At 38.4% G+C, this 62,871-nt stretch overlaps 2 protein-coding genes across 4 annotated transcripts; both read left to right on the top strand.

Annotated features, from left to right (window-relative positions):
- Window positions 1-2,339: 2,339 nt before the first annotated feature.
- Window positions 2,340-13,117, top strand: LOC121320685 (carboxypeptidase B2-like). Its single transcript, XM_041259252.1, has 11 exons — window positions 2,340-2,473; window positions 3,774-3,849; window positions 4,120-4,244; window positions 6,688-6,799; window positions 7,197-7,298; window positions 7,829-7,933; window positions 8,088-8,198; window positions 8,763-8,853; window positions 9,789-9,991; window positions 10,657-10,741; window positions 12,801-13,117. The coding sequence occupies exons 1-11, from the start codon at window positions 2,397-2,399 to the stop codon at window positions 12,986-12,988; spliced, it is 1,275 nt and encodes a 424-aa protein (XP_041115186.1). The 5' UTR covers window positions 2,340-2,396; the 3' UTR covers window positions 12,989-13,117.
- Window positions 13,118-15,638: 2,521 nt separating this feature from the next.
- LOC121320547 (zinc finger CCCH domain-containing protein 13-like) lies at window positions 15,639-36,508 on the top strand. 3 transcript variants are annotated; one of them, XM_041258958.1, is made up of 21 exons: window positions 15,639-15,775; window positions 16,718-16,849; window positions 19,130-19,239; window positions 23,078-23,192; window positions 23,354-23,462; window positions 23,699-23,826; window positions 24,179-24,217; window positions 24,345-24,493; window positions 26,121-26,354; window positions 26,549-26,716; window positions 26,985-27,283; window positions 27,532-28,044; window positions 28,717-28,917; window positions 30,371-30,866; window positions 31,369-31,472; window positions 31,814-32,974; window positions 33,098-33,595; window positions 34,302-34,448; window positions 34,916-35,116; window positions 35,696-35,859; window positions 36,117-36,508. In XM_041258958.1, exons 2-21 carry the CDS (start codon window positions 16,733-16,735, stop codon window positions 36,288-36,290), a joined length of 5,127 nt encoding a protein of 1,708 aa, XP_041114892.1. In that variant the 5' UTR covers window positions 15,639-15,775; window positions 16,718-16,732; the 3' UTR covers window positions 36,291-36,508. The 3 variants fall into 3 exon arrangements, with proteins under 3 accessions (XP_041114892.1, XP_041114891.1, XP_041114893.1); XM_041258957.1 differs by having other exon boundaries at window positions 31,366-31,472; XM_041258959.1 differs by lacking the exons at window positions 15,639-15,775; window positions 19,130-19,239 and having other exon boundaries at window positions 16,768-16,849; window positions 31,366-31,472.
- Window positions 36,509-62,871: the final 26,363 nt, after the last annotated feature.

Genomic DNA, 62,871 nt, shown 5'->3' with positions numbered 1-62,871 from the left:
TTCTCATCTACAGAGCTCTGAATCACACCCTCAAGCCTGAGCCAAGTAAGCAAGGCAGAATGCTGGAGACAGTTTCAGTCCTGGTGTTGGCTTTTCTGATTTGCTGGCTGCCATTCCAGGCTGTAACTTTCCTCAGAGAGTTAGTAAAGTGCCAAATGATCACTGATTGCCATCTTGTCAGTGTGATAGACGCGACCCTACCAGTCACTCTATGTGTGGCATACTCCCACAGCTGCGTGAAACCCATACTGTCCTGGTTTTGTGATGGGTGCTTCAAGAATCGACCCAGAAAGCCCACTTTACCCCCTATGTATATCTACATGAGGCCCACCACTGTCTTTGAGCAAGAGAACAGTGGGGACAGACCTGCTGAACCCTGACAATGTGCTGTTAAAACATTAATCCCAGAGGTTGCTGTTTCAACATACTATGGAATTGTAACACTTCACAGACACAAGTAATTTCTGCAATTTATAGACTTTAGAATGTATAGGTTTTAGATTACTTAATGTTAGCTTATGTAAGGTAATCTTAGAGTAATTTTAGTCAGGGTTTGTGAAACCACCTCAAAATGAAGTTTCTTATATATGTTTCTTTTTAGCTTATACTTACCTTAACCACATGCATGAGCTAGCATTGACACATGGAGAGTATTGACAGATTGATTTATCATAGCTTTTATTGGAAATGTACTTTGTTTTTACTTTGCTTTATGATTGCTACTTGTGTAAGTGTTTGTGTATGTGTATGGTGGCACTTATACTGCTTATCGTTCTGACTCATTGTTCTATTGACTGGGTTTGATAAATGTAATTAACCTATGCTCAAACCATTGTCACATAGACCCTTCATTTGTAATTCAATTAAACCTGTTATTGCCATGTACAATATTTACGTATTATAAAAAAGGAGTAATGTGTGAGTATTGTTTATTTTTTCTTTTTAATTATTTTTAAAACTTGGTAAGCGACCTAGTTATGGTGGGTAATTCCCAATTTTTATCCCCTATTGCCTTAGTAAAAACATAACACAGTGAGATAAAGCACAGTACAAACACATAAGCATTGTAAAGCACAGATATGGTAATGCATACAAAAATAATGGCAGACCATGCTAAACTATTGTAAATATACTATTATAATCATGGGAAAACTGCTAAATTACTGAACAAATGTGAAGTGGTATACTTTTAAAAGGGGTATGAGTAATATACTTTACATTTATGTAATTCTGTACTTAAGGTAAATATTCTATCATTGCTTCATTATTTTTAAAGGTGTAACAGTTTTTTTTTTTTTTTTTTTTTTTTTTTTACATATTTCACAAATGTGTAACAATTATCCAGGACAAATAAATATGCTAAATCTGGTCTCAAATAGTTTTTGACATATTTGTTATGTAAATATCTAAAATATACCAAAGTTAAAATAATGTAAATATTAACTGTGATAACTGTGAAGTGTTCCTAAACAAAGCAGACCTACTAATGAACTATATAAACTAGTGTATTACAACACATGCCATCACACATGTTCCCTGAAAGTCTACAGTCTTCTCAAATCCAGTGTTAAGACGAATTTTGAATTAAGTGTTCTTACTCTCTATATTCTGCTCCTATTCGAGTGTAACAATTCTTAACTCCACAACTGCGCAATCTGTATTATTATAGCAAGATTTACGTGAAATATGTGAAAAGTAATGAGAATAATAATAAAAAAAAGAAACCCAGAAAATTATTTGAAAAAAGTTCACAAACCAACTGCCTTGTAGGGGGTAGTAGAGTGCTATATTGTCTTGCTGGCTTTCAAATGTCAGCATTCATGGATTTCTAGATTTGAGGGTGGCTTGTCTTGCTTTGTGACATCACAAGGGGGTGGTTTTTATATTGTTACATCACCAGGAGGAGGGCCGTTCTTCACTGGATACTTCTGCTGTTAAGAAGAAATGGACAACCAACTATATTTTTAGGGCAAATATTTGTAGTACTAAAATTGGCCTAATTTAAGAACCTTATAAACTGCGATAAAACAAACAAAAAAATTCCAGTGAAAAGTCTGCATATTTTTTAAAAAAGAAAAACAAACTGTATATATTACAAAGTTTCAAATAAAGTTTCACGTAGAAGTTCCTACATTCAACCTTTTTTCTGTTACATTTGAAAAAGCTACATGAATCTGGCCAAATGTCTGTCGCAAAACTATGGTGGGAAATAATTCTTAACTTTATACGAGAACACACATATCACTACACCCAGGGCAGCCCTGAGCTGACAGGTTTGACATTTCTAGTGAGTGTGCACTAAATTTTAACCAGTGAACAAACAACCCTCTATCAGAATCAATAGAGCTCACTGAGGTTGGTAACTGGATACATTTCGTTCTGCTGTTGAGTTCTGAATGAATATGAAGCTTCCTCTCCTCGTCGCTCTTTTAGCTTCAATTTATATTGAAGATGGCACATTCGTACCAATAAGGTAGGCAACCATTATCTTAACCATGTGTTAATCTGTATTTGTGCTATTTTTTATTTTTTTTTACAACTGAAAAGGTTGTGTATGAAGTTTGTCTGCTGTAAACAGTTCATCCAGCATAGGGTTTTAGGACATGATCAGCACGTTTAAAATGTGGGCTTGTGTATCCAGCTAGTTTTGGTTTTACCGCAGTGGGGTTTAAAGGTATGATTATTTAAACCAAGATTTAAAAGTGATCATTGATTTGGCCCGCTCTAAAATGTCAGTAATGTAAGGTCAGGTGGTTTTTGCCTGCCCTGAATAAACAGTATGTATGGTATGATGGGAAGTTAATAAGGAATTAATTGGTTTCAGCTTTGCTTAATGTCTGTCCTGATGTTAAACAAAGGAGAAAGGAATCTGAACTTCCTTATATTTCTTTCATTTGCATTTTACTGTTTTTTTTTTATTTGCGAGTCAAGGTCACATTTTCACTGACTCTTCATTATTTCTCACTCTCAGGATATAACTCTATGTGTTTTGCTTTTTACCAGCTTTTCCCATAACTTATATAAACTTATATGCAGTGGTGTAGTTGAGGGTATACATAGGTAAACGACATTTACCCACTGTTAATTTGGACAATATAGCGTTTACCCTCTTCTCGTATAAGGGAGACAGTTTACTTATTTATATTCTGCTGTGATATGCAAATCCTGCGTTAAAGAAAAGATATTTTAATGGTGAACGTGTGTGTTGTGTTGCTGTGTGCGAGACTGACATCTAAGAGCGCTCAATCAGAACTGTGTTGAGAGCAGGGGGCATGGCCACTGGACTGTGTGTGTGTGTGTGTGTGTGTGTGTGTGTGTGTGTGTGTGTGTTCTGTGATTGGTTGTTTATGTTCTGTCAATGTTCTGTTGTAAGGCACACTAGGCCTGTAGGGCGGTGCTAGTAGCCTTCATAGCCTTCACCCTAGCCTGCGAAGTGGCACTGCCATGTCTGTGACTGCTCACACATGAACAGCACCTGAGAGGGGAAATAACTGTATGGGGGGGGGGGGGGGGGGGGGGGGGGGGGGCTCTTGTTGGCTGAGGGCCAGTAACAATGTATCTGTTCATATTTATCTGTTAAATCCATCTGTTCAACTCCACCAAACAACTTTTTAATTTACCCTACACCACTGCTTATATGGCCATGCAGTATCTATAATAGAGTCATGAACTTCTGCAGGCAGGCTTCACATTTCACAATTTCTGGTGATATTTCTGATTTTCTAAGTAAGCATACCAATGCTAGTATTTTTTTTTCCCTCCACCTCACACAGCGATCAGGTTTTCTCAATTACTCCAGAAACAGATGAGGGGGTTGAAATTATCAAGAATCTAACCAGCAACGATGAGGTAAGCCTACAATGCGCCTGCTTTGGGATACGTGTGTGTCTTTGTCAATGACCCCTTGGTTTGTTTGCCTTGGACTGAGAAGCCTTTTATAACTGCCTGTACCTTTTTTTAACACTGCACCTCTGTTATCCTCTTTTTGGATATGCATTTTCCTTTTTACCTTGGTTCCTGTAAATGTTATTTTTCTCTAGCTATAATCTGTGGTACAATACAGTAAATGTAATACAGTGATGATGGGCATTTTTTTTTTTCTGGTTTGTTTCATTTCAGATTGAACTGTGCCATCCAGATTCAGTTCACAATATTAAAATTAACAGCGATGTCCACCTGTACATGAACATATCAGACTTGGATTTTGTAAAGGATCTGTTACATAAAAATGGCATTAAGTACAAGTATGTATCTTAAAATTATTGTTTCAATTCTTGTTTATATGCTCTCTATTCTTCAACTACTTCTGGGACAGATGGATAGAGAGGGGCCTGTTTTACTGAAGGTGATATTGGAATACGAAACGTATGCCCTGTCTGAAGTCATTGTCTATATTTTCATCAGGTTCAATATTTGTTTGAGTCTCTTTATATTACTTATTAACATAAACTGTGTTGTCCTTCAACCCAAATCGTGTTGCTAGGCCTATATTCAGAGACTTCACTCACTTGGTAAGTGTGAGTGGGTCTAGGAGTGCAAAGAAAACCCTCAATTCCAGACCCCAATCTACCTCAAGTGAGGGACAAGAATCACCTTGACCTTGAGTGCAGCTGACACCTCCCTTTATTTTCACTCAACTTGAAACTAGGCTGCTTCCATGGAGCCGTGGAGCTAGACAATTAAGAAATTTTTCATGGAAGACAGACAGACGATGTACACCCTCGGATGCTGAGGAAGTGCAGGCTATAGTTTGTCTGTGGGCAGATAGAGCTTAATGGTCGATTGCAGCGTACAAAGTTAGTCCAGTTGATGCATCTAACTAGAGGATTAAGCAGGTTTAATCCACTTGTTTAGACTAAAGTTAGTACACTTGTTAATCCCGGTTGCAGTGTACGAGATAATCACCACAGGTGGATAATCCGCTAAATCGGACTAAACAAGATCCTGATTGCAGCGTACTAAATCGGATGTGAGATGATCCTGTTCAATAGGACTAACTTAGTACTGTGAAGTATAAGACTAACTTAGTGAGCTTGCTTGTCCTATGTTTATACAGCACATTTTAAAATGAAGACAGCGTCATTATTCTCTGAAATGACATCCAAAAACTAGTGCAGTGAAAAGTGAAGCCTTTTGAACCTCATTCTGAAACCTTTGAAGCATTTGGTTCAGTAAGGTTTGCTCCAAGTCATAGAACTATCCTTTATAAAATTGACAACTGCATTATGTAATGATATAATGTACCTTAATATATTGTTTATACACTATATTAAGCAATTATTCATTTTCTTAGGTAAATAGCGAATGTAAACTGTAGTTTAAATATACTACTAGAGCAATGTGGCACCTTTTCCTTTTTGTCTAATTTAGTATGGTTGAGGAACAAAGAGATTTTTTCATTTTTTCATTAAATTATTGTATAAACTTTAATAATGTTCTTCACAATAAGTTACTGTGTATTTAAATAATAATAAAGCATGTAAGTTTGATGTATTCAATTTAAATTGAAATGTCAGTGTAATTTGAAGGCCTATTAAATATAAACAACAAATGTAGAACTTAACTTAATTTTATTATTTATTTATTTATTTATTTATTTTTTTATCAAAGGCTAGTAATGACAATGTACACGGAAATGTCCAAGTTTGTCTTTACACTTTAAATTGTGAATTTCCATCCACATTTGTAATGACTTATTATGGGTTAGTCCTCATTATTGGCGCGTTTGGTTGTAAAGTGGAAAAGAGGCAAAAGTGGCTTTGTGTACCCTCAGCTTAAGTGTGAGTGATTTCTCTGGATACAGGCCAAAGGGCTCAAGTATGAAGCACGTGTAAAGACAAAAGCAAATTTAAACTAGAGACAAACTATTTTGGACTATTGAACTATACTCCTGATTGTGCTACAAAATTGGCCTTTGGACTTGTTACCTTTGGACTTGTTGAGCCTGTGTGTGTGTTTAGGTTGCTTTACCCATCACAGAACATTTACCTCAGTGCTAAGTATTATAAAAACAGGGGAAAAAAATGGAATGTTACAAAACTATCAAGACATAGCTATGGTGAACGTAGGAGCTCTTAAATGAACCTCATTTGAAGCTTTGTAACAGCAAGAGCAATTCAGATAGTGAAAGCAGCACTGGGTTAAATGTTTAAATGCTGAGACAATGCTACCACACCTCCTCCAGCGATTCTACATTTCACTTTAATCTAGGGATGCCCATTTTTCAAAGTCATTTCCAAGGATTCTTATTCAGTACTTTCACTGGGGCTAACTTACTGTGGCCTTCCTGTTCAATGCTTTAGAAGGTGCAAAAAGTATTTGGCTGACCCTGAAGTGACTCAGAGCTTATTCAGTTTATAGCCGCCTTCCCTGTTCATTCACAGTAACCAAAAACCTTGCACGCTTCAAGGCCCCTTCCACTAGTATTTCTGAAAGGTATTTCTATGCACACTGTTACTGTATATATCAATGGCTCTCTTTGTTTGCCCCTGGAAGGGTGAAGTCTTCACACTCCTATTTGCAATATTAGTTGGCATTTATGTAACTGATTGGCTGAATCCTTAGTAACAGCTTGTTCAAAGTAGTAAAGATGTCAAGAACCTGCAACGCTTCTTCAGACGGTGTGCTGGCGATCTTGTAAACTGTTGTTTAGTGCAGTAATTATGCACACTTCTGCTGTTATTTCAGAGTAATGGTGGAAAATGTTCAAGAACTGATAGAAATGCAAACAAAAAAAGAATCCAACGGCCCTCGAACTTTCACAGGATCCTTTTATGAACAGTATCATCCATTGGAAGAAGTAAGCACTGTTTTTTTTTTTTTTTTTTTTTTAACACTCACTTTCTACCACACTGTGACAGGGACATTATGCCAGTCTTTATTTTATCTATGTTGCAAATCTGGAAAGGGAATGTTTTTACTTTCTCGCTTGGTCGAAATTGCAGTTGCTGAAGGAAATGGGATTGTCCTGATCACTTTGCTTGCCGCACGTCTGGCTTAAGGAGTGCTTTATTCAAGGTTAGCAGCAATAAGGAAGTTTAATATTTCTAAAACTGCAGTGTGATGTCTGAAAAATCCCCAAATCTCAGATTCAACAAAAAACACAACGTTTAGGGGTGACCATGTTGCTAATGATAATAATTGGTACAAAAATAGATCAGAAGCTGTTGGTAAATGTACTTTTTATTTTTTTACAGATATATGCTTGGATAAATAAAATATCTCATGAGCATCCAGACATGCTAGAGATCATATTGATCGGCTCCTCATTTGAAAAACGCCCTCTTTATGTTTTAAAGGTAAAAATACTGTATAAGCCAGATGGGAACAATAATTTGCATGCAAGTTATGATAACAGATGTTGATTCATCTTAGAAGTGGGAGCTGTTCCTACCTCAATATGGCAAAGGTGGTCACCAACACATTGATTTGCGTTTATATAATCCTGCAAATATGAAGTCACCACCTTTCTAAGATACTGACACTGTGGTAGCGGTAGCTTTGTAAATAACGACAGAGAGAATCACAGGATACAATTGCCGATAAACAAAAAGTTACATGACTCCAATAAGTGAAGGGTGCAATTAGATTTTGCCACAGGCCATAACATTGAACATTTGATTGCTGGCAGCTGAAATAAATTCTGAGATATTAGCAATTGCAGGTATGGTGACAGAAGAATTGCTAATTCATACAAACTCCCCTCAGAGGGCTGCCTAATGAGCAGATACATCAAAACGCAGTATTCCTATCTCTGCAAACCTTCACTGAAACAAAGTGTGCACCTTAGCAGTGCACATGCACGTATTATAACTGTTCTTATTTCCAGCTAACAGGGAGGAGAAATTCTCCCAGAAGAGCAATGTGGATAGACTGTGGAATCCACAGCAGAGAGTGGATCTCCCCTGCTTTTTGTATATGGTTTGTTCAAAATGTAAGTACACACAATAGACTTGAGCATGTATTACCCTTAGAATGTTTCATAGTGGGATACCACAGTGTTAAAAGCACAATGCAGCACAACGTAAAACTATTAAGACAATAATATCACCACAGTGTATTTAATTGTTTATATTTATTTATTTTAGGCTATTGAGTCTTATAATAAAAACCCAGACATTACTCAAATGCTTGACAACATGGAAATCTATATTCTCCCTGTAATGAATGCTGATGGATATGTGTATACTTGGACAACCGTGAGTATTTCATTTCAGTTCCAATTATAGAGTTTAGGGTTGAAAAGTGGACTATACCTGCAAGGTAACCAAATGTAGTTCTTTAAATCCCTGAGTTGCTGACTCTAGCCACTAAGTCCATGGACTGAATCTCAAAGAGGCTGCTGATAAAAAAAAAATTAAAAAGAAAAGATGTATGCAATTATGTGCAACATTCTCCCAAATGTGTTATCATTTAGCATTTTAGTATCAATTATCATTTAGCATTTTATATGTTGTGTTTTCCAGTCTTCATTTTAACTCTGAGTCACAGTTTTTCCTGTCACAACAGAGTAAGTCCGCCCCCTACCACAGAAGTTATTGGACCCACCGATCCTGAGCCACACTTGAGTTCTATGCTGATGTTCTCATGTGCTTTTGTGGGGATTGTTGCGATGAGGCAACATAATTGAGCATTCTAAATTGGAGAGAAAAATCCCCTGCTTTCTGTATAGGAGTCAAATATTTTCTTTTTCTTTTGTATCTACTGTACATACAGTATAAGACTTATGTGAAAATATTGCTCATAATATTTGATTGCACTAGCGTCGAATGTGGAGAAAGAACCGGTCCATATATGAAGGCAACAGCTGTGTTGGGACTGACCTGAACAGAAACTTTGATGCTGGCTGGTGCAGTAGGTTCTTTTATTAATACAAGCAAAAAGAAAATACTAAAATAATTTCGCCAATAGGTAGGATGGTTAGATTTGGTGCAGATGTCTTGTAATTTGAGACAGATACCATGTAGTATATACTGCCTTTTTAAGATCCATTAACAACAGTGTTAATTGAGGTGGTATTTAGATCTACTGTAGTTAAGATCATTAATATAGCACCCCCCACCCCTGTATTAAAATCTCCTTAATTAATAGAACCCTATGAAAGTTTACCATGGTAAAACAGAGCATACTTTTTTTAAGCACAGAGTAACGAGACTATGGAATATTTTACCAGATGGAGTAGTTACATCTGAAACAACAGCAACATAAAAGGTGTCTACCAAACAGACATTTCCCAGTCCTGACATATCCATTATGTTGTTTTTTTATTTGTTTTTTTCTATGCATGTGCAAGCTTGGTAAGGCACAGAAAAGTAATAAACATGCCAAATAAAATATATGGAAAATGTTTGGAAATATGCACAGTATGTGTAACCAAGGATATGAGTGCTTCAGTAAGTCTGGGAAAGCTTACAACTGATCCCTTATGAAAGTTTACCATAGTAAAGCAAAGTGTAATAAAGCACAGTAAAAGCATGGTAAAGCATAGGTAAGCTGAAAAGAATAGAGAGGTATGGTGAAGCATATTAATCAACTTGGCAAACCAGGGTAAACTATGGTATAACCATGGGAAAAGCATGGGAAAACTGCATGGGCATTCTCTTATAAAGCCTGTTCCTTATCACAGTTATTTACAAGGGGCTTTGCGTTGCACTGACTACGGATAAGGGAAGCTAAGCATTGTTAGCTGCAAAATTACTGCGCAGAGTTATCATGGTCAACTAGTAATGTGTTTTAATATATCAAATCTAAAGTTACTCATAGTCAGTTTCTTTATACTCTTTATGTAGCTAAAGGAGCATCACATAACCCCTGTGACAACACCTACTGCGGCCCCTACCCTGAGTCTGAACCTGAAGTGTCTGCCGTAGCCAAATTCCTCAGAGAGAAGAAGGACAACATGAAGCTCTACTTCACCATCCATTCCTATGGCCAAATGCTGCTCTTCCCCTATTCGTATTCCTACAATCAGGCCTCAAATCATGATGAACTGGTAAGTATTCTGTAGAGTTAGACCCTGTGACTGCTGTGTTTACTGCTGAACCAGATTAGATTTCCTGAAAGACCACCTTGGTAAATGAAATATCAAGAGATCTTAACTAATGTATTCTTCCTCTTGTTTAAAAGCACCCAGAGGCATGTCTAACCTCTAAGCACATCAGGTACACCAGGGTGCAATCTTTAACCTGTCTCCCTCCAGCACCATATCCCCAGTGGGTATAACGAATCTGGAATGAAAGGTCAAATGTAGTATTTCTTCCAACTGCTACTAGATAGTGGTCACACTCTGATGTGCCAGATGTACTGATTTCAAATGATTCTGAGAACTTAAATATTTAGGCCATATAGGGGCTTTAAACAGGATGTGACAACTAAAACACAACATTATACAGTGATTCTACACAAGAAGAAGTTCCTTAGGATAGTTTCAGGCAGTTAGACATTCTCCAGTAATAAATGCATCAATACTGTGATGCAATCAGCTTTCAAAACTCCATAGCAATTGCAACTTATCAATTTAGAGTATACCTTTTTTTCTGAGGCTATACTAAAATAAAAGTCTACCTTTTTTTTTTTTGTTTGTTTTACTGTACTCACCACATAGGTTTATTACTAAATCTACTGTACTCACAATGTGCTTGCTTGTATTTCTTTCAGCAACAACTAGCAGATGAGGCAACCCAGCAGATTCGGAGATATTACAAAACCAGATACACCAGTGGTCCTGGAGCTACAACAATATGTAAGCTCCTCTGTTCAGATTTATTTTCTCTTGAGAAATTGCAGAATCTCGTAAAAAAGCAGATGTTATGTGCTTCTCAGTAATAGAATTAATATTGGTAATAGTTTTCTCTATGCATATATTACACATTACTAAATATGATAATATGCACATACATGTTTTTGTTATTTGCTTTTTGCTTTTGAATAATCAAGTGTTCTCAGTGCATCGATTACTGTTGAGTATTACCTGTCTGATCTTCTACAGTATTGGGGCGTATTTCTAAAGTGTTTAAGTGAAACTCGGGAAACTAACAAAATTAATTTTATACATCATTTTACCTTTCACTTCATTAAATAGGTCTAAAACGTTCAGTTCTGAAAGAAAAACACAAATAAAGTAATTAACCAACCATCTGCATTACCTACTGACTGACACTGCTCAAGTGAAATGACCCAGGATGTGCAAGTTTGATGGTTATCCTAAGAATAAAGCATAGAGACAGAGAACTCAGAACTGAACTGTGCTTCCCTACAACTAAGTTCTTTATAATTACACCGTGTAACAATTATTTTTTGGTTCCTGGGTAGTAAGTGTTATTTCCTAATTGCTTATGCCTCAAAAGTATAGAAAATGGCTATTATTCCCCACAAACTTTGCTTTTGTGACCAGGACAGTGATATTTTGAAATGTACCTATTTTCTAGAACATCCCAGATTGCTGAATAAACTTGGAGTAACTTCTAGAACTTTCTAGAACGTTCCAGTAATATAAATAGTAGTATAAATACAGGGGCCTTAAGCCCACCAGTTCAGTTTAGTTCCAGCTGCCTAAGTGGATACATATCTGCATTTTTCTGAGATGGCATCAAGAGGCTGCAATGGTGGCATTCCTGATGGGTCTCCAAGGCGGTTTTACCAAGTTTCCCTGCTATCTTTGCCTTTGGGACAGCAGGGACACCAAGGCGCACTACCACAGGCGGGACTGGCCACAGCAGACCGAGTTCTCTGTGGGGAGGAACAACGTCAAGTGGGAGCCACTGGTGGACCCCCGGAAGGTGCTGATGCCACCACTGCACATCAAATTGGGCCTTATGAAACAATTTGTCAGAGCTCTAGATAAGGAGTCGGCAGCCTTCAAGTACCTTCAAGACTTCTTCCCTAAGCCGTCTGAGGCAAAGGTCAAAGCCGGTGTCTTCGTCGGACCACAGATAAAGAAGATCCTGGAGTGCAATGAATTCCCCAAGAAGTTCACTAGTAAGGGGAAAGCGGCTTGGAACAGCTTTGTCGCAGTGGTTCGGGGCTTCCTGGGCAATAACAAGGCCGAAAACTATGTGGAGCTGGTTGAGACTCTGGTGAAGAACTACAGCACAATGGGCTGTAGGATGTCCCTCAAAGTCCATATCCTTGATGCTCATCTTGATAAATTCAAGGAGAACATGGGAGCGTACTCGGAGGTGCAAGGCGAACGCTTCCACCAGGATATACTGGACTTTGAACGCCGCTACCAAGGACAGTATAACGAGAACATGATGGGAGACTACATTTGGGGGCTGATTCGTGAAAGTGATTTACAGTATAATCGTAAATCCTGAAAAACTACTCACTTCTAAATCTTTTGTAGTCATTTTTGTATTACTTCAGTATAAGTACATGTTAATTTGGATTCATGTGTTGTTTTTTTCTGCCTTTATGTGAACGAAAAGACCGTTTTCTCATTGGAAATAGGTAAATTTCAAAATATCACTGTCCTGGTCACAAAAGCAAAGTTTGTGGGGAATAATAGCCATTTTCTATACTTTTGAGGCATAAGCAATTAGGACATAACACTTGCTACCCTGGAACAAAAATTGTGTTACATAGTGTTATAACATTCAAATGTTTTTATCCCTTTCGGAAAACCATTTTTTCATGATAGTCACTAATAGCCTGGGAAGATGAGGGTTTCTTGTGGCTGCTTGGGAACTTTCGAGTGAATGTTTTCGCAATATCAGCATATTCACTTGCACACAAAGGTCATTAGTACATGACCCCAGGTGGTAGCTTAGTTGTATTTTATTTTTCAATTCTTGTTTTTTTAGACCTAGCCCCTGGTGGTTCTGATGACTGGGCTTATGACCTGGGGATCAAATATTCTTTTACAATTGAGCTTCGGGACACAGGCAGATATGGATTTCTGCTTCCCCCACAACTGATCCAGCCAACCTGCCTGGAGGTGCTTACTGCAATCAAAATAATCACACGCCATGTCATTAAGAATACTGAATAAGTCATTCTCTACCTGTATTGCTCATGATTATGTGCTACCCATACTCTTATTTAATTGTAACATAGAAATACATAACTATACATCTTGATAAACATATTATTAAAAATGCAGTCTTTTGTGTATACATTACCTATTTTTGTTTGTTTGTCATCATTACTATTTCAACATTTGATATATGCTGTATGCGCAACACCTGTGGTTATACATACCATGTTTCTCGTGGAATACCAAATACCAGTGGAATACCAAAAAATGCATCACATATGTGATAACTTGTTACCATTATTTACAAATGGGATGTCATAATTAACCTCCAGAAGAAACAGATCCTGTGAGGATGTTATGAAGCAAGGGCATAGGCAAAGCCACATTTCACAATTAAATAATTCTAAATTGATTAAAATAAATAAAGAAATAAATAAGTGCTTCCCTCTAAATTTATTTAAATAAATAAATAAATAAGTGCTGCCCCCACTGGCTGATTTTTGCCCCAGCAGCAAATTCCCACAATACCCTGCACCTCCCCAAACACATACAACAGGGACCAGGCGCTTAAAGGGAGAGAAACAATATTTCACCTATTAACACCGGGAGGAAACTCCTAATTCACTTTATGTTCTCAGTAGTTTAATTCAGTTAATATTATTTCATTCAGTCCGTCAAGGGCCTACATGGGTCCGTAGGAAAGCATTGGCATAAAAAAAGGGAAAATTGGAAAAAGACCTTTAAGCATCAGGTGCATGTAACTCTATTCATGAATATTTTATGCACAAACAACCATCTCTTGTACAAGACATACAGTGTTGTAAACAATTAATGTGTATGTTTTTTTGCCAGTTCCGTTGTCCACATAAGTAAAATAAATGCACAGCTAGCTTTTTGCTAAAAGTAAACAATGTTAAAAAAAAAAAAAAACCTGGTGTGTGAAAGTTAGCAAACAGTATACTCAATTCACGACTTCAGTCTGTGTTCATACGATAAGCACACACACACATATGTTGATGTTACTCACAGAGACAAAAACATGATAAAAAAAAAATCTGATAAGAATATTTTCAAGTACTACACAACTTTTAACCTGTGAAAGCATGGATAAGTCATTCCAATAACAAATGTGTTTGGATAAGCGGTACTGCTGTTGCTAGGATACCTATAAATGCTACTGTAAAATGCATTCATAGAGCAAGATTGATGTGAATCCTGACAAGGCATAAACACACATCCAACGATTCTCATTATATATTTCAAATATTGAATTTCAATCAGAGTACTACAGAACCACACTGGTTCAGTGTACAGTACTATAGATTACTATGTTCATAGGCCATCCTTACCTGTGTCACTTGCTGAACCAGTACCTGCTATACAGACAGTGTATGGACAAAACCACCACACAATTTGATACAGTAAAGTTCAGAGACTTTTCGTGGTGCTTTGGGTGATAGAGATGTCAAGTGTCATGTACACAAGCTTCAATTTAGTTGAATGAATATATGTTTAGCTGTACACTAAATGTGATAATCTAGGCGATAACCCCCTAAATCAATTTAGTAGGGTGTAGTCAATTGATCAAAGCTATCATTAACTTACTTGTCAAGCACGCCCAGAAGGTATGAGCCCAAACAACATTTTCAAAGAGATAGGGCTATATTTGTTGCTGAAAGGGTTATGCTTCATCAGTGAGGGAGGTTAGTTTTACGTTAAATGTGTTTAATTGCTGATTTCCTTAGTCCATGGGTCAGTTGCTTGCCTCCAGATTTCTCCTGCCAGTATGAAGGTATTTTGTAGCTCACTTTCTAATAGCATCTGTTAGAATACAGCAACAAGCTTATGTCAAAACACATGGAGTGCATTCAAATCAAGTAATAATGAACTACAAGGAAAAGCAGCACTTTCAATTTCACATTGAAGACTGTTTTTCCAAAATGTGGCAGAACTTAGGTTCAAAAGAAATGTAAAAAGGGAGGGATTGCTAAAGAAGTCAAAATGGAGCATGTTCCATAAGGACTGTTCGGAGGTAAAAGGTAACCTTGTCTCCCTTGACCACCTTACACTTCAGTACCACTTAAGACATCACAACACACCCCCACTGGCAATGAGATTTCTATTTTGCAGTTGCTGGATGTGCAAGTCTATGCCTGTGACTACTTGAATAGGTTACGGAACTAACAGAATGGAGTACTGTACCTACCCTTTTCAAGTTGTCAAAAATGATGTCAAAATTATCCAGATGTTTCTGGATGCTCATAGAAAATAAGTAACACATTAAATCAAGTAGTAAATAATGTCGGCCCTTTCATAAAATATCTCTTTTTTTTGTCAAACAAACCAAACCAAGTTAATTTTCATACTTACTTGATTCATTTGATTTTGTATTAACGTGGTAAGTAAAGACTATTTTAAGATTGTCACTGCCCTGTGCATGACTATTTAACAACATTTACTTAAACACTGAAATTAAAGTATTAAACTTAATAAAATGAAAACTATTATATATTTAATTACTGTTATATTTGTATTTGACTCTAAATCCAGACGAAGAGAACAGCAGTGGAACATTTTGCTAACAAGATGACCAGTTTGTGGAGCTCAGTACTGCCCCCCTCCCTTACCGGCTGGTTTTCTACCCAGCAGTGAGTTCCCACAATACCCCGCGCATCCCTGTTGCTAAACACATACATCAGTGACCCGGTGTAGGGAGATGAGCAATATTTTATCTTTTTAAACGGAAAGGAAACGTCCAACCTTATGAATTCAGACTCAGCGACAGCAGGACACATTTTACGGGTAACTATTTATTTTCTCACGTTTGTAGTCTGGCGTTCAATCGAGAACCCCAAAGGACAGCAGGCCTAAAAGTAGTTCTCGGCCCTGCTTCAAGATGAGTTCAGAAGCTGTAGCGCGCGGCAGCAGGTATTGTTAAGACAGGATTTAATTTTATCTCCCGGATGTTGTTTGTTTTCAGTGTGATAGATAGTAATGCAAATGCATAAATGTTGAAAATATTTGGCATGTCATTTATTCTGACTACCACTTGAAATGGTATAAAAATGCAAGTAGAGGATACGTTATGACTGTACACTCACAATGCTTATACGATACTATTTCCGGCTGTAGGACACATATAACATGTAAGTTGCATGACCTACTGTCATTTGAATTTGTTGGTGACTTGTTACATTACGTCATAATTCCTTTCTTTAGTACACCCATCAGCCGCGTCCAATTTGTATACATTCTACAAGGAATGTTAACTGCAGAAAAAGGCGTTCCACAATATCCACCACCAGAAACATACCTTGTTGCTGCCGTTTCATTTACCACCCTTTTCCTTATGAAGTGTGGGCAGTTTCTCAACTTGTCATGCAGGGTGAGACAATTTCAAAATAGTCATGGTAGTTTGTAAATTAGGTAGAATTAAAACACAGGGCAAGGTTGGTTTAAAAAAAAAATAAATAAATAAAAAGGCTGAAACAAAACAGTAGATGTTTGGGGTTAGAACTGTCATACCTTTGAGTTACAAGATGCAAGTGAAGACAGGTGTATTTTAATGTTGCACTTTGCAACCATGCAGGCTGCAACTGTTGCATAGGGAACTGTGTGTTGTTTTATGAAGTATGAGGATTGAGGTGTAGCCACATCAATACCTGTCTCTATCCACACCAAAACATTGAGTCCTACTGGTCTGATTAAATCGTATTTCAACAAAACGTTGTTGTTTGTTTCAAGTTCTAAGTGTCCAGAATGTCCAAAATCAGGAGGAAGGTAACCGTGGAAAATTCAAAGACCATATCGGACAGTACCTCCCGCAGACCCAGTGTGTTTGAGAGACTTGGGCCAAGTACAGGAAGCAATGCCGAGGTGAGTAATTATTGTAAAATCAAAAACAAAATCGATCAATTTTGTATTAATATTTTCCTAAAATGAATGTACCACAGAACCGTTTAACACCCTGACAGGGTTTCATTTACCCTTATTGGCATCAGTCATGGATTTCCATACCCAAAATGCTAAATTTGGTCTGTAAAACCAGCCTAAATGTTTTCCTGTTTTGTGATTTTTTTTTTTTTTTTAAATATATATGTATATTTTTAAACCAGTACACCAGCTTTCTTTCAATTACACAAAATCATCCGAGTTTGATTATTATCAATTAATTATATTCCCACCCCCTCCCTTTTTAACGCCACGCACACATCATGAAATATTGTGAGGCTATCGTCTAAAAAACATTTTCTTTGTTTATGTATACAGTGTTTAACCCCAGTTCCCGTTATATTTGCTAGATGTTTTGCTGGAAGCATTTGTTTAATGAAATTAACTACCTTTATGAATGCATCAAAATGGATCATACACTGATTGTTATACTCGAGGTGGGACAAAATACCACTGAAGCTGGTGGCTATAAAGGTCATTGTCATGATAGATATGTTTTGACATCGTAATAAAAATAAGAAATAAACACATTTTTGAGACAACGAATGTGTCACTCATTCTTTAAATTTTTATTTTGTATTTTAGTGAATATTTTCCATACAGGGACTGCGTTGCAGTTTGTAAACCTTGTAAAATGTTAACACAGCTGTAGTACAAAGATTTGTGGAATTTCAACAAAGCAATAAACTGGTGCATGAGTCTGGATTTCCTGAGCTACAGGGATCTGCATGCAAGACATGATGCTGTTTAATAAAACTATCTTGAGAAATGATTTTGTTTTCAACAGATTACATTAGAGCCTGTCACGTCCGATTTAATTGGTTCCAGGGGCACATTGAATATGTAAACATTTTGTAACTGTAAAACAAAGAAAACGATTGCAAAACAAAGCACTATAATGTAATATTTTGCAATTTACAAAACATCGTTCCAAAAGCAGTTCTTACCGTGCTTGCTCGGTCTATTCAAAAGTAATCCAACATTTGTTTTTCTTTTTTTTTTATTTATTTTTTTGCACCGTGCATGTTAACTGGAGACAGAAACAACAACAAAAACAAAACAAGGCAAAAAGATCTGTACCATTCAGTTGTGTAAGTTACGCTTGGCAGAGTTCCATCAGTTAATAGTGGGCATTGTGTCTTGCAGGATTGGTTGTGAAGTTTTACTGCTTCGAATAAAATGAATGACATGCCTCCTGTGCTGTTCATATCTGTGCAATCTATTTTTCTACATAATCTCGATTTTGCTTTTTAATGTATTTGCATACTCTGCACTATTAGCTGCGGACTCTAAGTGAAAAAAATACCTTTCATAACTTCATAGAAAATCAGAACCACAGAACCGTTAAGCTTTATTTGTTTATTTTGAATAAAAACATCTCTTTTATAAATTGAATAAAGATTTATTTTTATTTAAATAAACAATAAACAATAAGGATATGGTTTCATGAAATGGTTTGATTTAATCCCGCAATCAACAGTTATACTGTCATCTGTTAGTTTGCATTTCACAATTGATCAATGGGTATGTGAATAGTACTGTAAATACAAAACAAATTAAGTTTCTTTCTTGTGCTATGTACTCAAGGATTTGTTTGAAACTGCGTCCTCAGTAATGTGTATTGTATATGCATTATGTAATTTGGTTTTGCCAAACATATTTTCCATAATGTGAAAGTAGCAGTATGTTTCACTTAAATTATAATATATGAATAAACTTTTAGGACGTAAAACCAGAGCTTTCTTTTTTAGTCAACCAGCTGGCAATAATGCACAATTACTTTGTCAAACAGAAAAATATGTCTGATCTGTAACTGTTTTTTATATATAAAAACACTTCAGGGTTCAACAGTAAGGTCTCCAGTAGTTCAACCAAAATGTAGTTGCAAGTTAGGGTTTATTAGACTCTTTGTCCCACCTTGGTTATAACTCATCACTTACTTGCATGTGTCCTGAAACTCTTTACCATTGCACATATACAATGAAAAGGCATTTGTTTTTAGGCTCGGTGGCTTTTACTGCATATAATTGAAAATTGTCGTTTTTAAAGGAGTATTGTGTGAAAACAAAGTAGTTTTAATATTTTTGCTCTTGTTCAAGTGAAGTTGAATGCAATGACCGGTGAGAATCAAAAGGAAAAAAAAAAAGAAAAAAGAAAGATTTTCTATATGCTGAATTGGGGTTTTTTTACTATTTGTTTTTTTAGACACAGTGTCGAAATTGGCAAAAGACTGGCAATTGTGTTTATGGAAATACCTGTCGGTACACGCATGGACCCCAGCCAAGAGGGAAAGGCTATAGTGGTTCATACAAAAGGTAAGCAAGTAGACAACTAACCAGTGACAGGTCTAGGGTTCCAGTAATTTAAAATGTGGGTCGAAACATCTGCTACATTTAATTGTTGCTTTCCAGCACCGTTTTAATAAAGTACAGTATGAGGCCCAAGCCAAGTCTAGTTAGATAGTTAGTTGGTGTATGTGTGTTTAACTAACAAATGATATGTTCAGTAGAGAAGTTAGTAGCTCCAAAAAAAATTGATGGGACAGATGACAACAGTGGAGTGCTTTCCAAGCTGGGACAAATGACTGTGAACTAAAAAAGCATGTGTAAATTTAATAGGGCATGCTTTTTTAAATTTCACAGGAATCGCCCATTCATTTTTTTTGCACTTTTCAGACTCCCTCAATTCCCCTTTCACATTGGCTTTTTTTTTGTTGGTTTTTGTAATAAATGTTTTTAATAAAATAGTGACAGTGTACTGCCTGGGGGGATAACCAACCAGAACAACTTGTTGAGGTTAAAAATAAATAAAATAGCATTTCATATATATAAATAATAGGATAACTGGACCTTTATCTTTCTCACTTTATCAGTCTGCTAAACAGTAAAAACAAGCATTGTTCTTGTTCTTTTATGTTTAAGTAACCTTAAATGGTATATAAGGACTTTTTTTTTATCTTATTGTTACATGTTCCCATATGTTGCTACAATTGTTTCAGTAAGGTGTGTGTATTGTTTTAATTTTTTTTTTTACATTTTTGCCACTTTTAAATTTTTTTTTATTGCATTCCCTGTCTCAAGATGGCTTCACATGTACCCACATGGGCCTCTCAGAACTACATTTCCTATCGGCTTCCTGCTGACTGGTAAATCCATCTCAGTTACATATGTGAGCAGGAGGATGATGGGAAATGTAGTTCTGAGAAGTCAATGTGGTACATGTGAAACCATCCTGAGGCAGGTAATGCAATTTAAAAGTTTAAAAAAGTGGTCAAACAGTTGTAGCAATCATGGGAACATGTAAAACAGTAAAATAAAAAAAAGTCCTTATGTACCCTTTAAGTGTAATGGTTTATACTTGTAACTAATGTGTAATGTGTAGCAAATTTTCCTGTCAGTCGGCTTGGTTTTTGCAGTTTGCCACAAGAATTTCTGTTGTGTATGACAAAGTGTATTGACAAATACTCAACCAAAAAATGTAGGGAAAACAAAGTAGTTAATTTGTTTTTGCCATCACATCTCCAGCTCCATCTTTCTTTTTTAAAATTGCTTTATTTTCACTGTGCTGTTAAGGATCATTTATGACAGCAGATGTTAGTTGAGCTGATCAGAATCTTTGTCACTGATCACGACTGTTTTGTTTTTGCAATGTTTCAGACATTAGGAAACTACATTCACAAATCCATGCCATCTTAAGCCCTATTCGCACAGGACTAGAAATCGCCACATAAACAGGTGGATTTTGAATTTTTACTGAGAAATTTTTAAAATTTTATTTTACAGGACATTGGGACCATCTCTAAAATTTAATACTCACTTGTCCTGTGCTTTTTACTCCTGTGTGAGTCGGCCATCTCAGTGTTACGTTATGATATCAGCATTTCCGGGGTATTCGTCTCAAAGCAATACCAGCCTTTACAATAAACCATAATATAATATTCAAATTGTGCAAAAATAAAAAACATAAAGGCGAGTCTTTTTTTTTTTTTTTTTTAAATGCTAGGAACAATGCATTTGAAGATATGTGTGGAATTACATACCACTCAAGGGATGACATGATTAGTCTAGGCATTGGAAAAGAAGGTACAACGAAATGAAAAGGCGTTCAATTCATGCACTTTGTTCTTCCTCTGTCTTGCATATGTTCTTTACATCCGGTTCACTGTTTACAAATGAGACACAAGAGCGCCTTCTCTGGTCACCTCATCGCATTTCAATTTGAATTTACCGACAAAAATTGAATTTGGAGATTTGCATACTTCGCTGCCTCATCCTGGGTGAAGATTAGATTGACGATGCTTCTGTTATTCCTGCCATTGTTGGATTGCTTGTTCCTGTGTAACTGAAGACCTTCCCTTTAGGAGTGATTGCATGCATTACACTTTTTCTCTGCGTCTCGATTCTTGGATAGCCTGACTGGTGCAAACAACTGTTAGGCAGTGGCTACACACATATCAGAGACCCTGGCTGACATCACCATTATGAGTGGCAGAAATGTATTAATTTTTTTTCCTTCCAATTATATTTTGTACTAAACATTTGTAGTGTAAAGTTTAGAAAAAAAAAATTCTATAAAATGTTTTATTTTTATAGTGGTTAAATAAAATAAAAACTGTTGTCCACAGACGGTCTAATCCTATAATATTTCCCCCTCCCTTATTCAGTAGTTGAAAATGATGTTGGAAAGATGTCAGACTTTACAGTTTTTTACAAGCAATCCAAAAATCTTTAGATGGTGTGTGTCTCCTCCCTCTCTAGTTGTTCTTTTTAGTTTGTTTGTTTTTGTGGTCCTGGCTTCATTATAACCAACCATCTTGTATGTTAACTAGCTTGCAATGATAACTATAGTAATCGAATTATCTATCGATTGGGACCCCTTGATACCAAATCGATATTTTAATGAAATCGAATATTCCATGAAATTAAAAACTTGTCTTGTATATATTAACTTAATGTCAAGAACGTAATCTGTGTTGTTGCTTCTAAAAGTTACTGAGAATATGTGTCTGGGAACAAATACAGGACGATGATGCAGAGGTCGAGATTAACCTGCTTTATTTTATACATATTTTGTTTTAAATCAATTCCAACAGTAGCCGTCTGTCTTAAGCGAAACTAATATCTAACATTACTACGTTGTCACGTGCCGCTGTTTCAGAAAAAAAGTTGTGTTTTTTACCTGTTTGTTTTGAAGCAATACACTCTCCGCAGTCTTTTTTTCTTTTTAATCTAAATGCTGCTGGATTGTAGCTCGACATGTGAGCCAATGAAACATTGCAGGTTGTACAAAATAGTTTGCCACCATCACCATGTAGAAAAAATTATTGTACACGATCCGCTGCAGTAATTATTGTAGTGCTTTTTTAATTCATTTTGGACACTCGCTTAACAATACTAGTTGAGAGCTCCTAGAATACTAAACCCGCCACAGAAGCCCATATCTACCAATCCATAAGGAGAGCCCGGAGTGGTTATTGGCTGCTGTTAAGTGTCAATCAATCCAATCTTGCCACTTTTTTAAAAAAATTAACAAGTTTATAATCACATTAGGAACCTGGATGGACCAATACACATAACTTCATTGGATTTAAGTGCAGGGTAAAAGTACACAAAATAGACAGATTTCACAGTCGTGAAGTAGGCAGGGCTTTAATTAATGTAAGCGAATCCACATGGGCAAAATGTTGCAATGTGGTAAATCAGTTAATAATAAATCCACATGTAGAATATCTTTTTCATACATATTCCAGTATGCAGATACCAAATAAAATGATAAACCGGAGAATGTCACGGTGGAAAGTAGAATCGAATCAGGTGAGATCAATGCACGTCTAATAACTCCATCAAGATATGAGCGTAAAAAGAAACAACTTCCTTTGGTAATTGGTGTTTGATTTAAGAAAGCGAATCGGGACATCACGTGACATCAACCAGAAATGGGTGCGTGGGTGTGTGTGTGTGTGTGTGTGTGTGTGTGTGTGTGTGTGTGTGTATATATATGTGTGTATATATATATATGTGTGTGTGTGTGTGTGTGTGTGTGTGTGTGTGTGTGTGTGTGTGTGTGTGTGTGTGTGTGTGTGTGTGTGTGTGTGTGTGCATATTTATTTCTTTATTTGAAACACCATTTCTATTGTTTTTGTGAACTTCACAGGTCACCAGAAAGACCTACGGGAGATCTTCGAGAGAGGATGAAGAATAAAAGACAAGACGCTGAACCAGATGCTCAAAAGAGAAATCCAGACGAGCCCACTTCTCCTGTTGCTAGAGTAAGTTTGTACTACTTCAAGTTTTTGATTTGTGTGTGGGGGAATATCAGACTGGCTTTGTAGATTTAAGTTTGAGTAGTAATATAAATAGAGTATAATATATAAAGGTGGAGGGGGGAATAATAGTAATTATGCTCCTTATTGTATTCTTTCATTTACAGAGAGACTCGTCACGTAGCAGACACAGAGAAAAGGAAGATATTAAAATAACAAAAGAGCGTACTCCGGAAAGTGAGGATGAACCCACAGAGTGGGAAGCCAATAGAGAAGGTGGGATGGTCAATAATTAATCAAATATGAGAGCAAAAGAAATTGAACAAATTTTTATGTATAAAGGAAAATATTTGACAAGGCTGATCTGCAAGTGAAACAGTGTCAATGGTCTAGTTTAGATAGTTTTATTAAGTTATCACTTTGCTCACAGAATTAATAGATGGAATAGTTTGGAATTCTGTATTCAAAAGCAAAAAGTTTAGCATTACTATAGTGTTGCTTTGTTCTTTCAGACTCTGACAACGGTGATTATGATTATGAATTGTCCCTGGAAATGAAGAGACAGAAGATTCAACGGGAGCTGATGAAGCTAGAGCAGGAGAATATGGAAAAGAGAGAGGAGATTGTCATAAATAAGGAGGTTTGTTTTTTTATTTATTTTTTTTTATTTTATATTGGGTTCTATAACTCTACAGCAGTCTTTGCTCTGGTTTAACTCAACTGCTTTGGCAGATAGTCTCTGCCATTTATTTAACCAAAAGATACATTAATCTGCATTTAGCTTTAAGTTCATATTCAAATAATCACTGACTATATCTGCTGTTGAAGATAAATGTAATGCAAAAATGTTTTCCATCATAGCTGAAGTTGTTGTTAGTACTATAAACAATTGTCTTGGCAGATAACCCCTTTTATAGCTGAAACAAAAAATGAATTGAAGAAAATAGACTCAGAGTATCAAACAAATGACACACTATAACATTTTTTAACAGGAACACATCAGCAAGAGCAGGAGTAGCAACTATTCAAAGGTAAGGCTATTTGTCAGTCTGTAGGCCTGGTGGTGACCTGACCATCTTGGGTGGGAAAGCTAGGTTAACAGGGTTGCCATACCTTCAGTATGTCGCACGTGTTGACTTTTCTTCATGTTGTTTTAAGATGTCTCCTGAGCCAGTCAAATCCAAAGGATCTCCTTCATCCCGAAAATCCAGTGGCTCCCCTAAACACAAAGCAAGCCCCAAGGCTTCTTCAGGCAAGAAAGAAAAAAAGGTGGCTGGGCTATCTTCACCTGGCACAGACCAGCAGAGGTCAGTATAAATGTGAACTGTACTTGGGTGGTATAGGACTGCTCCGATTTAAATAAGAAGTCGATTCCATTCTTCTTTATATACATCGATTATAAATACTGCTTAATCTATTCAATAATTGCATTTTTGAAATGTACAAAGTTACTAACATTAAGTTTATCAACGAAAATGCACCGAACACCCTGCCTTGCTATTTACAATATTTCTGACAAAGACAAGCAGTTGCCATGCTCTTGTTTTCCTATTCGCGTTAACTAGCATGTGATTTGCTGGTCCCATCCTACCAGCGAATCAGTTTTTAAAATGCTTTGTAAATACACCTCCACTGTGTATTCGAAACAAAAAAACGCGTTGCCTTGGATCCAGAGCGGGACGATAGGCTTGTATTCCTAGCAAACAGCATGCAAATAAATTGTGCACATTGAAGAAAACTGACTGCATATAGTTTGTACTTCTTTTGAAGTTTCGAAACGAACTGTTATACATTGAATAGTTAACACTCTTCAATAATGTTAAAAAAATAAACTATCAGTGATGTTAAATACAATTTTGGAGTAACGATTAGCTTGAACTATAGCTGTTCTGCATGTTGTGGTAAATAAATCAATTTGTTGTTGTTGTTATTAATTTTTGTTGTTATTATCTTTTAGGCAGAGATTTTTGCATTGTGTGTTTCACAGACAGTGACGCTTTGGTACAGTATTAACAAGATGCAATGTGTGATGCTGCAGCTGTCACTAAATAAAAAAGATGTTTTTCATAAAATTGTTTGTAGTTTATGTAGATTACATTAAAGTACTGTAATCTGTTTGGAATAAATATTTTAGTAGCACTTGTAGTTTGTTAAACTTGTTTAGGCTTTATCTCTCCTGGCGCTACCAAGGCGTGCCAGGGCTAGTAGCCCTGTGTGCCACAGGTTCGCAACCCCTGCATTAGAAAGACCGCACAATTACAGAGCAAAAAATAACAACGAAGTGCAAATATATAGTCTAGCTAAGTGCAAGTTTTTTGCTAAGTATGAACGTGTCCATTTATAGTTATAGTTACATATCAAATGTATTTTTGACAGAACTTAAGTCTGATAATTAATTGTTTTTAATCAATTTTTTAAAATACATAATAGTACTCGCTGGAACCAGATCTTTGGTGTTTGTATCTAGTTCGTCGGTTCCAAAGCAGGACCTGGGTATCCGGTTTCAAAGGAATCGGTTCGCACATCTACATAAAACATTGTGTGTGCCCAATTAATTGATTTGCTGTTTGGAGGCTTAACTGACAGCCCTAGTGTGAAACAGATGGGATTGTTTTCTTCTCTAGAATGTACTGTATAGAATGAGTACCCATGCAGATATTTAACACTGCCACCTTATCTAGGATGTTATTGTGTTGTACCACAACAGTCCGTGCTTGTTAGTTATCCCAGAATGAACAGTTAAAATTGTCATATTTCACTGACAGTATCAGAGTGATGCCTACTGATGTAATGTACAAAACCGCTAGGGGCCAGGTAATTGCAGAGGTGAGCTCTCATAGTCACTGTCCTGCTAGTGTGCAGAGAGGAGATGAGAGTAGTACATTCTATTTGCTAAAACGCTCATGTGTGTGATTGAATTTGATTTCTCTGTAGGTCTTCTAAGGCTGTCCAGGGTAAAAAGAAAGGCCCTCGTACCCCAAGTCCTCCTCCTCCTCCTCCTCTTCCTCCTCCTCCTCCCCCCTCTGTCCAGGAGCAAAGCCCTGTAGCCAAGAAACACAAAGAAAAACACAAAGCTAAAGAAAGAATGGAAGACAAATCAAAGGAGACCAAAGAAAGGGGCAGGGATTCGGAGAAGCAAAGAAGCAAAGAAAGGAAGGAGAAGCGCAGGTAAGCAGCTGGCCATACGAGAACCTGTGCCATTCTCTCTCTGTATGCATATTAAATATAAAACTTGTTCTTTTGGGGGGGGTGGTAAATGTACAAGTCTCAGCCTCGCAATACGTTCCTCCCGCCCAAATTGTCAATTGGTGCCCACTGTTAGATTGCACAGCATTTCAAATCTCTATACTTGCCTTGTACAGGGATCATTCGGAGAACTCCCAGAAACAAAAAATATCCCAGTCGCCGGAGGACCGGTCTGGCAGTAACTCTTCTCCTTCTAGGGAATTCTCTCCTTCAAGAAGGAAATCATCGTCACCATCACTAACAAGATCTGCCACACAGAAAACAGCCTTCTCACCATCTCGCAGGTGTATACTTTTTTTTTCTTTTTTTTTGGGAACGCCAACATTATCCTAAACCTCATCCATTCAGAGAATATAAAACTGTTAGAAAACTGAATTATATGGAATAGTTTTAGAATCCTGGGGTGAGGAGAGACACAAAAATGGGGGCAGCGCATAAATTTTGATCCTAATGCTTTGCTCAAACCACTTGACTCGGTTACCGCCCTTGTTTTTGTAAGGTGGTAAACATAACATATATAGGTTGGTAACACAATTGGTTTCTTTCCCACAGATCACCCACCCCTCCAAGACATCGCAGCCCAACACCCACTAGGCACCACTCCTCTTCATCCCACTCTGGCTCCTCAGCTCAAAGGCATTCTCCCTCTCCCCGACGTAAGCGCTCAGTTTCGCCCTACCAGCGGGAGGCAGTTTCCCCCAGGCGCTCCTGCTCCCCATACCTGGCCCGGCCATCTTCCCCACAACGCAGGGCTAGCCCTAACCGGACCCACTCCCAGGGCAGAGACAAGGGAAGACAGGAGAGGGATCGGAGCCCTCCTTCACACGACCGACGACATGACCGGAGGGAAGGTATGGTAGAAGCTGATTTATTCATGACTTAGCTTCATTCACTTGAATGTAGATTCCAACATGGAGAAACTAATTAGACTGATGAAGCAAAATGTTTCCTTTGTGTGCCAAACACTGTTTGAATATACTTAGTTGTTCCAACAATATACCATGTTTGATGCATTTTTACCATTAATGTGTGCATGTGCACTGGAATTTAATCTACTTTAACCATTTAATGTAACTTAGTGTCTTGTTTTGTGGGGTAGAAGGTCGAGGTAAACGAGAGAAGGAGACCCGTGAGGAGCGGGATTATGAACCGGAGCAGGGCACCTCCCGTGAGCCAAGGGATGATCGAGAGTCAAGAGAGGTGCGAGAGCGGAGGGAGGCCCGGGATCGCAGGGACACACGAGAAACTAGAGAGACGCGGGACACACGGGAAACTCGTGATGCCAGGGAGACCCGAGATTACAGGGACAGCAAAGACACTCGGGATCCGAGAGCAGAGACACGCTCCACCCGCGACTTGCACGATTACAGGGAGAGAGATCGCGAACGGGAGAGAGAGAGGGACCGAGGGGAAGCCCACAGGAAGGATGAACCCTTCCAAGAGGACAGGAGCTACGGGCGTGGCCACACCAGGGAGGATAGTAATCGTTCGGACACCAGGAATGAGACCCGCAGTGAGGCCAGAAATGAGACCCGGAACGACTCCAGGAATGAACCTCGCAATGAGAGAGCTGGGAGAGGAAGGGCCAGAGGGCCTGAACCACCAGAAAAGGGTATTTTGTAACTCCTCCACTGTTGGTTAATAAGAAAGGGGGTGGGGGGTCATTTTCTTCAGTTTTATTGGAAACTAAACATCATTGTCATGGGCTAATGTGAGATTGAAAACCAGGATGTCATGAATGCAAGGGCTTTACAGTTACCAATATACCTTCCTGTATCCCAAGTTACTGCTTCTTTGTTTTTAGTGTGGTTACTGGGCTTTTGTTTAGAGTGCCCCTCCCACTAGTGGAATCCAATGAAATGGATTGAAACGGAATCAAATAGAAAGTGATGATAAATGCATGATTCACACAGGACTGCAAAAAAACAGGTGTCCTCAGTCAGTCAAATGCAGAGGAGTAGTAACCTTCCAGTCGTGGATTCATTTTTATCAAGGAAAGTAAATTCAAAATGAAATGTGATGCTGTGGCCAGAGAAGGTGCTTTTGTGCATAATTTGTAAATAATAAATTGGGTGTAAATAACTAATTTCGTTGTACCTTCTTTTCCAAAGGCTAGAATAGAATAACCATTTCATCCTTTGAGTGTTATGTATTTTGAATCGGGCTAAAATCAAGGTCCTCAAAAAATTAAGATGTATTAAATGCAAAAGTTGTCCCTTGCAAAGAAAAGGAACATTTGGTTTAGTCTTGAAACTTCATGCATCTTCTGATTCTCCCATTTAAGGGAGCCGTGGGACAAGAGGGAGTCAGTTTGACAGCAACACCAGCAACTACCATGAAAACTGGGAATCCAGGAGCAGCTATTCCGAGAGAGTGCCTGAGAGGGATCGATACGAGGGCGATCGGAGAGAGCAAGCCAGAGACTCTTCCTTTGACAGAAGAGGAGGCCATGCAGAGCGGGACCGCAGAGAGAACAGAGACAGAGGTACAGACACAGATTTGCTCAAATACAGTAAATGTTTCGAATGTCTTAGTGTTGGAAAATACAGTTGCTCACAAAAGTTGTTTACAGACGGGAGCCATGAAGCAGAAAAACTGGGGCTTTTAGTTAGTGCTGGGACAAATACCCGAGTATTCAAATGAATATTTTTTTATATGTATTCAGATATAAAAAATCAGATGTTCGTATTCACTAGAAATACCAAGAAAACAAACCACAGGGTCAACACAGCAGTTCTTGAGCCTGTATTCAAAAGTTTTAGACTGCACAAATCAGATTATGCATGTGCACGTATAGTGGTCTCTATCGAAGGCCAAACATGTTGTGCTGCTGTAGAGCGAGTCAGAATCTCATCGGACAGAAAAAAGGCAAGCATGTCATTCTGAAATGCTGCACTTAAAGTGCCCAACTTGCTGGAAATGTGATTTTTATATAGATTTTATATTTTGTATTCTTTGTTGCGACTTTTTATGTAGAGTGTATTAAACGAGAACCAAAAGTTAAAGTTAAATTTCAGTTTGTTGCCTGTTCAGCTACAAAAAGGTACAAGTAAACCTCATGTTATTACTGTATGAAAACGTGTTGATGGCCACTGTTTATTTTGGAGAAATGGCAAGGAATAAAAATAAATTTAAAAATAGTATAAAATGCAGTGTCAACTTTATGTAGTATTTATTTTGGGAATAAACAAAACATTTAACTTGAACTGCTGTTTGGCATACTTAGTTTTGTAGTTAATTCACTCAGGTAAAGTGAGGCCTACACAATGTATTCTTTACTCCTGGGATATTTTTCTAATTAAACGTATTACATACTGTAGCGTCTTGCTGTAAAATAAAGGCACACACACAAGGGCCACGTCTCCCTGCCCCTGCTGCTATGCTGTCTCTTCCTGTGATATGAGCAATATAATTGCTTTTATTACTTTTTGAAAACAAACAAATATCCGAATAAATAATTAAATTGAGTGAATATCCAAACATCAGAATCCTGTGTTTGTCCCACCACTACTTTTATGCCCTTTAGCCCTACTAAGACCCTTTGCTGACCATCTCTGTATTACTGAATAGATCATTGTTTCCTCTTTAAATGTAGAAAAAAAAAGACAACAATCTCACAAACGCAGTTGTCAAAATTGTAATTCCATTTGCTAACAATTCATAACAACTAGTGATGGGGCATTTGTTGCCCGAAAACTGTACTCGGATCCATAATGTAAGTGGATGTAAATTTATACAGATAAGGATTAGACTAGATTGCTCAATATTTGACAAAGTAGATGCAAGTATCGACTTTTAGATAGTGCAGCATTTCTTTGGAAATGATTGATCAAAACAAAGGTATCAAGCCTTGTAACGAAGTTTTTTACGTTGCACTGGGTGTTCTGAAAAATGTAGTTTTATGTTTACACATTGGTATGACAATGTGACTGTTTCAGATCAGAGACCTGCCTCTCCAACAAGACACCAGAGTCGGAATGATGACATTGAGCGGGACGAGAGAAGAGATGAACGGAGACCAGACAGAGTAGATGACAGGAGGGATGAGAGAACCAGGGATCGTGATCGGGAGAGGGAACGGGAGAGGGAGAAGGAGCGAGAGAAAGAGAAAGAGAAAGAGCGAGATAGGGAGAAGGAGAGAGAGCTGGAGCGCGACCGAGTAAGGGACAGGGAAAGAGATAGAGAAAGAGAGAGGGAGAAGGAGCGAGAGAAGGAAAGGGAGCGGGAGAGAGAGCGAGAGCGAGAAAGGGAGAGGGAAGAGAGGGAGCGGGAAAGGACCAGGGAGAGGGAACGTGAGCAGCGAGAGAGGGAAAGGCAGCGAGAACAGAGAGAGTGGGAGGACAGAGAGAAGGGCCGTGAGGAGCGCAGGGACCGGAGGGACGACCAGAAAGAGGAGCGCACCCTAAGAGACCCACATGAAGAAAGGAAAGCCAGGTGAGAGATCTGCCTAAATATTCTGCGACCCAACTTAGAAAACCTTGTTCTGTAACTTGCAAGTTAATCTGTGAGAAGAAAGGATATTTCTAGGCCATACAGGTATCTTTTTTAGGGTCAACCTAGTATCCCAGCCACATTTAAAGTATTTGTTTATTTGTGTTGCTTTATTTGGAAATATTTGTATGTTGTCACTTAACTTTTCTGAAACACTGGCAAGATTAATACCAGAACTTCCACAGTGATCAGACAAAATGGGTCTGAATAGATATTTTTATTTCTGTTCAGTTATGTAAGGTCATGTATAAGGCTTATAAGCACCTATTCTTTAACAACATATGTGTAGTCTTCTAGTTTCAAACTAAATTTTCTGTTGTGCCATTAAGCATTGTTAAATATTTTTTCTTATTTTTAAACAAATTGCCTTAACCCTTTACCATAAAGGACAAGCTTCAGAACAACATTTTTTTATTCAGCTTATTTGTCTTTCTCTTAAAAGCAGGAAGCGGCACCGTGTAGAAAGCAGCCCCAGCCCTCATCCCTCTCCAAAGAGAATCCGTGATGCCTCTCCTGACAGTGAAGGCTGCAACAGTACAGAGGAGAAAAGTAAGAGTATGTTTGACTGCTGTTCCCAATAAAGGTTACTGCTGAACTCTGTATTAGACTGGACAAGGTGACACAATTTACTTTTGCCCAATTTTTTTTGTGCTGTACACCACAAACCATTCAGTATTTTACATCAAATGTTTTGACAAAATAACTGGGTACTGCCATTTTTAATGTTTATTTTAGGTGGGGAAATGTCTGTTACCTGAAGACAGTTCTGTTTCTGTGGTTTCGTTTAGGCTTTATCTGCAAATATTTGGAAAATCCACTTTTTTTTGCTCTAGTTAAAGCCTTTAAAGATATAAGACCTAATGTGGAGCTTTTTTCTTATAATTTGGCAGATGAGAAGCACAGGTTGCTGAGTCAGGTTGTGCGTCCGAAAGAATCTTCCCGCTCCCCGGCACGTGTTGTAGCAGAGGAGAAACCAAGCCGGTGGAAAGAAGAGGACAAGAAGGTGGAAAAGAAGGAGAGAACGAAACATGATGAGCCAGAGCACCGGGACAGGGCAGCTACCAGGCAGAGAGACCATCTCTCAGATGGCACTGCTGTGGGGTCCAGAAGGAGCAAGGAGCCACCACCCCCTCCAGAATCAGTTAGCCAACCACCAGCAGAGGATCAGGTGGCCACAGACAGGACCCACGATGACGGCAAGAAGAAGACCAAGTCTCAGAAGAAGGGTTTGAAGAAGAACCGGAAGGACGACGATGGCAGCAGCTTGGCTGAGAGGTACAACCCAGAGCCGTCGGCTGCTGAGGAATCTGTAGTCGTGCTGTCCCCCAGGAAGGTGCCGAAAAAGAAGGCAGTAGAAAAGAAACGCAAACGGTCCCGTGGAGGGGAGTCGGACATCTCGGAGGAGGAGGCCGTCGCCGCTGCCCAGCCACCAAGCAAAAAGAAACGAGGGCCCAGGACCCCACCTCTGGTTGTCCAGTCAGCTGTCAAGGAGAAGTTCCCAGCGCAGGTTGCAGAGAAGAGCAGTACTGATGAAGCAATGCAGCCCACCAAAGGAGAAGGGGCCAACTTTAGCGACTGGTCTGATGAGGATGTCCCTGAACGTGCTGAGATTGCAGCACCTGAGAAGAAGCCCTCTGTGGAGACGCCCAAGAAGGGTCAAAAGAGCAAAGGAAGGGACAGGGTTGAGCCGCCTGCCGCAGCCGCAGCCACTGCAGCAGCCACTGCTTTGGTAGTAGCCGAAGAGCTCCCACTGCAGCTGCCCCCAGCGCAGCCTCCAGCACCACAGCACCACCGCAAAGCATCAGACCAGAAGCGCAGCAGCAGTCTGGGCAGTAACCAGAGCCGTACTTCCTCCAGTCGGCTCAGGTCTCCCTCAAATGAATCACACCCCAGTGGGGATGACCAGGGTGCCAGAAGAAGGCGTCTCCAGGGGCGCTCTCGAGACAGGGAATGTGAGAGGGAGAGGATCCCAGCTGTGGAGCCCACTGTAGAGAGGAAGTCCCGTATAGATCAACTCAAGCGAGGGGAGCCCAGCCGAAGCACATCTTCAGGTGACTACCTCTTAGCATTGCTAGCTGTGCATGTACATATTTCTACCTTAAATGCATGTGCAGCAATTGGCTGGAGGAAGATGTCTTTCAGGAGTTAAACACTTGCTTTGTTTTTGTTTCTAGATCGTCAAGACTCTCAAAGCCACAGTTCTCGAAGAAGCTCCCCAGAGTCGGAGAGGCAGGCACGTTCCCGAGCGGGATCCTATGACAGCAGGGAGAGGCTGCCGGAGAGGGAGCGAGAAAGGGAGCGGGAGCAGGAACAACTCTCTAGAGAGAGGGAGCGCAAGGACGGGAGGCAGCGGGACTGGGACAGGGAGCCTGAGACCAGGGACTGGTCTCGAGGACGGGAGGCAAATAGGAACAGGGAGCAGAGAGATAGGGACAGAGAGCTACGCAGAAGGGACATAGACCCTGATCGGGAGAGACACATTCCAGAGGGACATGATCGTGACATTTCTTTACATGGGGAGGTGAAGAGGTTAGAGCCTAAGCAGGAGAAAGATTTTGAACCACTACTGTGTGAAGCTGTACCCGTTGAGGCAGAAAGAACAGAAAAGACACTAGACAGTCTACATGAGCTGGAGGAAGCAAATGAAGCGGAGAAGCCTCATAGTTTGGCAGGTAGGGTACTGAGAGGTTTCCAGAAATATCTTGGCTGTCATGAAACAATGAATCAATGTATGCATCTTAGGGAAGCTTTTCTGCATTAAAAATTATTTGTGATTTTATTCAGATATTCATGGCTTATACAGAGGGATGTGTTTTTCTGTGTTTAATGTTATTTCATTCCCTCTTTCCCATAATATAAACTCAGTTCAATTGGATTTTAGTAATCAAAAATGACATTTTCCATTTAGAAATGATTGGAGAACATGAAATTCTACAGCAAAATACATAATTTATGCCATTTGTCAATGTGTATTCAGAAAAACCATAGCAGCACTAAAAAAATGATACACAAAATGTCCAAATGTATTCTCTGTAAATCATACAAATATGTTTTGTCATTGCTGTTGTTTTTATATCAGTTGTACTACATTGTAGAAGGAATTTCATTTTTTTCTTATTTTTATATATAATGTGTCTGATAGCATTATGTCTGCACATAGCTACAGATGGGTATTTTAATTATGTCCTTGGAATATGATCAAATGAGTACTGGCAACACCTAAATTGGTTTCTCACAGTGTAATCTAGACCATTGAATGCTTCTTTACATTTCCCTAGGGCAGTATGGGTAGCTGTGAACGATTTGGGAGTAAACTGAAATCATTACAAGTGACCCAAGGAACACCTCATGTATCCTGTAACGGTTGTATTTGTGTAGGGGACGATGATGGTAAAGCAGACGATGTCCAGTCCCTTGGATCAGGTGGAGAGGAGTATGAGCCCATCAGTGATGATGAGCTGGATGAAATCCTGGCTGAAGGGGCAGAAAAAAGGGAGGATCAGCAGGATGATGACAAGATGCTGGGTACACCTTTTAAAAAAAAAAAAAAATAATAATAATAATAATAATAATAATAATAAAGTCTTGAACATAATAGGAATGTTGGATTCTTTTTAGTTTCCAAAATGTTTAAGGTTTAACATATTGAATATTTTTGTAACCAATCAAAAATGCCATCAAGAGCCAAAAAGAAGCCCTTGATTTTGTAATAATGCTGATACTTTTCACGATGCACTACAACGTTTAATATGTATGAGAAGACTACGTGTGCACCACATTTGTGTACATGGAAAATACTTTGAAAAAAGATTTACGCACTTACCTTACACTGTACATATCTTTCTGTGTAAACACCACAGCTGATGTATTTGACAAGCATGCAGTTGACAACAGTCAAACGTTTAGGAACAATTGGAAGACCTCAAGCAGTTGCATTTGTTTGGTATTCCCTTATATGAGTATTAATTTGAAACTGCTTGAATGTGCTGCAGACCCTATGCATGCAATCGATGTGGACTGGTCTAGCCTGATGCCCAAGAAGCACATAGAAGCTCGAGAGCCCGGGGCAGCCCTGCTGAAGTTCACACCTGGAGCAGTCCTGTTGAGAACTGGCATTTCCAAGAGGCTTGCAGGCCCTCAGCTCTTCTCCAGGGTGAAGGAAGCCTGTCGTGGAGAACTGGAAGACCCAAGTGGTATGTAGTGAAAGAGCAGAAGATTTCCGTTAAAAGCGCTAAGTGCAACTGTGCTGCTGTATATTTTGCCAGTGGTCTCTTTTTGGCCAATGGAGTTGGGAAAATCATTTAAGTAAGTTGCTATGTTTTTACCTTAATGGCTCCTACAATTGGGATTTTCTGTCAAAACAGAGTTTCTGCTTTTAGGTCTTAACCAACAGATCGCAATGAAACAACCCTTAAGCCAGTTTAACCAGTGCTTATCCTGTAAACGCCAAAAGAACACTGGACATGACTGGTTTACCCTCTGCATGGTGCAGTTTACTGAATGTACTTAAGTTTTGCCATTGTCAGAAATACCCACATTTAAACAAAATAAATAAATAAAAACACAATACCTAATTATAATGACTTCAATTGTCATTGGATTAGGATGAATTTATTTAAAGTTTGTTGCAAATTTTTTGTTTTTTTAAGAGTAAAGTGATGATTTTGACATTGCAGTTGCTAAATCTGGTTGTTTCTTTTTGTAATCCAAGTTTTTGTCTAACCGGACTCCCTGTGTTTTTTTGTGTTTTTTTGTTTGTTTGTTTGTTTTAGATGCAGAGAAGTTGTTTGAGCATGAGTTGGGTGCCCTCAACATGGCAGCACTGAAGAGGAAAGAGGAGAGAGCTGGTCTGCTAAGGAACCTGGGCCCCTGTTGCAAAGCTCTGTGTTCCAGGAGGGACATTGCAATCCGCAAACAGCTGCTAAAGAATGAAAAGGTATTTAATATTAGTCCTCTTTTATTTGAAAATGGTGTGCGATAGCACCCCAAAATATTGTCAATTTAAGACGATTTCAGATATGTATGATTTACAGATATATATATATTAATTAGTTCTACAATGAGTGTGGTTTTGATATTCATTGTTTTAAAAATACCACATACACAGTATTATAAGTTTTGTCTGAACAAAAGTCAGTCATTATTGATCACGATGTTACACAATACAAATCGGTTTTTTTGTTCCGTAAATAGGGAACAACAAAGCAGATGTACACAAACCCCCCGGTGGTGGACAATGAGTTACTCCAGTTGAGTCTTCGTTTGTTCAAGAGGAAGACGGCATTCCAAGTGCCAAACCAGGAAAAGACTGAGAGCAGCAGCACCCTTTCTCAGCCAACTGTACAATCTGAAGTCTGTGTCTCCTAGACTGCAAGCTCTCCTTTGCACTCAAGTTGTTTAAAGGAATTTCCCTAGAGATTACTAGCCTATGGAGATGGACCAAGTTCGTTGTATTGTGGTCATGGTGAATTATTATAAGAACTGTGATCTCAAAACTATTGTCAACTAATCGCATCATCTTTTTAGAAATGCTTATAACATTCTTTTATGTTTGGTTTTCTTTTTTTTTTTTTTTTTTTTTTTTTTTTTTTTTAACTCATGAGCTAAAGTATTTTAAGATGTACTGTTGAGTGAATGTTACCAATGGATCAGTTATTAAACTGATGTTAAATCACTTCTAAAATTGTTTTTTTATGATGGTATCCATGGTGAAAAAAGCTACTAAATCAATAGTTTTGGAGTTTTGGTGGCAGGTGAATTCACTAGGTTTTCACTAGCTTTTCTTTGCAAAAGACATGGCAGGCCTAAATATTGTGAACCCCTTTTATTTTTAAATAGCCTAGAGTTGGTGGTCTAACTCAACCCATAATGCACCTTGAATCACCAAAAGGTGATTAAAATCATCATTAAAATCATCATGCAGTGCAAGCTGCATTTCTGGAACTCAAATACAACAACCTTATTTAGCCATCTCAATTTTAAATACAAAATGCTGTCTTCACAAATGTAATTCTGGTGTTATATTAGTTTCTGCTGTTTTAAGGACCCATGGCAGTTCTTCTCTAAATAGTGACAAATCATTGCTGAACTATTCCACCCCAGGTGGTAAAATTTTCCAGGTTATTTTCTCTTTTTGATCATTTGTATGTGTGTTTTTTTTTTTTTTTTTTTTTGCATCTCCCGTTAAACATTGTTAATAATTGTAATGTGGTTACAGCTCTCATGATGGATGCAGATCAAAGCCAATTTCAACAACTAACCAGAATGTTAACAATAGGGTGGTTCTGGCACAACTCATATTCATTTGCATCAGTCATCTGCTCCTGCATCACTAATTACATTTCCAGTATGAAGAAGTAGTATGGCAGTACTAGAAATAATGCTACCTGGTACTGCATTGCTTCCTCGTTAATTCACAATTTGATAATTGGCAAATTTTGTTAATTCTTGGTTAGGCCATGTACTACAATTTTTACTAAATTAATTCTCTTCAGCGGCATTGTATTTTTTAATTTCTTGACTGTTTCCAATGGATATTTGTAAGGAATTGTTGTAGAATGTTCATGGTATGGTGTGGAGAAGTACACGTTCTTTGCAGAGTATCGCTGTGCTTTGTTGTAATGACTATAGAGGGGTGGACAGTTTGGTAATTCTTGCTGTGTGTTTAAGGGTGGATTTATTTAGGAAAGTTGCCAGAAGCACCTCCTTCTTGGTTTATAATTGAAGCATAGATGGCAAAATGAGTGTTTGCCATTTGTTTAATTTATTGATTAAGTTGTTTTTTTACATCATCCTCAGTCTCTTTCATTTTATTTCGATGTTTTGATTATTGTTTGCTTACAGTGTGTGCATTTATTTGAAGACATTGTTAATTCAAGGCCCCAGTATCAGATTTCCCATGTGATTTTTTTATAAATTACAATCCCTGAATCATTTTGTATGAATGCAGGTACTTGAGAGGATGTACTGATAGTAATCAAGGATTGTGGGTGGAGGGATGGGGATTTGGAAAGCTGAAATGCAGCGTTACTAAAATCACCAGAATTTTAAAAAGCTATCGTCACAGGTTTGTGTAAACTAAGTAAACCTAAACGATTGTTGAACACTAATTTGGTGAAAATTAGAAAATTTGGTGGCGAATTGGGTTACCATCGAAGTATGATTGCGTATAAGGCGCGTGCAATTCGAAGTGTGTGTCAAGGAGTTCAGTAAGACCCCTGGCCCATTCTAGAATTTGAACCGTTAAGAATTGTAACTGAAGGCACTGCTCAGTGGTTACGGTTGTGAAGGCATTGCTCTGTGGTTATCCAGCTTGTTCTAGTTGAATGAGCCCGTTTCTAGTCGAGCTCTGCTTATAGTTCTGCTTTAATATTGAATATTGAGAATTGATTTATATACATAATTTCCATTTCTTTTGCTGTTATAATGACAGTTTTAAATAACATGGAATTTAAACATACTTGCATTTTCTAGAAGCTTATTTTGTGCATCTTTGAATTGCTGTTATTGCAGTGTGGTTGAAGTTTTTTCAGTAGGTTTTCAAAGAATGTGCTTGTGCTCTGTATTTCTTCACCTTTCCTACTTTTCATTTTGTCCTTTTTTTTTAATGCAATTTTTTTTTTCTCTGCAAGTGGAAGGATATAATAGATTCATAACGTTCACAATTTGAATTTTCATTCGTATAAACTGTAGAGCATGAGGAGGGAAAAGAAAATGAATTCCCTGAAACTGGTAGATGTATAAGGATGCGTGAACTAATGAATATACTGCTGGACAGGCGAATATGATGGTATTCTGTTCTGACCTTCGAAGAGAAGATTTGAATGATGTAATCAAGTGTGTGTGTGTGGTTTTTCAACAATTCTCAGTATCTCTATCTTCTTACAAGCATGTTGGTGGCATTCATTCGAGCCTGTCAACTGGATACGCAGACCCCTAGATAGATATGTAAATGAGAAATAAACAGTTGTGTAGTTGCAGTCTCTATACATTGCCAGATTATAATGCACTCCATAACATAGGCTAAAAAAGGTCTTAAGTAAGTTTCTCACAGTAGAAGATGTGGTTCTCTAGATATAAGAAAGGGGTGTGATATACATCTGTAATTAGTAATCTGACTCTGTAGACTGTGTTTCAAAAGGATGCAGTGCAGTGTAGACTTGCAGGTAATCCTAATTGAAGAGAGAGAACCGTCCAGGGCACTGAGTGCATGCTGGATAAACCTTTTTTCATGTTGCGTCAGGTTATGATTGTTGCCCTCCTTGTGATGGCTTTTGTGTGTGGCTGTGACCTGTGATGATTACATTTCTTTGTCTGCTGCAGTGATGTATTGCTGTGAATTGCAATGGACTTGTTAAACCCACCAACCTGAACCCATGCAATTTACACTGCATATCTGAGCTGCATCAACTTGCTTACTAGTACTCACAGCTGTAATTTCACAGCTGGATAGGACTCTAATGTTCAAGGGAGGTCAAATCATTTGCCCCCTTTAGACACAGTGAGTCGTCATGTGGCTGAAATAAATTACAAATTAGGAAGAAATGTTTTAAGTGGTATAAACAACTCAAAGGCTGAATCAATAAGCAAATGATCCACAGCTTCTCATGACTAACTGCACTCGAAACAGTGGATTTCAACACTTAATGTTGTTTACCCTGTACTGAATATTTGAGAAATTAAAGAAATGTAGTATGCTTAACTTTTTGTGAGCAGAAAATATCATAGACCTGTGGTTACCAATTTTGGCCCTTGAGATTAATTCCAGTATAGGTGTTAATTTCAACCAGGTCCTAAATTGAACCTGTAAAGGGTTAATTAACTCATTTTGTACTTGATTGTAACAAAGACCTGGACTGGAGTAGACCCTTAGGCTCTAAACTGTTTGATATTCCAGCTTCATATTAAGATGTCTGCTAGAATATAAAGCCTTTGTTTATGGTGTGATTCTCTCGGACAAGTTTAATTATGAGTCTCTTATGAAAAAAATGAACCCTTTTGTGGCAGTAATTTTACAAGATTGCACTGTCAAAACTTTGTATCTCGGAGACCATTTACAGGAGTGACTTGTTGGAACAAATACAACATTTTCTTTTTTTTTTTTTTTAAATCTGCTGTGTGATAGCAAGAGTCCACAAAATCCAGAACGTGTTTCCCACCTTTGAGAGTTCAATTTGCAAGTCATTACTGAAGAGGTTAATCATGTGCCAGTGATATGCATTTAAATTAAATTGAATCTACATAAGACAATTAAACATTACATGCATTTAAATGTTGTATTTATCTCCGTCTTGCATCATATCACAAATTGGAAGACATTTACTTCGAGCTTACCTATTTATAAATGGTCCCCTCACACAAACAATTTACCCTGTAAAATACAAGAAATTATACATACCAATATGTTTTTATTATTTAAATCTATAATAGTTGCACTGTAAAAGGTGGGTTTGGACAATTATTTTTGCTTGTGAAATGCTGAACTGATGTAACCAAAGCTGACTTTAATGAAAGTTGTTTAAATGAGGTGTGCACTGATTGTGTAAGACGGACAAGTAATCTTGAGAAATATCGCATCCTATGAAGTCCTCTATTTTTTTTCTTTTTTTTTTTTTTTCATTTTTACTTGGAGAAACCTGTTTTTACCTGTGGGTGGAACAGAAACCTCATCTAGCGCTGCATTATTTCATTTGATACTTAACATGGAGGAAGCAATCTCTCTGAAGCTATTTCTTTGTGTCCCAGTTGATTAACCCCTGAGTGCAGCAGAATCCCATTAAAATGGAAATTCAGGAATCGTTTTAATACGTGTGGCTGCCACATGCTGCCAGCAGCCAGGCTAGTGGACTTTTCATTTGTGCTTTAATGTTTTCTTAGATTTCTTTTTCTTCTTATTATTATTTTTATTTTTATCTGCACTAGTAATTTGTAATTCATCAGCCCAGTCCCTGCTGCTGCTTCAGAGCCCATCTTGCTGCTCTCAAAAGAGACCCTTCAGTCAAGCAAGTGAAGGTTACTGGCAAGTGAAGGTTACTGGCAAGTGAAGGTTACTGGCAGCTCCATTCATTAAAGGGGTTGTGTGGCTGCTGCCAGTTTCTGCACCTGACCTGGATTTGTTAGCCCAGCATTTAAAGTTACCCTATTATAGCGGAGGGCTCCAATTTAGCAAAGGATGTTTAACTGGTGTAAAAAATTTAAATTAAAAGGGAATAAAACAAACTGGCCAAAAACAACCATGTGCCAAAACAAAACAATAAATATATACTGTAGAACAGGGCTGGATACCTGCCCATTCCACATTCTGATTATATCAGCCAAGGGGTGGGAACTGTGTATGGAACCCCCAGCTAACGTCTTTTTGTTAAAATGCTGTCAACATATAACATACTGCCTATAGTCATATAATGCTATCCCAATACTATACCTACTCTCTAAGGGTCAGCCTTAAAATGCACAAGGCAGCCACGAAGAAACTTCCAGAAATTATACAAATTTTGGGAAACCTTTTTAAGCAACTCGCAATCGTTCCTGCTGCACTGTCTATTCTTTGATTTTCACATTGAACAGATATGGTCTGTCAGCGTACAGATCAATAGAATGCTTTATATGACAAACCATGCCATCTTCTGTGGAAGTTGCCAGATTGTATAGTCACATGATTAATGAGTTATATGCTCAAAGACTGCAGATAGGTTCAAGAGAAAAAGTAGAAACCAGGTCAACTCCAGGACATGTTTCCTTGTTTCTGTAAACACCTGTCACCCAGCATACATTCTCAAAAGTGTTCTTGTGTATGCTGGGGTTAAGAGTAGATGTTTTGACTCTATAGCCTTTTTCAAGAACAGCTTGAAAATAAAAAGCACATAGTTACAGTTTCTGTTGGTGATTTATTTAATCATACAGAGGCTGGAACATGAAGGTGCCTGAAAGCCGGCTGACGGGAATCCACAGAGAAGTGCACATGTGTACGTTATTAGTCCAGGCTCCCTGGCTCATGCAAAATCCCATGTCCATTTGAGCCCCTATCCAATTTTACCGCTGGGAGATCTGAGACTGGCACAAAGATGCAGTTCAGTAAAGGGCAATATAATGTAAATGCTACATAATGAGGCTTTGCTTTGCAAAGAAACTGGAGAACAAGGATATTTTTTTTATATTTGTTGGGTATGACAACTAAGCTAAGCTAGACTTTCAGAAAAAAAATAACATCTACATTATTCTGTGTTTTATGCATTAAAGCATGTCACAGCAATTTACAAAATGCAGCCATGTACAGCTGAACAAGTTTATGTTTTATAACAACAGCTGCTGTGACTATAATGGATTCAAATATGGTCTAGACATGAACTCCAGGGATGAAGACAGTTGCCAAAACTTTGATGATCTTAGTTCTTAACGTGGCTTTACCTCAGAATTTATGAGTTTGTATTTTATTTAGTAGCCAAATTAATACAGTATATGGAATGTTGAGTTTACCATCTACCTACCACATGACAGAAATATGCAAAGTATGTGTAGATTCAATTGAAATGCATACTATACAATGTCCTTGCAGCCCTCAGTATATATCAGATTTGTATTGGACCCTTACACCTGCTGTAAACCCAATAAATCCAACCAACATTAATGCCATATCAGAATATTAGCAAGCTACAGTATATATAGTACCTTGACCCATTAGAAATGGGCAGAGCAGCCAGGGCAGTCTCACAAATTTACCTGATTTCAGCAGTGCCATATTTTCACTTTTGTACTTATTTATTTATTTATAAACAATTATTTGTATTAATTTTCCAATTTTCTCCCAATTTTGGAATGTCCAATTATTATTCAACATGGCTCACCATTGCAACCTCTGAACTAACTCGGGAGAGACGAAGACGAGCACTCATGTCCTCTGTCTGCCGTCTGCTTTTTTTCGGTCTGCAAGTCTTCCGTACGGCGTTGGAGGACCACGCAGCTCTGAATTTTGTACAGGCTGGCCTGCAGGTGTCTGGCCAGCTACATTGGTTGATTGTGTGCAGTGAGCCAAGGGCTTCCCAGCCGACCTAACCCCTACCCCATCCGGGCAGCGCTCGGCCAATTGTGTGCCAGCCCCCACTCGGAAGCCTCCATCACTTCACACTTCACAAACCTTTTTAACGCTTCATGTTTACATGGTGGGAGATTATTATTATTATTATTTCTTTCTTATTTTAAGAAATGAAATTTTTCATAACTATCTTGCTCCTTTTAGACTTAATATTCAGGTGTTGACAAAATACACCAATAAATCAATCAAATTATTTCGACACCTGTTAATTAACAGTTTTTAATACTTAAAAATTTATGAGTCGTTTCTGACTAGCTTCATTAATGACATGGTGTGATTGAGTTGAGTTGCCAACAAAAGGAAAGTGTCAGGTATGATTGACACGTGTTTCACTTGTTATAATTTCAGTTATGAGCTGCCAGAAACACAGAACATGGCAAATAAATAATCAAGCTAAAAAAAAATTGATTCCCTTTAACCATTTAAAATAAGTCCCACTCACTAACATAAATAAACCAATCACATCGATCACTGCTGTAATATGACATAGTAGCAAACAGAATTTTTTTAAACGACCATCTTCCGCCAACAAAAATATCCTTGCTTGCAAATAGTGCTAAAATGTTATTAAAAATAGAAATAAACCACAACATATAATTCGTAAGATTGGCTTGTTGTATAAACATATTACATGATGGCCTTCCGTTTGATATCATATTAACTCCACTTGTTATTAAAGGCCTTAACACTAACTCTTGGCTAACAACACTCGTTAGTATAGGTCTTTCATAATACGTGGAGGTAACAGTGATACCAGTCAGAAGGCATTGTATATCCTTTATTTATAAAACTTTCTGTGCTGTTGCAATGTTCACTAAAGATGAGATCAAATGTGTGACAGGACTGTACAGATGTTAAATCAAGCATAGAGTAATAAGACTCTCATAACAGAGCTGAGGAGTTTAGTGTAAGCAGGGCTTGAATACATTAATTATCCTAAAGTACTCCAAAATCAGTCTAACACTGTAACACAGTGGCACATCAAAATACTCATCCTTTAACTCTGCATTTAATCCTGCTGGTGTTCTACCCCCTGAGGTGAATAACTGACCATCTTATCAAGACAATAAAAACACACTGGAATGAGGGTCACGAAAGAGTAAGTACCTTAAAATATCATTTTAATTGCTTTTTTTTAAACCAATTAATGATGCTTGCAATCTTGCTGCATGGTCCTGTCACACACATACACATAGTGAGTTATTATAATTTGTCTCTAAATGTGTCTTTATCTGACTTTATGCTTTTGTGTTTGTCTGGAGAATAAGTGGTCCGGCCGGTGATTCTAGAGGCCTAGTGGACTAGAGGTTGAGTGGACTAGAGGCAGGGTGATCCCACTAATCTTTCATCCAAATGGTGTAGTTGTGTAGCATAGTAGTGTAAACATATACATTCCCCTCCCTGCCCCCTGGGGGGGGGGGGGGGGCTGGCAAAGTTGAAAGGTCATATTGTCACGATTTGAATGGGATGAGGAAGTCTGTTCTGTTCTTCAGACGAGCTCAGAGCCAAGTAAAGGCAAACTTACAGAAACATGTCAATAACTAAATAAAAAATCAACAGAAACCAGCACCACTCAGAAATATTGCAAACACTGTAATACAGTAAGGCAAATGACACAGAGGTCCTTGGTTGCCCACTTGTAGTCAGTGATAGAGGGTATCCTGATTATTTTACCACATTACCACACCCCTTTCAAACACTGTCTTAGAACACTCCATGTGTGATTCCGCTTAATGGTTCCTAATAAAGTGAACTTTGAAGTCCACTTGAAAAGTGGACTTTTGATGGTTCACGTTCATTTGGTCTCCTTTGACCATTCCTTTTTTGTGTTTGTTTCCTAAAGCCTGAGTTGACAACTCCCCTTTAGCCCCAAATTCTTATTACATCCTCACCTCTCTGACTTACTTTGGCTCCTTGTATTATTGCTTGATATTCTCAGTTCAACATTTACAGTACACTACAAACACATTCGTCCTTCTTCCACATTCCAGTTGCAGAGGGACTGGAGCTGTTCACTGTGAGCCACAACTCTTCAGAGATCTGAATGCTTCAAACAAACTGAAACTTCAAAGAAAATATAAAAAAGCAGCAGAGGACAAACAAGAGTCGCCTTTAAATTGGATTTACATTGAAGAACCTTAACTGTAGCCATTTTATTACAAAAAAGCAGATGCAATTGTATATATTTTATAATATTATTTTATATAATAAGACATACCATAGCAGCATATGGTCTGTTGAACATAGACTGACTGTCGCTGACTTGAAACGAAGCTTTGTCAACCCCCAGTCAGTATTGCAGGTTGGCAGAACTCGATCTACTTTGGCTGGTGGTGGAAGCTACCTAATGAGCGTCCAATGTAAAAAATGCAAGAATCACATTTCAAATCTGCACAAAATGAGGGCTAGGCATATATTCTACTGTCCAAGACATATTGGAGATGTCTTTTATAAATAGCAATTTTACAAAACTGTAATACATAGTGCTTGTGACTTTTGTGTAAGGTTTGGTTTGCAGATTGCAGACAAATCCGAATCCAAGGGTGAGGGTTGTGGATATCAATTCTACTAGCACATCCTAATCAAGATATATTTTTCAAACCAAATAAACTCAAATACCCATTACGGTAGATCATTCTTCTTTAGCTGTGTTCATGCAGCTTATAGTCATTTTTTAATAAGCACCAGTGTCTACTTATGTGTTGGCTGCATCTGTATTGAAATGATAACAGGAGTTAAATGTAGCTGTGAGGCACACTGCTTATCTGAGCTTAGAAATATGGGGAATGACAATCGCTTCAAAATAAATCAATGCAATGTACTTCAGTAAATGCAGCGTTAGTGTCTCTTTGACAGTAATTACAGGAGATGCAGTGATCTCATAAGAAGACTTGTATTTAAAATCTAATAACAATTTACAGGGTTGTACTTATTAAAAACTTTTGCTTGTGTGGGTTTGAGTTTGTTTTTATATTATTATTTATTATTTTATTAGGAAGACCTACTCAGCTTCAGATAAAAACTAAGATAAAATTATAAAAACACAAGCATCTCTACACACAGTCAAATGAATCCAGCTCAGTATGTGCTAAAATAGGAGAATATATCATTCAGAAAATAGTAGTTCATACGTGATTTCCATATATAGGATATATATATATATATATATATATATATATATATATATATAATATATATATATATATATATAAATATATATATATCCAAACCATTTGAAATATTTTAGTGTCTTTTGCAAGGAGAAAGAACAAAGTTAATGCTCTTTACACACCTCAGCGCACACATTAAGAAATGACCAAATTGCATGTATTTTTAAATTTTATTTCCTTTTTTTACTGTCCCCTTTCCTCTTTATCATTTTTGCATTTTTTAATTTTTTTTTACAATTCAATGGCATATTTTCCATGACAGCCAAACTGAAGAGCACAGCACATATCAACACAGGCTGACAAGTGGCTGTTCGGATAACAGAAGTGTTTGCAGAATAAAGGTATTGCTGTAATTGTGCATCAGCATGTTGGCTGAGGTTTTCGAGAGAAACAGCCCCTGGTGAAAGGTCAGTGTGGGGTCGTTCACTTTACCGGTATTAGAGGTGCAGCTCTAGCCACTCACACTGTGCAAGGTCTGTTTAATTTCTTAAGACTATTTGACAGGATGCTCAATGAGATTTCTATTATTTTCTTTATTGTTATTGTCCTATTTCACTGGATGTTTCCTGAAAACTAATCTGTCTTCTTACTAGAGTTTTTTGTCTTTTTTTCTGGACTGGAAAAACAAACAAAGATCTTTTTAAATCAAGGAACCCAACAGGATCTGAGGGACCTCTATGTATCGTCTTTCAACTACTTACACCAGTAATAGACCACCTGGGTGCTTTTATAAACTGTTTTCCTGGATAACAATTGTATTGCTTCCCTTGACAAAGAATGACACGTCCATATAAGATCCTGAAACAGGCAGAAGAAGCACTGACAAATAACCAAGAGGATTTTTACTGTAGTTCTCCGAGAAGGAATTGCAAAATGTTCCCCTTGCCTCCCATCATTCCTTAAAGGAGTGACAACCAAGGCATTCAAATCATTGTTCTTATCTGTTGTTAGCATTGACAACATTATTACTGGCCCCCATTATTTTGTACTAAGATTCCTGGTATAACTTTCAGTGCTGGTCACAGAAATAAAAGCAGACCAGTCTATTCAGGCACCTTAATGATGATGTTTCGAGAAGTAACTAGTCAACCTGCACATCTCTTGTTGAACTTGTAAGTAAAAGTCACAATAATTGTTATTTTTATATTACAAATAAGTTAAGATTAGAAATACAGAGTCAATGTAATTTTTTTTTAAATGAGCACATTTGTGGTTTATCATGATAATCAATTTTCTAGCCTCTTGTGGTGTTCCTTGCTTACAACATGTGTTTACTTTTTTATCATGCTTTTCTCTGTGCTTCACCACACTAAGATCAACATATGTGACATATTTGAACATTTACAGTAAACAACTGCTTATTTGAATTTCAAGTGTATACAAGTGTGTGAGTGTAGTTGCCTCCTCTCCTGCATAACAGCAATGACCTTTCCTGTTTACCAGTGATCCATGATATTCTTTAATGCACCATAGCAACATGCGATAATGGTTGGGGGGGGGGGGGGCATTAATCACAAGGGCAAGCCTCTTTGCTCACTCTGAGTGTGTATGTGCGTATGTTAGTATAGAGGTTTCATTCTATTCTTTCCCCTTTTCCTTCTCTTCAGCACTGCATTTTCTCTGTCAGGGAAATGGATATTAGCCCCCTCAAGATGATCACCAAGCACCCTAGCTTCGTTACAGCTGTGAAGACATGATTTAGACCCACTACAACCCTGAGCAACAGTGATGACGGGAGGACAGATGGATTGTGAGCGTGATTCCCTTCTCAGATTTACAGTTTTATGTGATCAACCCATAATAAAATTAATGGGATTGTGAGAAGTGCTGATCACTCACAAAAAAATTAATTTATTGTTTGAGTGGCAGGCTGTAAAATTTCAAATATTGTACTATATATTATATGCCTCGTGTGTTACATTTACTACATTGTAAACACATCAGCAGACTGTAAATCTCTTTGCACATGCTTGGCCCTGCAATGTTTGTGCTAACATTTGATTCTTACTTATTATCATTTTTAGGGCCATATGATAATGTCCTTTTTTTATTAACAGTAATAAAACTTTTTTTTTTTTTTTAAATGAACCACATATTGTGATTAATTAATTTAGTAAAATTCAAAATATGTAGTAATTAAAGTAACAGAAATGACCTTCAGGTTTAAGTGAGTGAACAATGCCTGTGAAGTTTCACTTTGACCCTGAGATACAACAGTGCAGGGATAAGATATAAAATAGAAGTGAAGAGACATTTATATTCCTGGATTAGTAATGATGGGGCTTGCTTCTTGATGAACAGCTGTTTACGTTCATTTCCCTGATATCTTCAAGGAGGCTTTCAATTGCCAGGCATGCGAGGGCTGCCTGTATTGCTTTTTGAGAATACTCGGGAGTTAACTACGGGTCATTAAACCTGCGCTTTCTCCGTCTAGGAGAGAAGTGAGATTTGAACCTGGTGAAGAATGCAAGGAGACAAAGAGATTATTATTATGATGATTAGTATTGTTTAGAGCTACTTAGGCAGCATACTGACTTGTACCAAAAGAGGCTTTGCCTGCCACCTCCCCAAGAGCCTGCTCAGGAGAACCGACCCTCGGACTACATTTGAATGATGGTACATTATAGCAGCTTTTTAAAAAGTACAGTGTAACAAAACAGAAAAAGAATTGCAATGAAGATATGGGTTTGGTACTTTGGTACTAAATAATTGCACACAGCTATCATAGTTTTTGTAATCTGGTAGATTTTAAAAACTGCTGTACAGATAATGGGCACATAAGTCAATCGAATCCAATGGTCAGCCAAAGTCACTGCCCAGAAACTATAGCCTTAGCGCTCTTTAACAAGTGCCATTGGGTCTTTAATATTGTTAAGTAAAATACATTATTCTTTCTCTTTTTACTGTGGGCTGAAAGATGATGGACTACAGTACTGCCTGCAGCTTACATGAGAGAAAGCTCTCTGTATGTTGCTCACTGAGAAGTCCACTATGATCTGTATGCATATATAATTGAATGGTTGTATTTCCATATGAATGTTAAGTACCGTACAACAGAGTACATCATCATAATCATCATCACCATCACCCTCCTCATCATCTGTTTCAATATATATAGTGTAATTCATGCTAGGGCATCAGAGCACTTTACAAATATAAGCTAAAATATATATCTGCCCCCTGGAGTACAAAGAAACATAATAAATGGAGTTGACTCTCTTGGGGTTTGTTCTTCTTTGCTTCCATTGATTACAGTGAACACTGAGTGAACTCTTCCAAGGACAGTGCTGTGCATGCCATTTTGGCTGGGTGTATGATAGTGATCAACAACTAACCTGAGCAGTAGTTTGCACACAAAGCTCCCCAGTGGACTGGCACTTGGGGCCACCTTCCCTCTAGACAAGGCATGCTGCAGGGTGGAGGCAGGGAGAAGGAGGACTAAACAAAGAAACGACAGGAGTTTGTAGGCAGAGAGACCTATTTAACTGGTCAAACTGGTAACATATGAGATTGATGGGTGGAGTCTCCTTTCTGAAAGACAACAAGTTTCCAATTCTGCATTGCTAGTAACTGTAGTCCTGTTGCATTTGTAAGAAGGGGAATTATATATTCAGGGGTGCTAGGATATACAGTATTCTTTAGTAAGTAAAATGTCCAAGTAAAACAGGCAACAAACACTCCACCCCAGATGAAAGTACACAATGTTTGAAAATCTGAGATTTTGTTACATTCCTGGTACTAAAATACATGTCTTCACATATAAGTTGAATATAGAGAAGATCATATTAGTATCCTCATGAATTGATTATTTTTGAGTTACCCACAAAGAACCATTGTGTTTTCTGTTTATACCATGAATAATTACTGTTTTGTTATTGTAGATTTAATTAAGTCTTTCCTTTTCTTTTTTTCATGGATTCAAGATTGTCGTTGCTATGGGAGCTGCAATTTAAAATCTGGACAAAGACGCTATTGTGATGTCACCTCTACAAGCTGGCCATTGAAATAATGACAAACAAATAAGCTTTGGAACACCCACACAGCAGACAGATGTGAAGTAGTTTTTTATGTTTTCATATATGAAAATGCTGTTAAAACACACACACACACACATACACACACAACTGATTAGCCTTATAGTTCTGCAGCTGAAAACATTCTTGTACCGGTGTAGGCCCAGAAAGTGGTACATCGTCAGAATGTGGTACATGTACCAAAACATGACCTGTGTAAGGTCACAAAATGGTGCACTATCAAAAAGTGGTGCATTTGTATTTCAAGTCTTTTAATGCATGCACCAGTTTATGTACCAGTTGTTTTTTTTGTTTTTTTTTCATTTTAAATATACCGGTATACATTGATAGCGGTATTGCCTACACCACAACGTGAAGCAAGAAAGTATTGAATGGGCTACTGGTGTATGCTTGCTTTAAATATATACAATTTACAACCATTAGTTGTTTTTATAAGTTGTTACAAACCTTAAAAGGGAGCCGTACTCAAAATAACAAGGTTCTCTTTAAATGCTCTGTATGCATAACAAATATGTCTCACTGCGCCAATTTTGTTGAAAAGTCAAGAGTTTGGCCAGTATTTCATTTTTTTTGTCAGCATTCTGGGTCAGCTGGAAATGCAGGCCGCCGCCATATTGGAACCTTTCTGCTGCCGCTGTTACATCATATCATTGACACCCACACCCTTCATCAGGAAAATTTAGTGGATATATTTCCTAACTCGACTCACATGAGCTTATGTCATAAATGTGACTGAGGCGAGTCATCGAAATTTGACTCCATATCAAATTACCCTCCTTTTTGACCTTTTCAGGATCCTTCCCTTTATGAAGCCTAATCAACATGTTGACCGTTCGTTGAACTTCACTGCAGTCCATAATACCAAGAAGCTTCAATAACACCTATACAATATTTCCATTACACACATTTGTAATATACACCATAAAGCCAAAGACAGTATCAGTTGAGAGAATGTTCAGGAGTAAACTACTAATACTGATGCATGAAATTGTACAATTCTTTCTTTAGTTTTTGAGCAACCTAAATGCTTTGGAAATGGAAGTCGTCAGAGAGAACTCAAAAGTTATTGTTTACTCCATGATTGAAAACACTATTGGTAATGTTTTACAAGATCTTCAATCTGACAGTGAGGATGAAAATGTAAGTCGGTCATTAGTGGAAAATGCAATACTGATAGCACTATTATTAACTATGATCATTGTGCAGTTGTATGATTTAATGGCTTTTTCTTAGATCGATATAACCAATTTTTGTATTTATTTATTTTATTTTTTTTACATGAGTTTTCACGTAAGTCTACTACTACTGTAATTACTACTGCTGCTCTTCAGTTTGATTTAGCTCAACCATTTTGAAAGCGAATGCTCTGAGAATCCAACTCTGAAGCTGGACCAGCCAGTGTGCCCCAAGCACTCTGAAATTCATCTCCTCTGAGTTTTTGAATGATGCCATAGAGCACTCCAGGAGTTTACAAAAGGTCAGAGTGCGTTCAGACACTCTGAGATTGAGTTTATGAACTCACCCTTAGTGTTCTGCATTTCCAGTTTATTCCGAATTTTATGAAACAATTACAGGAATTTTTTGTCTACTATTCAATATTTTACCAGTACTATTTTCTAGGAAATACACACCATTTTTAATAAAATGCTGTTTTATTTGAACTCCGACATTGCAATAAGAAGCTCACTGTATCCTAGGATACAGCACGTACGTTTGACATCAGAGGATCAAATAATGTTCAAACGTTGCACGTGATTGGTTCTCTCGCGTCATAAACACTTTATCACCTGATTCTTTTGGCCAATGGCCAATCAAAGACTGATTATTGTGGCAAGTGCTGGGCGTAGTAACATTAGGTTACTTACCATAACCCTGGTTCCCTGAAAGAGAAGACGATCAACAACATACTTATGGGAAAATATACCAGAGCAGTCGAGTGGAGACAGAATGGCAGCATACGAGGGACGAGTCAGAACCACATAACCATAATGAAGGCAAAGAAGGATCTATCACATTAAGGCGTTAGAACCTAGATAAAAGTATGCAGCATAGCCAGGCTAGCCACGGTACACATATCAGACAACGAGGCCCCTCTGAAGAGGCCCCAAGATGTGACCAACCCTCTGGTAGAATGCGCGGCTACCCTCCCAGGTGGGGGCAAGCCGGCACTATCATACGCAGCTGGTCAGAATGATGCAGAGCTCTTGTCTGATCCACGTAACACCTCAATGCCTGCACTGGGCAGAGGAAGTTCAATCTTCTATCCTCCGCTAAAAAAATGGAGGTGGGTGGAAAGACTCAAGTTGCACAGTGTGATTCATGTGGAAGGCTGTGATCACCTTAGGGAGGAGGTTTGTACGTAGTGACACACTGCTGCTATCTTCCCAAATATGCATATAGGAGCTGTGTACCGACTGACCCACTTTGTGGAGGTGATAGCCAAGAGGAAGGCTGTCTTCACAGACAGCCACTTCAACTCTAAGGAGTGTATGGGCTCAAATGGGGCCTTCGTGAGAGCTGCCAGTACAATACCAAGGCTCCATTCAGGGAAAACGACCCTCCTTGTAGGGCCCAGATCAACAGCCGAAAGGCTGTGCGGTGTAACCCCTGGGACCGAAACCCTCCCTGGTGGTTCACATACACCACTACAGACATGTTGTCCGTGCGGACAAGAACATGTCTGTTCTGGGGCACAGGAAGGAAATGTTGAAGCGCGACTCCTCTGCCTGCCCAGATCGCCCCCCAACCAGAGTTGGATGCGTCTGTCGTCACCAATTGACGGCTGTGTATCATTCCCATCCTTACGCCTTCACTCAGGTGAGAGGCTTGCCTTCATCAGCGTAGGGCTTCCCAGCATAGATTAGACGTGGTCAGCTGATGGTGTCTGTTGCACTTGGGGTGTAGTAGAAAGGCACCGAGCCACACTTGGATCATGCGCATGTGGAGTAACCTTAGTTGGTTGGCTGACGAGGCTGCGGCCATCAGACCCAATAGTTTTTAACACAACACCAATTGTACTGTTAACCCTTGTTGAACAGGGCCAGACAGTTGTGAATGGCACCAACTCTGTTGTCCCACAGGTAGGCTCGCATCACAAGGGAATCCAGCCGGAGACCCAAGTAGACCATACTTTGCATCGGTATTAATTGACTCTGGCATTGTTAAGAGTGAGACCCAGCCTCAACAGATGCTTGCCACAATCTACGGGCCATTGCTCCTTCCTGAAACTGGGACAAATCGACCTGTCATCCAGGTAATTTATCACCCTGATCCCTTGCAGCCACAAAGGGCGTTGTTTAAACAATGGAGGGTGTAGACCTGTGTATTGAAGCAATCAGGCACCAAAGGTGCAGAAGCATCGAGGACACTGAGTGAGGTAGAACACAGTACTGGTGGACCGAAGAACTGGAGCACAGAGTGCAGGTGTTATTGACATGCTGGGTCGCTAAGCACTGAGGCATGGAGCGTCCAAGCACCAAGGGCATCAAAGCACCAAGAGGCGCCTGGCCTTAACCATGTGTAGTCAACACAGTCCGGAGTAGCACATAGCATACACCGGGGTCAATACACAGGCTCGAGTGGCTGCGGTAGGCAATCAGGAGAGCAGTACAGAGAAGTGCCCGGTGCTGCACTAGGGTTCAGTGCAGCGATAACCTGGTTCTGGACCACGTCCAGTCACACAAAGGGGCAGCACTTACCGTATACCAGAGTGGAGCACAGGCTCAAGGAGCTGCAGTGTGTTAGACAGGAAGAAAAAGTGTACTTTTTTTTTTTTTTTTTTTTTTTTTTTTTAAACTGCAAAGGCGGTAATAGGAAAAAAAATATAGCCTACACACAGCAATCCAGCTATGGGAGAAACACACCACTGAGCTGTAAAATTGTATTATTATTGTTATTACCAAGAGCGCTGAGTAGGCGGTGAAACAAGCCGACTGACTCAGCTCAGCAGCGGGGTGCAGCAGAGCTAGGTCCCAGTGGAGGAATTGCGCTGCTTTTTTTTTTATTCCCAACTGCCAGGCAGTAAAAGAAAAGCACACATACACACACAACTGCGAAGATGTGATGGTTAATAGAACAGACACCACAGCCACGCGGGTGAACTGAATTTTTAAGCGCACCGAGAGGGTGGGCCAAGACAATCCAGTGGAGTCAACTCCACAGCGGGGCACAGCAGAGCCGGGGTCCGGTGGAGGATGAAGCGACTTTTTTTTGTTTTATTTTTCAATTGCAAAATACTACTGGTATTTCTGCTTAGCCTGAAGGTCATTTCACACCCTAATGCATTGAAGGAGGCCCACTGACCTTCATTCCTCCTGAGCTGTTGTGGGGAAACGGAATTGGACATTCTACATTTTTAAATAACAAACAAAACATCCCATGAATGCTGTTGCTGTCTCCTGTGAAAGTTGTATCAAATTTCTTTTTCAACACAATCAGTATTATGTTTATATTTTCTAGCCACACGTCCTGAGTCATTTATCAACATAGTGGTAAATGCTCCCAGAGCAATTTCACTGCCTATCAGTCGAACAGTCTTCAGAGAACATTTCCATTTTGTTGGCCAAACAAACCCAATTTTCTCTTCACCTTGTTGCTCTTTTCTCTGTTTCAGTAATATTGTAAAATGTCTGTACTGGCACTATATAGTAATGGAAGAGAACTGTCTAATGATAGACAGATTTCCATAAAGCATTCGTGTGCTCAGTGCATTGCAGACCTATGCATGTTCTCAGCATGTACCCTTGAACATATTGCCTTCCATTTTAAGAACAGATTGTACATCATTTACAGAAAGAGATCATGTGGACTTGCTGTGCCATGATTAATTGTGTATCATGTAGGCACTGTCAAATTAAATTCAATTATGTTTTTTTTTTTTTTTTAGATTTTATGTAAATTAGACAAAGTGTGAGTTTTTTTTTTTTTTTTTTTAAATGACTTGAAACTTACTTATCTTAAACAGTGGCCTTTCAGCCAATAACTTTATTGCATGCAAATTATAGGAAACAGAGCGCTGAATGTGACTTTCTACAGTAGGCTGTGTAGATAACTCTGTGTGTGTGTGTGTGTGTGTGTGTGTGTGTGTGTGTGTGTGTGTATATATATATATATATATATATATATATAATATATATATATGTGTGTGTGTGTGTGTCTATATATTTTTAATGGCTAATATTATATTGACCCTTTACATACATATCCAACTGTTACAGGTCAATGGCATCACCCACACCTTCAGCAGCTCAGTAACAACCTATTTACTAACATTACATGCACTGCAACCCTCCTCACTAGAAGCCAATACAATAGTGATAATAGTAAGTTGTACATCCATAATGGCCAAAATCAAAAGCCACATCGCTTCAAAAACGTACCTTTCAGAAGAGGTTGAAAAGGGAAATGTTGTATTACTTTATATTACAGGACATGAAATAGCCATGTAATTTTACATGGAAATGGCCTTGTGAGCAACACCATGCTATCTGATGGTATTATGTGCTAATGGAATAGCTAGCAAGCATAGTATAGTATATAATGATCTAAGCAGCGTAAAGAAAACTGTAGCTGATATAATGATTTGCCACACTTTTGTATAAAAAGTGCTATATAAATGTAATAAATAAAAATAAACACATATAAAGTACTCCTTTAACCTTAACAGTACAAACGTGAGATCATAGGATTCATTAATGCAAAACCAGATTCTGTCATGCTAAAATGTTATTGTGAATCTGGTAGAACCATAGGCATCAGTCAATAAGCACCTTGGATGAGAAACAACTGGACAATCCCAGACCTTTCCCTGGCAGTACTTTAAAGACATGGCAATATAGGAATGCTAGAGAGCAGTTACCTTGGCCTGTACAAGAATGGTGCGACCAAGGACTTTTCAAGCATTAAGCTTTAAGCAGCTTGTCACAAAGCCAACATTGATGGTCACTGTGTCCAGATGGCATGGGTTTAATATTTATGGAGTTCAAGGGGGTGCTGGAAGAGCCACTTTTTAAAGTCAGGTTCCCTTCTTATTTTCTTGTATTCACGATACATTTTGATCTGTCTCATTCAAAAGTCCCCTGCATTTTTTTTACCGGCATGCAAACTGTTCAAATGTGAAACATTAAAAATAAAATCAGGGAAATTTCATGATTATTAAGATTCTTGTTATTCATTTTTTTAAACTATAGTGTATGCATTGAACAACTGATATTTAAAACTGTGATATTTTACGGATTGGTGCTATGGTTTATACTTACTAATAAACACAGTAGTTATAGGTGCATCTGTGTTGATTGTTCATAGCCAGTTGATATAGAACCTACAGCTCTGGCCACAAGTTTTGCATCGCCTAGAATTTTATGATTCAGACATAATTAAAAAAAAAACAAAAAAAAAACATCATGTAATCATAGAAATTGATATTGATATTGCAAAAGTGTACCGGAAGTCATGTGTGTTTTCTGGCTGTTTTTTGTTAAGTATATGTAAAACTACAAAGTGATATGTAATTCAATATATTAACATGACATTTCTGAAGGAAAATGTTCTATAGAGTGATGTAAAACTTTTGGTCATAGCTGTATATAATGTGTACAAGTTTTGGATTTTTTTTTTTCCATTAACCAGAAGGTGTGTATGAGTCGGGGAAAGGGAAGGGGGTTATAAACTCCAAACGTTTATCAGCATCTATCCAATATTAATCCTCAGCAACATTACAGAAAATCCTACACTGACTTTTTATTGTGGACTTGGTTCCCTCAAAAATGTATCAAATAAAAGGCCACTTTGGCCTTGCCCCCTTTTTTAGACAATTTGTCCTGCGTTTCCTTATGATACTGGTAAATGCTGTAGGTTTTATAACATTACAGCAATGCTTTCAAATCAACAAGAGGTTGAGAGAAAGTTGTTAGAGAGTTAAACTGCCTTTGAGTGAAGATGTGAATTGTTTGGGCTTCAGTGATTTACTTTTCATTAGGACATTAAAGCCTTTGAGCTATTAAATGGTTGACAGTCAGCTACAGCCTGGCTAATGGACTGTTCATGCGTGAACAAGTTGCAGATAATGGGAAAAGAGGGTGTGACCCACATGCTCCATCTTTTTACCTGCCCTGTGTGTTTAATCAGTTCCGCATTCATCAAGCGGAACACTTTCATTATTATGGCTAGGAAATAAAAAAAAAGCCCTCAAGACATAAATGCTTGGACACATGTGGAAGAATAATTGCTTTTTCAATATCAGATAATAACAACAACAACAAAATAATTGATATGTTTAAAGGACAGCCTGCAGAGACCCATGCAAGCCCAGCATTGCTTTGACAAGTCAGATCACTTACTGCTGTGGCTTTCTGTGCCCTCTACGCATTAAAGAACAAGAAGGTGGGCATTTTCTCACATAATGGCACACCTGGGTTCCCCCTCAGATGAGACATTTCAATATGTATTTAATGCACTCCTTTAAAGAGATTGCAGGTAACGACACATTTTCACAAATCTTACCTGTTTTGCACTTCTATTCGCTACTCAGCAGGAATAACTGCTAATCCATTAGTGCTGCATTTATAGTCATTATTTTAAAGTATACCCCTCAGAACAAATCCGCTCCTAGTTCCGGAGTTCTCCAGGTTTTATTGGTATCACTAAATAATTAACTGATTAGACCTAAGAGGAGGCTAAATTGGTTCAATTAGGTCATTTACAATACAGGTGTAACAAAGACCAGGAGGGCTCCTGACCTCAAGGGACAGAATTGTGCCCATTTTACAAACAAATGTACAAATACATAATATCAGTGCATCCATTCTGAAAGCCTGTCACTGAGTGGAATGCCTTGCTCCCCGGCAGGTTACTGTGCAGCTGTGCTAGAAGATTTCCTTTGAGATCCCCTCCACAGCCCCTGGACAGTGACAAGCAACTGTCAGCCAGAGGAAAGGAGCTCCAGATTACTAATTTACTGTACCAAGAGGAAATATGACGGGGATGTTCTGTTTTATAGCATTCATTTTAGGTAGATATAGATTTGAGTTTATTTATTTATTTACCTAGTAAGACTATGGACTCGTGCTTTGAAAAATTTGAATAAACTAATAATTCTCCTTTTTAACATTTGATCTACAAACCTGGCTTAATTTAAATGGACATTCTTTAAAGAGTAAGTAGCAGGGTTCTGAAAAATATAACGTTATATGGGCCAACATATTGCTACAACTGTTTAAATAACATGCCCGTAATTTTTTTTTATTTTCATCAACATCCTGACAACTTTTTACACTTATAATTTTAAAGTCTGTTTCAAAGCTCTTTTTAAAATGGCCGCTCCAGTGCACTGATAGTGTCAGGATTATCACCCACATTGTCAAGCAGGTAACATCGCAATAGCGATCCATGATGTTGTGCGGAACAGAAAAGCCAGAGCACGTGTTGTTATGTTTTTGTTTTTTTTTATCTCCCTTCCTGCAGTGATTTAGAGGACAGATCTCAAACCCCACTGCACTAGAGCGGCCATTTTGAAAAGTGTTTTGAAAGAGCTCTATTTTTGTAAAGTTGACACGGTTCTGCAGCATGAAGTGGGTGTGTCTGTGCTGAAGTCTACATGTTTATCCATTGCTACAGCACCAGTGGACCATGATGCTGGATGTCTCTTGTGTCTCTGTGGAAAGAGTTGCATGTTCTATATCTTAACTGATGACGGCAGTCTATGGTTGCTTGTGTCGCCTGGTTCCTTTGGCTGCTTGTGTGGGGGTGGGAATGGTGAGTTAGGGTTAAAAACCTAACACCACATTTCCTTCCTTTTGTGACAATGAGTTCAACCCTAACGATATATATATATATATATATATATATATATATATATATATATATATATATATATATATATATATATATATATTTAACAGGGGGACAGTTTTAAGAACATCTGTGAGCCCTGAAACATTAATATAAATGTACAGCATGAATATACATAACTTGATGTACGTATGCCTCAAATATTTTATTAATAGGCTCAATTTGGGAGTCATCTGGACAAATCTAGAGCCTGGACCTCCAGCTGTCCATCCGCTACTCAATTGCAGTTCGGGCTGCGCAGTCATCTGTCCAGCTGCCACTGACCCTAGCAACACACTGGATATGGTGACACAATGGGGTCATGTGCACAAAGCACCAGTCTACCAGGAAAAAATCATGTCATCCTATTGATTTTCCAGTGTGCCAATGCTGCAGTAATATAGCTTACAGCTTTCAAATACTGATAACAGAACCTGTCTAATTTCAATCCACCCCCCAACCCCAGCCCTGACATTCAATTTCATTATCACAAACTTGCACCAATCTAAACTGAGCACGAATTTTTATTAGATACAGCTTATTAACTTGAAAGCCAACCAACTGTGAACCTTGTCAAGGATTAATTCTATGTAATAGCTATACTGATTAATTGTGAGGTTCTGCAAATTGTTTACCACAGCATTCTGTTCTGGCTTGTGCCTTGGCCTTTGTAGATAGTGTGAAAAGTGTATATGTTGGTAAAATGATCTTCCAGGCTGAAATTAAAGAGGTAACGTGTGTATCAAGATCTGGAAATGGGTTATAATTTAGTACTATACACTGCAGCTAATAGTGTAAAACTAAATTTATATCACAAAAAAAATGGTTTATATTCCACTGATCCAATTGAATAATTCAGACAGGAGATTGATCAGTATATACAGTATACAGCGGCAGAGAGAAAGGCAGAGAGAAAGAGAACAGAAAAGACTATTCTGAAACATTTTCTAGTGCAGTAACGGAAATGCAAAATGTATCAGTAGCAAAAAAACATCATAGACATACAGATGCAAATAAACCACTTATTCCTCTTTAAAAAAAATGTATTACCCATTGGCACCAGTTGCCTGTTCCAGCATATTTGAAAGTAATTGTCAATTCACGAGGCGTGAGCTGGGGGTAGAGATAGAGATAGGGATAGAGATAGGGCAGAAGAAGCAGAAGGGAACGGTTAGTAGGACAGAGTGCCGGCTAGAAAGGACCGGACCTAGGATAGAAGAGCAGGCGAGGCCCATTCTAGTAGCAGACCAGCGAAGCCGGACATGGAAGCTAGGACAGAAAGTGGTCACTGATTGAGGGCGGCGATGCCGACATGAGCCCAGGGCCGACGGACCTAGCAACCGAAAACATATGACTCGTGGAGCCGCCCCTCAGAGGAAGATGGTCCCGGAAGACTGGGACACGAAAGGAGATAGAGAGGGAGAGGTACCCAGCATCTTAGACTTCTGTAAAGGGGCACTTGTTAGACCCCCAATTGGCCGAGACTTCACGTTGCCTGGGACCTGAGATAAGAACAAGGCATAGAGGTTAGTATGGGACTCGAGCATGAGTAGCCACGTCCTGAACTGAGACAGAGTATAGAACGCCTTGAGTGAGGCAAGATAAGCGCAGGAGCTGCGAAAGAACAGAGTGTGGCCGGGGGTCCGCTCTGACTCACACGGTGAGAACCCCCCTGAAGGTCAAGGGTTAGCTGAAGCCATGCCCTGAGGTCGGGGAAGTGAGATCACTTGCCCCCCAGAGATGACCGATGCGAAGGCATGTATGAGAAGGTGGAGGAGGGGAGGAGGAGGAAAACAAAACGCTAGACAGCAAAGGTGCAAGTGATCAGGGCTTAAATAGTAAATAGGAACTAACTGACAGGAAATTGGAAACCCCCTTGCTACACACCTCCTGAACTTACACAAGCTAACATTCAAAAACAGACTCCTTTTTGTTTATCAGAGCAGTAGCAGTAGCCCCCCTCCTTTTGAAATGCTTTTGTTTTTTTGTTTTTTTAAATACCATCACAATGTCATTTATTTCAAAGATAATATCAGAAAGCAACAGTTGCTCAGGGATATATCCCTTCTGAATTCATACATCCTTTTGAGGATCCTGTGAAGCATGCAGGCACATTTCCAACAGCAGATTCACACTGATCAGGAGCGATTTACACCCCCCCCTCCCCCCCACCCCAATCTAATCCGTGATGTTTGATATCAAGGCATAACCTATAATAACTCTTCTCACAAGCCAAGACTTTCCAGCAGGAGGAGGAGGGAGGCTATTTTTATAACAGCTGTTTCAAGGAGGGGGATCATTATATTAATTTATATTAATGATAGCAGAACAATATTTTAATTTATAACAAAGTGTCAGTAATTCAATGTGAGTTAATATGATTTCCTTTTTATTTAATATTACACATTAATTCCAATATGCAGAATATACCTCACCCATACATCATTTTATCACACCAAAACATATTTTAAATAACAACAACAACTTCAAAATGTTTGTGCCTCCCAGGGCCCTGCACTGTGGCACGTGAGCAATTAAAAATACAAAAATAAATAAATAAATAAAATTCAACACACTATAAGTTAACTATTAAAAAAACACACAACACATATATCACACAGTTATCGTGCTGAAGAGAAAAAAAATAACAAAGCTCTGCGCTCTAAAGTCTGTATGAGGAACAGAGCAGGAACTACAACTTCTAAAATGGAAAGAACTTTGAAAACAGAAAGTGGGCGGGTGCTAGATAGTGGAGGAAAACTGAACTGCGATTGGCGTAAGAATCCCTCAATTACTGTGATCTTGGACAGCGAAGTGCATTGTCTTTGCACAGCCCTTGTTTTTAATTTTTATAAACAGAAAATTAGAATATAGTATTTTAAGCAAAGTTGAGATGGTATCGAGAGTGTAAAACTTTTCAGTCTAAAAATATTTTGATTATTTAGTATTTGTATTCAAAATCCACTACCTAGCATTTCCGTTTTCAACAATATTTCCATTTCACAATTTGGATTTCAGGACCACCTTGTGTTTGCATTTTGCAGATTTGTTTTATTTGCTTGTGTTTTGCACTTCAGGGCCATCGTACAAAAAAAACCCCATTATATTTGGATTATTATTGTGGTACAAGCTTTTCAAGTTGCCATGCTGTAAAAAGCTGCAGGCAGTTGACAGCTGTCTTCAAGTGAATGTATCGTTAGGAGAATGCAGCTGCTGTAAAACTGTGTTGGGATTCCATTAACCAGCTGTGTGACCAGCATGGAACCAGTAAGCAGGATTTCCACTCCCAGCCAGAGATGCTCAACAGCAGTGATCGGGGCCAAATATCAATCCTGCATTTTCATTCATAATGCATTCTTTTTTTAGTCTTGGTCAATTCATTTTACTGGCAGTACCCATTTAGCTAAATTGTTTTGCAATTTTATAGTCTTTTCATTATGTTTTTTTATTAGTAAATTAAAAACATTAGATAAAATGCATTCAAAAACACTTACTGGAGCTAAAGTGCATATTTTGTTTTCCAGGCACGCATTTCGATTGTTAAAAGAATCTCTTTGTTACGAATTTGAAATCCAGTTATGTCTTCCTTATACTTACATTACTTCGACGTTTGCTTTTAATCTGTTTAATGACTTTCTGTACCAGTGCACTGCCCCCACCAGCTCCACTTGCTTCTCTCAAGCTTTCCTGTGCTCTGCCTGCCTATGCCCTCTCTGCAGAGCTTTGGCTCTGCTGGTAAATCACTTTGCAATTCCATCTTGTGAAATGTGTTTTCACCATGATAATGTGATTTCAACAGTCTCAGACCAGTCTGTCTGTTCTGTGTT

This window comes from Polyodon spathula, chromosome 9, assembly GCF_017654505.1.
Source record: "Polyodon spathula isolate WHYD16114869_AA chromosome 9, ASM1765450v1, whole genome shotgun sequence".
NCBI classification, from domain to species: domain Eukaryota; kingdom Metazoa; phylum Chordata; class Actinopteri; order Acipenseriformes; family Polyodontidae; genus Polyodon; species Polyodon spathula.
The sequence above is the reverse complement of the archived record's forward strand: the minus strand, read 5'-3'. Positions and strand labels throughout refer to the sequence as shown.

What these genes read in the sequence shown, in the direction of transcription:
- LOC121320547 (XM_041258957.1), top strand. Translation starts at nt 16,733, where the DNA reads ATGTCCAAAATCAGGAGGAAGGTAACCGTGGAAAATTCAAAGACCATA. An exon ending in CAACAGTACAGAGGAGAAAA is followed by an intron (nt 31,473 to 31,813) that starts GTAAGAGTATGT and finishes ATAATTTGGCAG; the next exon opens with ATGAGAAGCACAGGTTGCTG. An exon ending in AGAACTGGAAGACCCAAGTG is followed by an intron (nt 35,117 to 35,695) that starts GTATGTAGTGAA and finishes TGTTTGTTTTAG; the next exon opens with ATGCAGAGAAGTTGTTTGAG.
- LOC121320685 (XM_041259252.1), top strand. Translation starts at nt 2,397, where the DNA reads ATGAATATGAAGCTTCCTCTCCTCGTCGCTCTTTTAGCTTCAATTTAT. An exon ending in GGCACATTCGTACCAATAAG is followed by an intron (nt 2,474 to 3,773) that starts GTAGGCAACCAT and finishes CACCTCACACAG; the next exon opens with CGATCAGGTTTTCTCAATTA. An exon ending in AAAAATGGCATTAAGTACAA is followed by an intron (nt 4,245 to 6,687) that starts GTATGTATCTTA and finishes CTGTTATTTCAG; the next exon opens with AGTAATGGTGGAAAATGTTC.